This window comes from Chenopodium album, chromosome 6, assembly GCF_948465745.1.
Source record: "Chenopodium album chromosome 6, dcCheAlbu1.1, whole genome shotgun sequence".
Classification (NCBI taxonomy): domain Eukaryota; kingdom Viridiplantae; phylum Streptophyta; class Magnoliopsida; order Caryophyllales; family Amaranthaceae; genus Chenopodium; species Chenopodium album.
Genome location: NC_137839.1, coordinates 32,940,631 through 32,996,528, shown reverse-complemented (window position 1 = coordinate 32,996,528; position 55,898 = coordinate 32,940,631). Strand labels below are relative to the sequence as shown.

At 35.0% G+C, this 55,898-nt stretch overlaps 4 protein-coding genes and 1 non-coding gene across 6 annotated transcripts; 4 read left to right on the top strand and 1 right to left on the bottom strand.

Annotated features, from left to right (window-relative positions):
- The first annotated feature begins 504 nt into the window (after positions 1 to 504).
- LOC145637543 (small nucleolar RNA R71) lies at positions 505 to 610 on the top strand. The gene has a single exon (XR_014114315.1). It is a non-coding gene; the product is annotated as a small nucleolar RNA R71 (small nucleolar RNA).
- Positions 611 to 8,460: 7,850 nt separating this feature from the next.
- LOC145636009 (uncharacterized) lies at positions 8,461 to 18,480 on the bottom strand. 2 transcript variants are annotated; one of them, XM_081687444.1, is made up of 5 exons: positions 18,106 to 18,480; positions 13,801 to 13,943; positions 13,204 to 13,388; positions 8,768 to 8,881; positions 8,461 to 8,697 (listed from the first exon to the last, which is right to left on the bottom strand). In XM_081687444.1, exons 1-5 carry the CDS (start codon positions 18,361 to 18,363, stop codon positions 8,543 to 8,545), a joined length of 855 nt encoding a protein of 284 aa, XP_081543570.1. In that variant the 5' UTR covers positions 18,364 to 18,480; the 3' UTR covers positions 8,461 to 8,542. The 2 variants fall into 2 exon arrangements, with proteins under 2 accessions (XP_081543570.1, XP_081543571.1); XM_081687445.1 differs by having other exon boundaries at positions 8,768 to 8,875.
- Positions 18,481 to 34,112: 15,632 nt separating this feature from the next.
- LOC145636866 (uncharacterized) lies at positions 34,113 to 35,477 on the top strand. Its single transcript, XM_081688405.1, has 3 exons — positions 34,113 to 34,928; positions 35,096 to 35,269; positions 35,343 to 35,477. The coding sequence occupies exons 1-3, from the start codon at positions 34,113 to 34,115 to the stop codon at positions 35,475 to 35,477; spliced, it is 1,125 nt and encodes a 374-aa protein (XP_081544531.1).
- A 9-nt stretch (positions 35,478 to 35,486) lies between these two features.
- Positions 35,487 to 37,103, top strand: LOC145636865 (replication protein A 70 kDa DNA-binding subunit B-like). Its single transcript, XM_081688403.1, has 8 exons — positions 35,487 to 35,601; positions 35,712 to 35,814; positions 35,922 to 36,006; positions 36,124 to 36,200; positions 36,272 to 36,389; positions 36,477 to 36,643; positions 36,739 to 36,859; positions 36,969 to 37,103. Exons 1-8 carry the CDS (start codon positions 35,487 to 35,489, stop codon positions 37,101 to 37,103), a joined length of 921 nt encoding a protein of 306 aa, XP_081544529.1.
- A 2,724-nt stretch (positions 37,104 to 39,827) lies between these two features.
- LOC145636864 (uncharacterized) lies at positions 39,828 to 40,997 on the top strand. The gene is made up of 2 exons (XM_081688402.1): positions 39,828 to 40,239; positions 40,336 to 40,997. The coding sequence occupies exons 1-2, from the start codon at positions 39,828 to 39,830 to the stop codon at positions 40,995 to 40,997; spliced, it is 1,074 nt and encodes a 357-aa protein (XP_081544528.1).
- The last annotated feature ends 14,901 nt before the right edge of the window (positions 40,998 to 55,898 follow it).

The window sequence follows — 55,898 nt, the reverse complement described above, 5'->3', positions numbered from 1 at the left end:
TTAACTTGTTAATTTTCATTTTTATTACCATCTTCGTATTAAGGTTGAGGTTGGGAATCATAATTACAAGAAGAGGTCTCATGGTCATATGACCCACAACTATCACAAAACAAACATCCATGAGGCATGTTATTAGAAGTAGAGGGAGAAGAGTTAGAATTCATACCTCTCCCCTTAGATTGGGAGGGATTCTCTTGTGTTGAACTAGAGGTCTCTAGTTTTGCCTTGATGGATGTCATCTCCTTTCCAAGGTTGGCGATTTGGGAAGTCAAATTGCTGACGGCATTAACGTGATCAACGGAGTAAACCGCATTTCCTTCCTTGTTTAGAGACTCTCTTTCTCCTTCTTTCCAATCCATGTGGTTTCTCACCACATCCACAATTATCTCTATGACTTTCTCCTCCGTCTTGTTCATAATCGGGCCACCCGCTCCCACATCTAGGCTAGTCTTTCCTTGTGGGCTCAAGCCCCCATATAAGATTTGAAGCACTTGGTAGGTCGGAATGCCATGATGGGGACACTCCCTTTGATATTCTTTATACCTCTCCCAAGCCTCATAAATGGTTTCACTAGCCCGTTGACGGAAACCTTGTATCAAAGCCCTTGCCTCGGTCTTCTTCTTTTAAGAGTAGAATCTCCCTAAGAAAGCCATGGTGACCTCGTCCCAAGTTCTCAAGGAGTTCGGCCTTACTTCTTTCTCAAGCCATTCAATAGCCCTTCCTATCAAGGAGAAAGGAAATAGCTTTAGTCTCACAAATTCTTGAGTTACCCCATTTACCTTGATCGTGTTGCAATATTTTTCAAATTCGTTCAAATGTGCAAGAGGGCTCTCATGTTTTGCTCCACTAAATTGCCTCCTTTCGATCAAATTAATCATTGCGGGGCGTATTTCAAAATCATTGGCTTGAGTAATGACTGGAGAGATGCCACTTGAAGCTCTATAAACTCCCAGAGTTCCCAACTCCTTCAAGGGTATTTGGATCGGTTATTCCTCACCAGCCATTTGTTCTTGTCTTTCCTTGAAATTGACCTCCCTAGTTGGGGAAGTAGTTAATGGCCTAAAACCGGCTCTCCTTCTTCTCCTATAAGTTTGCTCAATCTCGGCATCGTAAGGCACCAAAATCCTATTATGATTTCTGCGCATACACTCTCGACAATTGCAATTAGTAACGAGGCTACAAGTGTAGCCAAAAAATAGAAACACACTCTTTTTGAAATTTTGTTGTTTTATGGTGAACTAGACTCAAGTAATCAATTAGCAATCAACAACACCGTTCCCCGGCAACGGCGCCATTTTGATGGGCGTTAGAACGGTCGCACATTCCACACTCAATCAAACACATTTATTAACAAACACCTTACACACCAAGCATAATGATAAGTAAGAGTTCGGTCCACAAGGAACGGGATATGGTTGCTAAAGATCTTAACACTTAAGCTAATTCGAAGTCTATGTCAATTGGGGTTCGTCAAGTAGAAAAACAAACTATGATTCTTAATCGATGGATTAAAGACACTAGGGAATGGGATCCACTCAACCAAGGCAATTAGGCAAACATGGAGTAAAATAGACAAGGTATAGCAAGGACAATATGTAAAATCAACCTCATGCAATTAGAAAACAACTCACACTACTAAACTTAGATTCCTCATTAGTCTAGCAATAGATGATACATAATTAAATTACAATAAGTAATGACATACTCAATTTACATTCCCATGTCAAACTAAGCATATCATGCTATCACGCTCCTAAGTCAAGGGTAGCTAATCCTATCATGAAGAACTAACAAGCAATCTCATATAATCAATTTAATTGCAATACAAACATCAATGCTTCTCCCACATTTGCATAATTAACCCAAAAGGTTGAGCTTCACCCAACCCCTAGCAAGTAGACTACTCACAACTCATGTTTATCAACATGCAAACAAGTGTTAAGGTTCTAAATTCTTCAATAATTGGGGAAAAGTGATTAACAATTGAAATAACTATCATCCAATAACAAATTATCAAGACTAAGAAGATTTAAATATCATGCAAGAACAAATAAAATCAGAAATTGAATGGAGAAAAGTAGAAGGAAGTTACTAATTGAGGCTTGGAAATGTTGAATACAAAGTGCCAATTCTTAAGGATGAATCTTGAAACCAACTATTACAATGATTAATTTGATGAAAACTAAGCTAAATTAATGTTTCAAACTGAGAGGGGTATCTAAAAACTAGGCTATTTCTGTCCAAATTACAAATGAACTAAAGGGGAAGTATTTATACTCCCCGAAACACATAGGGAAATCCGTCAAAAGAAAACGGATTCCCAGCGAAGGAGCGCCCGCTCCAACTGAGGAACACCCGCTCCACAGCCAGGAGCGCCCGCTCCAGAATGTTGCACACCCTCTCCATCTGTCTTCAAAATACAAACAGTTTTGAAAGTTTGGGGAGGAGCGCCCGCTCCTCACAGGGTGCACTTGACATTAAGTTTGGCAGAAACTTGGCAGAAGGTTTGGAGCGCCCGCTCCTGAGGGGTGCACGCCCGCTCCAGCTGGAGCGCCCTCTCCATTTTCTAATTTCCTTGCCTTGAACACAAACCATGCATTGAATGCTTTCCAAATTGAGTCAATAGACCTGCAAAACATGGATAAACACAAACCAAGAGGGGACAAGGCCGAGACAAAACATTTTCATTCAAAAACGGGTTAGAAAGAGGGGAAATGAATGCAAAATCGGGTTTAAATTAACACAATAAGTGGTCAAATAAACCACTTATCAAATCCCCCCAAGCTAGCCAAATGCTTGTCCTCAAGCAATTCACATTGCCAAAAAAAACAAACCCCAAGATCAATTTGCTCAAAGAAAAGCACATGCATAGATTCAAGAATCCTTAAGCAATAAAACTCGAGCATGAGGTATATGCCTAAGATCAACCACGGTCATGACTAGCCAAGGCCTAGCTAACCTTCCCAAAAATACTCAACTTAAGCCTATTCAACACATCTTACTGCGTCCTTATCAAAAAGTTCAAATCCCCCCCAATGGTAGTTCCTCGTGACTCCTCGAAGGAGCCGGAAAAACATAGATAAAGCGGGTTTCAAAACACTCGACATCTCAATGAAAAAGTACCTTCTCCATATGCTTGTGAGTCAACTCCCTCCACCGACAAAGGCTTCCACTACTCTCCTAATCATTGCACAACTTAAGGACTATGACACAAAGCTAAGGCATATATAGAACTAGAAGTGTTTTGCAATTTGAGCCAACTAGAATGTATCGTTAAGAGCAAACCTTAAGAGCAAACCGATCGGGCGCGTGTTTTTTTTTAGACCTGATTAGTTTTCGTTTAGGATTTGTTTTAGGGATGTTTAAGTACGATTTTTGTACGTAATTTTGATTACCTTCTCTTTTTATATTTTCTCTCTCTACGTAGAATATTTTCTCTCTCTTAAATTCTCTCAACTTTGTTCTTAACTCTATTCCTTAATCCAAATTTATTTTGGTTACGATTTCTTCTCTTTTAATTTTAGTTATTTTATTTAACTCTTTCACTATGTCTTGCTTTATTGATTTGATTAGTTTAGATTTAATTATGCTTGAGTAGTTTTATTTCTAGGGTTTATGGGAATCTAATAAATAATATGAAGGGGTAATTTGTGATTGTTGATTATCAATGCTTGATTAATTTCCTATTGATTGGCTTAATGCTATGCAATTAGGTTTGGCCAGATTTAATTGTATGGGTTTAGCAATATTAATTCGAGATTCGACATATGAGAATTGATGTTTAGGCTTTGTTTCAATAGGAGGACTAATTTATAAATGGTTAAGTCGAGATTCGAAATATGAGATTTAATACCGGTAAATTAATTCTGTGATTGTAATACGTAGCAAAAGCCCTTTATAATCTGATTGATTGATGCTTGATGATTGCTTATTATGATTTGCCCTGGAATATTGTTTATTAGTGAACCTATGCTCTAGGTTTCCCTTCATTGATTTATACCTTTTTATTCCCTTCCTACTCTTACTTTTAGTATTAAATTACCTTTTTACAACAAATTGTTACTTGATAATTTAGATTGCATTTAATTAATTAGGAGTAAATTGACTTGTTTCCCTGTGGTTCGACCCTTCTTCCCTATCTACATAGTTAGTGGATTTAGGTTTATTTTTTATTAGGTGAATACGACTTGAGCATGTCATGAGGCCCTAGGTTTTTAGTGGGGAAGTGGGTTGAGGAGAGAGAAGAAAGGTTTTGGGGTTTTATGAGAGAAAAAGTTTTGTTATACTTCTTCCGTTTCTTATTATGTGTAACAAAGGAATATTTTATGTCTCACAAATAATACCCCTTTGTTGCACATAATAAGAAACGGAGGTAGTATAAATTTACATCCTCTCACCCCATTTTTAAAGTATATTACATTATATGAACCCTACTTTTCTTAAATAGCGTGAAAAAAGTATGTGCTGCAACTATTAAAAAACAAAGGAAATAATTTTTTATAATTTATTTCATTACGTAATTTTAGATTTTTAAGGATTAAAAAAACCGCAAGTAAAATAATATCTTGAACTTTTTCTTTTTGGTGAGATTAGATCGGATCTGATCTATTTTAAACTTGAGTCATACTATATTATCGTGTCTATGCAACTATGCAAGTCGAAATCTGAGTCCATTTTTTTTTTTTTGGAGTTAGTTTTGAGTTAAATCAACCAAGTTAGATTTTAACACCTCTAAATTATGCAAACACTAGGTTAGGTCCCGTGCCATGCACGGTAATTTTCAATGATTTAATTTTAAAATTAACCTTTATTATATTTTTGACTTTCATATGTTATATTCATATCAATTGAATGTTGAAAATCAACAAAAATGAAAGGAAAAATTACACGCACTAAGAATAATCAACATGTGTTGCTCTTGGCAAGTCTTATTGAAGTATCCATAAAGTACTAATTGATTGAAATTCTACTCATAAATTATTCAACGAAACACACACAAAAAAAGAAAACATTTGATGATTTGATATTCGCATTTCATTATTTTAGTTTGTATGTGGCTTCTATTACATTAAAAAAATAATAAAAAAAAAATAAATAAATAAATAATTATATACTCTTGTTGTAATAAACGTATGTAGTATATAATATGTATTTACTTTAAAAATAGTCAATAAAAAATTATGTTAAGAATATTATTTTAATTTTTTTGGCTTAAGTTTATATTTGTTTATATGTTTTATTTCAGAAAGATCCATCAAAATCTTCTATTACACTTTATAGCAAATTAATACTTTATAGGAAAAATTGCCCAGAATAATCCCACCTTTAGGTCGTCCGCTAAAAATAATCCCACCTTTGGATTATTTTTAAATAATCCCACCTTTACCCCTAATCCGCTTTAAATGGTCCCAACAGGTCATGTAACCTGTTATAACAAGTTACTTGACACGTGTTGGCCTGTGATTTGTCAAAAAAAAAAAAGTTAAAAAACAATTAAAAGAAAAAAATTAATAAAAGTAATGATTATTTATAAAAGCACCACCACCCCAAGCCTTTCCCGCTGCCGCTGACACCTCTGCCCCGTAGCTCCGGTCACCAGGACCCCCAGCGACAGCGCTGACGCCGGCGTCGGCCTGAACCCCCTTGCCTGAAGCACCAACCTGCCTCCTCCCTCACGAAACCAAGCAACGTCGCCCTCGAAAACCCAGGCCTCGACCGTCGTACCCCTCCCCCTGAACGCGCCGACCACCGTATCCCTCCCCTTAAACCACCAAACACCTTCGAAACCATTCCCCGTCCCGATCCCGACCTCCCTCCCCCTTCCCCCACCACGTTCGAAACCAAACTCCATCACGAAAGCACCAGCCTCCAACCCCAACACCCTGGCGTCGCGATGACCCCTCCCTTGAACCACCAACACCTTCCCTTCCCCACGAAATCCAGGCATAGGCGACTAGGCGAGCTTTTCCTTAACCACCAACACCCTCCCCATTCCCCGTCTTTACGGCCACGCCGTCGTTCCCTATCCCTTTTACGGCCGCGCCGTCAGTTTCCCGACCTCAATTCAGGCCGCGCGACCTCAATTCATCTAGCTAGTGTGGTGGGTTTTGATTTTCGAAAGGGTTTTGGGTTGGGTTGGGATATCAGTCGGTTCTAGGCGGCGGTGGATACGGGTCTGGGTGGAGCGGTGGTTTCCGATCTGGGTGGGGTGGTAGTTCTAGGGTTTGGGTTAGGGTGGTGGTAGAGATGGTGGTGGTTGTGGTGTGGCTTAGGTGGTTGTTTTTTATTTATTTATTTATTTTTATATGCTTTTACTTTTTTAATACTACTTTTTTTTTATTATTTTGGACGAATCAAGTTATGACACGTGTATATTAAAAAAATTAAAAAAAAAAAATTACCTTTTCAATCGGTTACTGGTCACCCGGGACCATTTTGAGCGGATTGGATATAAAGATCAGATTATTAAAAAATAATCCAAAGGTGGGATTATTTTGGGCGGACGGCCCAAAGGTGGGATTATTCCGGGCAATTTTTCCTACTTTATATATAATTTGTTTCTTAAAAAAAATTTCCAAAAAAAAAAAAAAAAACTTAAGGACACACCAGAAAATGACACGTGTCATTGCTGGTGTGTCTTTTAGTATATAATTATTGATGTTGTTTCGCCATGGTTGCTCTAAGTCTTTTACTAGTACTTTTTGTTGTTCGAAAATCTTCGAGTAAATATAAAATGTGGGTACTAAACTTTGCCCAAAGTTGCAAATTGGGTACTCAACTTTGCTTTGTTGCAAGTTGGGTACTAAACTTGGGTATTGCCTGAATTTTGACCTTTAACAACAGGTTAACAGGTTACCAAACATTAATAACATAAAAAAAAAATTAAAAAAAAAAAATTAAACTTCAATTGAATTAATTAACCAAAAAAAGAAAATCTTCTTTCCCCAATTTTCTCTCTCCTGTTCAACCTTTTTTAGCTCAACTTTCTTTCTCTCCGACCTTAAAGAAACTAATTCAAGGTGAGTTTCGTCGGATTTGTGGGGTTTTCATAGTGGATTCCGTTGAATTTGTGGGGGGTTTCGTGAGTGCGTTTCGTGGCTTGGGTTTTGTGAGGTTGGTTGGAATTATGCGAGCGTTTTTGCGAGGGTGTTAGCCTAGGTTTCGTGAGGGTGGTGGCCTGGGTTCGTGAAGGTGGTTGGATTTTTTAGGGCTTTCGTGGGGGTGGTTGAATTTGTGGGTTTTTCGTGAGGGTGGTCGGATCTGTGGGCGTGGGTTTCATGGAGGTGGAAATTTCGTGGGGGTATGGATGCAGTGGTGCTGTGGTGGTAGTCAAAGAAAAAAAATTGTTGATTTTTTCTACATTTTTTTTTTGTTGTTTAGTTGATTTTTTCTACATAAATGGCAATTCAAAATCTCCCATATACTAAAAACATTAACCAAAAGTAAAATACTTTTCACTTCAATTCATTATCCCAGACAACCTACCTACTAAAATTTAAAACCTCGGTAACCATTTAAATCAATTTTGCATCTTCAATGGTTAAAATATAGAAACAAAGAAATTTACCTCCACTAAAAATTGTGCCAGTTGTAATCTGATCATCAGCAAAAAAATTCGCGAAATTAAATAAAAAAAAAAAAAAAAAAACCTTCGAATTGCACCAATAATTATGTGCAAATATCAAAAGTAGAAATGTTGAAAATATTACTGCATAATTGAAAAATAAATGGAGGTTTGTTAATGGAGGAAGAGAGAAAAGGAGGAGAGAGAGAAAGAGGTTGAGTTATTTTAGTTTTTTTCATTTAATAGAATGCAATATGGTAACCTGGTAGTGTAGGTTACTTGCCAGAAAAGAAGATTCAGGCAGGTCATAGTACCCAATTTGCCAATATTGAAAGTTGAGTACCCAATTTGCAACAAAGGCCAAAGTTGAGTACCCAACTTTTATATTAACTCAAAATCTTCCTTTATGAAAATCTTTGCATTTGAACAATATATTTGAGGGTGTAACTTTGAAAGAGTCGTCACCAAGTATTATTTCTAGGTAACTCAAAAACCCGTTAGATGTAAAATCCAACATGACTTCCTCTAAATGGTCAATGAACCAAAGAAACAGATCTTGGGATGATTAATCCATTCAACCCAAAGACGAAGAGAACTTGAATCAAATAAAGATACTGGATGCTTCAGAGGAATAAATTCCTATTTTTCTTTGTTCACTTTCCATGGAATTTCCCCTGTTGGGTTGCTATCCACCATGACTGGTCCATGATCCTGAAGTGATTTACCTATTCCTTTGTATACTTTCCATGAAAGTCTTTAAGGGTGTTGGAAAGTTAGTAAAATTCCAACTGTACACGATCAATCAACACTCCCATGCTCAACAACCTGTTTAGGGTATGCTTCAATAGAATACAATAGTTTCTTTAACTAAGCAACTTCATGATGAGATGTTATCATAAAAAGGATATAAAATCTCCAATTGACGATAATTATGAAGCTAGAAATGGTTGTTACAACTTAAAATACCAGCATAAATTATCAATTATCATTGATACAATCTTCATTATCCTTCTTTACCAAAATGTAGATAACAACTCGGTGACTGCTATACTCAGGATGAAACTCCGATTGATCCACTTGACCTATCCAAAAATCTTTTATGGCAGATTCCAGGAAAAGTTCAAGAATCGCATCTGAAGAAAGAAAGATTGTTAATCTGCTGCAGACATACAGATAATATACACTGGTTAAGAAGATTTGTACCATTGCGAAGTTCCCCAGATAAGATAACTGTCGTGTGCCTGTCACAAAGCTGTTGTAAGGTAGATAACAGATCTCCAACAGCTTCTTCACTGTAGATAACATCTGAACCTAGCACTAAGATAATTTATAACATCAACAGAGGAAAGATCAATAAAATGAGAAGAACAATACCACATAAAGATATGTAGATGTTCCAGATTTATGACAATGGAAATATGGAATCAGAGATGCAGCTTGAGACAGCCAGTTGAAGGTAAGGGGAAAATAATAATCCAGGCTCAATCATAGAATAAAGTTAATAGAAAAAGAATCAGTCGATACCAGAATGAGGAAAATTTTCAAATCTTATGACAAAGAAGATCTAGACCCTAATTGCTATGGGACGTGGAAAGCATACAAAATTATCAGACATAAGGAAGCAGAAATTAATTAAGCTCTGCCTAAATACCTTATTGCTCCTCTCCCTTGAAGCAAGAAGCGATAAGCAACGTTAGATCTTTGAGTTTGCTAGTTTAGACTTTAGAGAGCATCCCTTAAAAAGATTACATTATGGTCAATCTACAACAAGACCAATACAGTAATGAGATACAGATATCAAATTAAGGCTTATCTCCTATGGTTGTGCTTACTATATCAATTTAAAAGGTAGCATTTCAAGGCTAGTTTGAATAGCTTTGGCATATTAATCAAATAAAGTATAAAAACCTTTAGACAAAGAAGTTAGGATATCTAACAGTGATCCAGGGAAAAGAGCAATCATACCACCAGCTGATCCAGATGAAGGCCCATCTTTTGCTGTATTAATGTTCATGTTGCCTTTTATAAAATATTAAAACTTTGATAAGTTGAAAAACACTGCCATAAGCATTTTGCAATGCACCCACCACCCACCGAGCTCACCTACTGCAGACAACAAAGGGGACAGCAGCAGAGCAGCAGACCAACAACAACAACAAGCCGTGGCCCATTCAAAACCAGGGAGGAAACCTAAAGCTGCAGGCAGCAGTCTTGGTGTTTGTTGCTACTGAGGTAAAGCAGAAGAAGACAAGAGTAGTAATTAAGGCCCTGTTGCGGTGTTGCCAACTTATGCAATGTAGTAGTAGTAATATAAATAGGAGTAGTCTAGAGTAGAGAAGTTTTAGGCAGAAAATTATTGTAGAGAGTTCTTGGAGAGTGATGGCCTAAAGCCATTTACGTTCTACGCAAGCCTTGTGTTTTATCTATCGATCAACCTTCCAACCACTTTTCTCATCCGAACCACGCTAGTCCGTTGCAGTTGGTATCAGAGCAGCCATGGCACCAGCAGCGCCGACAGTGACCATACCGCGAGTTGAGGCCATTGAAGAACGCTTAGAAGAAATCAGCGACAAGGTGGGAGATGGCGAGAACTCCATCACGCAAATCTTGATGACGACTATTCGAGAGAGCATTGAGGAGTTGCAAAACAAATTAATTGAACGATTTAACAGAAATCAGGAGGAAGAGGCCCGCAAAAACAGAGAAGCTATTGAGGAGTCTACCGCAAGAACATGGCTGCCATAGACGAGGCAACCCAAAAACTTGAAGGTCGCATGAACTGGTTCAGAGACAATCAGAACCAACAAAACTCCCTTATGAAGAACAACCAAGATAAATTTTTTGATGAAATCAGAGGAATGATGGCAACCTAAAGGATAAAGACAAGACACCAATTGCGGTGGAAGACGAGGCAAAGCACTTTTCCGGTGCTGGTGGCTATCCTGGCCTCCGATTCGGAAATTGGGACCCCGGAGCAGGAGGGGATTTTCTAAATACCAACGAACACCATGAAGGTCGTGGGAACTGGAAATATCGCAAGTTGGAGATGCCAACTTTTGAGGTTCTGATCCCGACGGCTGGATTCTTTGAGGAGAACAATATTTTCAATTTTATAGGTTGACGGAGATCGAGATTGCAGGCGGCGGTTGTGGCTATGGAGGAAGATGCATTGCGTTGGTACCAATGGGAAAGTCGGCGCCGACCACCAATCGGATGGGAGGACCTCAAGACCCGAGTATTGAATCAGTTTCGGCCAGTTAATGCGGGAAGCCTACATGAGCAGTGGCTCGCGGTGGAGCAAACCACCACCGTGGTGGAGTACCGGAGGGCCTTCATCGAGAGGGCGTCGCCGTTGACGGACATCCCTTAAAGTCTGATGAAAGGATATTTCATCAATGGCCTTAAGGAGGAGATTTAATCAGAAATTCGAATGCTTAACCCACTTAACCTAGAAGATGCAATGGACCTTGCAATACGGGTCGAAGAACGCAATCGGGTTGCGGGTCTAAGAAAAACGGGTGGAGTAAGTTCAAGATCTGAGCCCTACTCTTATTATAATAGGAGTCCGTCTGCTACTATTCTTGGAAATGGGCCGGCCCACAACTCAGCCTCCTCTAACCTGATATTTGACCCCACCCAATCTAACCCACAAACTACACGGAATCTAATTACGAACACCCAAACCCAAACAAACACAGACCCACACCACTTCCAGCCCAATACAAATACAAGCCACTTCCAGCCCACTAACCCTTACAAATTCAACCCACAAGCAAACACCAACCCAAGCCATTCCAACACAAATAGCTCCCAAATTTCGAGTGCCTCTGTTAACCGACCCACCTCCACTTACCAGAACCGTAGCAACCTGAGTTCATCTTGTTTCAACGGCGAAGTAAGGAGGCTGACTGTGAGAGAAATTCAAGAGTAGAAGGAGAAGGGGCTTTGTTTTAGGTGTGACGGTCGTTGGACCGGACCCACTCACGTATGCACAAGGGACTGAGTGTCCTGCTTGTAGAGGAGGAGGATGAGGGCACTGAGGGAGAGTTTATGGCGATGGAGGTTCCGGCGAGTATGGTAGAACAAATTCCAGCCGACGCCTCTTTCAATTCGATGGTCAGGACCAAACCGAGTGTGATGAAATTGACTGGAGAAATTAAAGGAAAGTCGGTTGTGGTGATGATCGATCCCGAAGCCACACACAACTTAATCTCTCGTTGGGCGGTAGAAGAATTGGGAATTCCAGTGACCGGAGATGGTAACTTCGGGGTATCCTTGGGTAACAGTGAGATTATTCAAGGGCAAGGACGTTGTGTGGGGGTCCAGTTGAAGATGAGTGATGAATTGACGATTGAGGAAGGATTTGTGCCCCTCCAATTGGGAAATTCTGACGTAGCACTCGGCGTGCAGTGGCTGAAAAAATTAGGGCCGGTGTTGGCAAACTGGAAATCGCAGGAGATGAGCTTTTCGGTGGAAGGGAGGACAGTGACTATCAAGGGTGATACGGGCTTGGCTCACACGGGGATCACACTCAAGGCTATGACTTCTAGAAAACAGAAGGAGGGGTTGTTAGTTGAGTCAAATCAGCTCGAAGATGAAAAAGGGAAGTCAGTGAGTGAACCACCGAAATTTTTACAAGGAGCACCAGCAGCATACAGCACGGTGTTTGAGGAACCGTCGGATGAGCTTCTTGACTTCCACCTTGAGGACAAGGTGACTCTTTTGGGGGGCGGTATTGCAATGCACCCACCAGCCACCGAGGTCACCTACTGCAGACAACAGAGGGGACAACAGCATAGCAGCACACCAACAACAACAACAAGTCGTGGCCCATACAAAACCAGGGAGGAAACCTAAAGCTGCAGGCAGCAGTCTTGGTGTTTGTTGCTACTGTGGTAAAGCAGAAGAAGACAAGAGTAGTAATTAAGGCCCTGTTGCGGTGTTGCCAACTTATGCAATGTAGTAGTAGTATAAATAGGAGTAGTCTAGAGTAGAGAAGTTTTAGACAGAAAATTATTGCAGTGAGTTCTTGGAGAGTGATGGCCTAAAGCCATTTACGTTGTACGCAAGCCTTGTGTTTTATCTATCGATCAACCTTCCGACCACTTTTCTCATTCGAACCACGCTAGTCCGTTGCAGTTGGTATGGCAGCTAGCTTGCTTGGTAAGTCAGAATTGCATAAAAAAAATACTCATTAAGTTATTCATGTTTAAAGCGAGAAGTATGACTAGTCCTAAAAGCTTTGCCACATTACTTTTCTTGTTTATGAAAAAAGAAAGCTAATATTCCTCTTACTTATAATTGTGTAATAGACAACCAATAGAGATTTAGCTATGTCATATTTTATACTTTTTGTCCTGTCCCTTATTTATCTTCTTAATGGAAAAAAGAAAGCAAGTATTCATTTTATTTTAAAGCAAGAATTGAAGGGAAGCAAAGGTCATTGTATTTCCTGTAACTGTAATGCATGTATATAGAAAAAGCCAATCAGCCAAACTCAGATAAATTTAAATGGAGTATAAACTTTGATTTGTTGTAAACAGAAGAAAATGCAACTAGTGCATGATTATAAGACATGTAAAATAAGACAAGCAACCCTATAAAAAATTTATAGCAAAAAGATTGTGGCAAAAGCTTACCATAATTTGGCAATGGATCAAGTATATCAGGATCAGGATCTTCTCCCCAGATGAGTTCGCTGACCATTCCCGAGCCCAATATGTCACTAGAATTTAAATTGGTGTCAACATTCTTTTTCAACAGCCTCAGCCTATCAGGAAGATCTGTTAACGTAACCTGTGCACCAGAAAGAGCTGCAATGCAGCTTAAAGTACACTTATTATAAGTCTAAAGCCAGTCCAAAGAATATAGAATATTTCATGATCAATTACAGATTTAAGTCAGAAACTCAAAAGTCTTAAATATATTCTTTTTTATGATTCGACATCTTAAACACACAATTACTCTTAGTATTGGATACTGCTGGTCCAGACAAGCTAGTGAACCAGAAAGCATTTTATTTACCTCAATATCCCTTGGGTACAGGTTTAAAGCCTCTTTAAATAAGAATTATACACCTGGTTAATAACGAATAACTTTCAGCATACAAGAGCAAATCAGTATTTTTTTTTTTTTTTGCCCACCTTTTTTCTCTCTAGATAAAGAACAGGAGACTGATATCTAATAAATAAATATTTGAAGATAAAATAGAAACTATATGGTAAGCTGTTTTATACCCGACTAATCCACACCCAGAGCCCAACTCAACAACTTTTTTCCCCTGAAGAAGCAGCTTCTCTGAGTCCACCGCATGTTCCAAAAATTTCCCTAAAACAATACCACTATCCCACATTACTGATCCAGTCACTCCAGGTGTCATCTGCAATTATATAAGCTCAAATAAACAAAACTCACAATCATGGTTTAGCTGATCAAAGAAAGACAGCTAAGAAATCACATAAAATTCAAAGCCTTTGAAGTGAACAATACATCATGAGGAGAATAGAGAGTATTTCCCCTATTCTTTTTTAATTGACATGTTTCTTTTATCACGTTTGATAACGCATAAATTCAATTGTTTATATCTCTAATTATCAATAAGTAAAAATTATAAAAATTAAATACTCTAAACATACACATTGAGGCAAATCTATTAAGATTCCACATGACTATGTTTTTTTTTAAAAAAATTATATATTACAAAAGTTAGTCACAGTAGAATTTGGGAATACTGTCAAAAATCATAACAGGTCAACTAAAAAAGAACATTGGAAGTATATATCTAAGTAGTTTTGTTAATAAGCCGAGCGTGCTCGTGAACTATTCGAGCTTAGTGATTTTGAACTGAGTCAATAACGAAATCGACCGGAGCCACAAGCTCAAGCCGAGCTCGATTTTCAAGGCTCGATGAGCCACGAGCTCGATTGGAGCCTCGAACCCAAACTCACGAGCTCGAGCCAAGCCTACCAGTATTTGACTATTTGGGCTCGGCTCGGCTCGGCTCAGCTCAGCTCAGCTCATTAACAGCCCTACATCTAATTAAAGGTAGAAAAGTAGTGCAAGTGCTAATGTGTTATAGTACAAAAATTCACAAAGAGTGATACACTCCTGCATATAAAGTCCTCTTCAATTCAGGGTATTTCTCAATACTCTCCTTAAACTTGAAAGTATGTCATGTCAATACTTTGATAGTAGATATAAGAATGTTAGAGAAATAGATTAAGAGTCTTTGGATATTTAGATACTTTAGTAAGTACAAGGTTATAATGACACATATCACTGCAATCTAGGTTACACCTAAAATGGTAAAAATGGTTATAGCAACATCAACATATATATATAAAAGATTGTCAAAAACTCAAAACCACCAGTGGGTCTAGGTGGGCTCTTTGGGTCAACTACTTCAGGAAGGAGTCGAAAAGTTACAAAATTGATTATGAGGTCCATTATTTGTGGAGTTCTTTGTTACATTTTTTTTGTTTTTTTTAATTTTATCATTCTTAAACTATATATTGAGCTATCAGTGTGTCGTTGAATTTTTTTAAGAGGCCCACCCTATAGATTTTTTTTTTTTTCAGCCTCACTAGTTATAGGGACATAGATACAAACTGTGTTTTTTTTTAAGGTTGCTATAACATATGGGGAAGACAAGGAAGAGAAGCCCACTAACAAAGCTCAAAGTGAGTTTCCATCTTAAAACCAATTAGCAATAGAAGTAAAATTCCACTTGGGTTAGAAACCAAAATATCTTTGAACTATCTTTCAATGCGAGAAAAATAATACTCACAGTTACAATTAACAATTTCTCCTTAAGTGTGCGTGTAGAATACTCTTTTTAATAAAAATACGTTAACAACGCACCCAGGCCCTACAAATAAGGAGACACCTATAGGTGTCTAACATATGGTGCAAACCACTTAACTGAGCTCGAGTATTAATTTGTTATAGCAGATGGAGGATAGACAGTGGAGAGGAGCTCCCTAACAAAACCCAACTTAAGTTTCCATTTTAAAATTGGTTAAGAGAGGTAGCCTCCTTGGGTTATAAAGTAGATTTTTTTAGTTTTTCTTACAATATGGGCATATAATATCACCCATTTGCATTTACAATATTTAAGAAAGTACTTGAAAAATGGTTTGAAGAATAATACATTGCCACCTGAAACTACATAGAGGTAGTCTTTGTCTCTTTGACTCTCCATTAGACCCTTCTGAATTGAAATACTTGCTATACAAAGCTAGAGATAAGAGGATTACCCGACACAATTAAGTTTATTGTCTCGGGTAATCCTATTAAAAAATTGACCTGGCTCTATCTGCTTTGTCCAAATTCCTATAAAAAATTATATAAAAATGATCCAAATTCCTATAAAAAATTGCATTATTGCATTTTTTTTATTTGACCTGGCTCTATCTGCTTTGTCAAAAAACCCAGTTTCTTGCCAATGGGAGATGCAATTTAAATAGTCAAGAAAACATGAATTGTATACAAAGACAGTTACAAGTGTACTCCCTTGGCATTGAAATAATCTCACATATAAAATCTGTAAACCAAAAAAAAGGTAACTTCTTTCAAAAAGTTTCAATTCGCATTGTATCTCAACACATGTCCGCCTGAGTGATGAAGAGGGCACACGCATGCCAAATTAATTTAACTACATAACTGGTGAAAACTTGCTGAATCCTTAGGTATGAGGTAAGTGGACATTGTGGCTATTACCTTCCGTTGAGAACGCTGTATCATTTTAAAAAACCTGTTGCACTTCATGATAAACTGACAGGGGATTGTTTCTGCGTGTGACTGCGTTCATGAAAATTTATGAAAATGGTACAATACTTTTTAGTAGTATCACATATGACTTTTGTCAACACAAAAACTGCCCTATATATGAAAGACATAATGATTGTTTATTTTAGATACAAGAACCATATTCTAATAGAATTTCAACCTCCAAACACTAGACAAACCAGAATAAAATGCAGTTTATATGAGGAAAATTTGTCTAGAACAACCTTTTAAAAGGCATTTTTTTGTCTAGGACAACCTTTTAAAATTTTCTTGGCAAAGTCAAGACCTTATAATAATTTTTTTTTTTTTTTTTTCCGCTAACGACGACCAACCCCCCTTTCAAGCATTGACCCACCAGAATCCGACTTTGACACCCCTTCACTACCAGTATGCTGTTCGTACTCCACTCGAACCACCACTTCCACCGGGGCACCATCAACACCACAACTAGAAACCCCACCACCACCTAAAACCCACCATTAGCGAAATCTGAAACCCCACCACCACCTAAAACCCACCATCAGCGAAATCTGAAACCCCACCACCACCTAAAACCCACCATCAACGAAATCTGAAACCCCACCACCAACGAAATCCCAAAACCCCACCAGTCCACCACCAGCAAAATCCCTAAACCTCACCATACAATCACCCTCCTCGCAGCAAATTGAAAGCCACCTCACGGCAGGAATTTAACCCACCTTACTCACCCTCCCCGCAGACCGCATCAAATCTAAATCCACCACCAAAATACCAACCCTAGCTTTAAATCTGATCAATTTCCGTCGTTTTCTAAGATTGCACACCCATTTCTCTCTCTTTCGAGTCGATTTGAGATCCTTAATTGAGACAAAGAAGAATGTGGCTGGTGGTGGTGGTGGCAGCGGTAAAGAAGATGAAGATTGGTGGTTATAATGGTCCAATGTCGAAGGTGTTTATGGTTGCCTTGGTGTTGGTGGTCTGGTGCGGTGGTTCCTATGGTGGTCAGTGATGATGGTGGTGGTCAATGATGATTGTGGTATGATGGTGGGGTGCAATTAGGGGAAATAAGGGTCACGCAAGTGAGGGTCAACGCCAGATTCCGGTGGATCCACACCTGAAAATGGGGGTTGGTCGTCGTTAACAAAAAAAGAAAAATAATAGGGTCTGACTTTGCCAAGAAAATTTTAAAAGGTTGTCCTAGACAAATTTTCACTATATTAAAGTTCAATTAAATGTGGCAGCTTATTCATAATTCATACATGATTTATGCCGTAGTAGTTATGTATCTTTCGTTTTTCAAAACCAATTTAAGAGATCATAAAAGATTAAAGTCCAAGTTATTATACTAGGATCAAAATATTCAAATTGTGTCAGCTATTTCATTATCTCTCAAATTTCATAAGATTAAACAGTGATAACCCTCTTGCTCAATTTTCATTCAAATTAAGGGACAGTTCTTTTTTATTTTTAATCAAAAGGGTCAAATAACTTCATTCAATCAATCAATCAAAGCCTTAATCCCATAAGTTGGGTCCGCACTCGGCTACATGATGCAAAGTGATTATACCGTATAGTCATCGGATAGTTTAATGTATGTAATTCAAGATATATACAACTAAAACTAATTGTATAACCTTAATTGCATAACAATTTATCAAAAATGCAAAATACGGAGTTAAAATCAATCTTGAACACGAAAACCCCACAAAAATTAGTGTGACAAAGAAGCAAAAAACACGATGTAAATTAAAAAGTTGAAAAGAGAGGAGTACCAGAGAAGATGGAGACTGAAGAATGTTGATAGAATGGCCAAAAGCGTCGAGACGGAGAGAAAGAGAGGACTGATGAACAAAAGCGTTGGGTTTGGAAAAGATGGGTTGTTGAAGACCCCATAAAAGCATGATTTCCTCAGATGGGTCTTCGATTAACTTCACAAATCCACCATAACACCCTAATTTTACTTTAACATCCTCCTCTTCTACTTCTGCTGCTACTGCAACTGCTTCTTCTACTGTCTGCTTGCTGCTCATGGCGTTTTCTGGGACAAATGTTAAAAGGCTGCCCTTTGGGGTAAAGCTTAACCCAGCAAATTGCTGGGGTTTATTTTCCCAGCACAAGCAAATGCAGGGCCCACATATGTATCTGGCGTACTCTTGCGGGACCCAGCTGTGAAACAAATACATATTCGCGCGGTTCTATATACAGTTACAACAAATTTTCCGTTTTCAATTTCCCTTCCCCATACTTTCCCTTTCCAACTAAAGTTCTCCATTAATTTTCTTCGACGAGTTCGTAGTTCTTCGACTAGCGGTGCGATATGGGTTGTTAATCTGGTGGGTTGTGGTCGGATTCTGGTAAATTTGACCCGGCATTGTCAATTGGCGGCAATAGCGGCCATTTTGCTGAGTAAAACTTGTTGGTATAATTGAAAGAATTTGATTAATTAACTTGCTTGTATAATTGAATTAGCTAAATTTGAGTAATTGTATAATTGAATTAGCTAAACTTGGCTCTATAGATACTGATTTACTGATTCATTATTATCATTATTGATTTTGACATAATTTGGTCAATTTTGTTGGGATTTTGGATATTGAATTGATTTAAATTTGTTAGAAACTACCTTATAAATGACTTTTTTTGTCAGAAACTACCTTATAAATTTTTTTTTGTGAGAACATACCATTTTAACAACATTTTTTGCAAGGACATACCAGTCACCGGATTTTCAAGTTTGACCTCAAAAACACGCCGTTGACCAGTCATGTGCCGGGCACGTGACTTCATTAAACCCATTTCTTTTCTCTTTTCCTATTCTTTTCCCTAATCTTTCTCACGACTTACCCCTTTATGATACCCAATTTCTTCTCTCTCCTCAAGTTATCTCTCCTCTTAATAAAGCATTCACCTTAAACTTTCTTCCAGAAATTGTATCTTTGTAGAAATTACAAACAGCAAGTCTAAATATCAGGTTATTCGAGTATGTATGTTACTTTCGTTTTTGAAAATGTAAGTGTAGTGGTTGGTTGATAAATGTGTAACTAATTAACTATATTAGGGTCTAATTGGGGATTTCTGTATGTTAATACTTGTGGCCAATTCGCACAGGTGAACAAGGCTTTGTGAGGAAATTGAGAAGATTGAAGAAGAAAAGAAAATATGGGGGAACCAAGCATCTCCTTACATTGGGGTCCAAAATATCAGTGGCTGCTTTTTCCTGGTTGTATTGTATTGTCTGTTGTAGTTAATTTCACTCTTGTTAAACTGTTGATTAGATCTTGAATTGTTAGAAACTTTGAGTCCTTGTTTAATTAGTTTATTCAAACTTGAAAATCCGGTGACTGGTATGTCCTTGCAAAATATTTTGTTAAAATGGTATGTTCTCACAAAAAAAAAATTTATAAGGTAGTTTCTGACAAAAAATGTCATTTATAAGGTAGTTTCTAACAAATTTTCCTTTATTATTTAGGGATTGACAAATGTGATGTAAAGTTGATGTGACTGTGAAATGTGTTGTTCATGGTTGTTTATTGTGCTTATAATATGACAATATTAAATATGATAAATGTAATATGCATGTAATATTCATTGTCATGCTTTATTTGATCTTATTAGAACAATCCTTTTGGTGCTTGTTGTTGATTTGTGAATGAATCATTTTGGTAATTGTCCCTAATCTATAACCTTCTAAAAAGAGAAAACATGCTCTTTTCTCTCTCCTCTCTCTTCTAAACTTTAGCCTCCATTGTCAATTTTGAAGGGGCTTCCATCGGATTTCACCAGTGGTAAGCCAAATTTTATTTTCTTTCAAGTTTTTTAATTTGTTCTAGGTTACAATAATGTCTCCCTCGAAAGAAAGGGTTTATCTCCTTCGAAAGACAAGGTTTTTTCGATCTCCTTCGAAAGACAAGGTTTTTCGGACTCCTTCGAAAGACCAGGTTTTATTTGTGTTTAATTTGGTCTCTGGTTGTGCGGGGCTACTATTGATTATGGCTCGGATTCGGGTTACAGAATCAACACAAGAATTTTCTTTCTCACAAAATTGCGAAGCGGCGACGGATCCACTCAAAAAGTTGTATGAGACAACGAACCGAGAATGTGCCGAATTGTTATATTTATGTATTTGGATTCTTAGCCCTTCCTCGATTAATTCTTGTTTGATTTTGCTAAATTCGTTTTCATTATCGTTAATTATCATTTGTAGATGTCGTATAGCTATTATTAATGAAATTTAATGTCCTTTAGGACTTCTTTCAAAAAAAAAAAAAAAAAAAGAGAAAACATGGTTTGCTTCAAAAGGGCAGTTGCACAATATATTGTTTCCCATAAATTCCATTCATATCCCTTTTTATTTTTTTATTTATTTTTTTTTTATTTTTAAATTTTTACAAAGTTTGCTAGAGTTCAACCGTTCACATGCGTCGCAGCGTTGGCAAAGTTTGTTTTGTTTACTTTTTTGGGGCTCTTTTATTTTTATTTTTTTTTATACTTTATCCTTTTTGCATTTTTTTTTTATATAATGCTTTTGTATTTTAGCAAGGCTAGCAAGGATTCCCTGTTAACCCATCACGTGGCAAATTTTTTTTTTTTTTTTTTTTTTTTTTGGGGGGGGGGGGGGGGGGGTTGGGTTTATTTATGGTTTTGCTTTTTTCTAGCAACAATAAGTGTGTGTGTTATTCCATCAATTGTCATGTGTCAGTGATTTTTTGTTTTTTTTTCTTTTTATTTTTTGTTTTATTTATGGTCTTTGCTCTTTGGTGGCAATGTTGTGTCTCATTCTTCCGGCTTTTGTTCCACACGTGGCATCACCCCCTCTTTTTTTTCGGTGAGTGATAATTCTCAGTTATAAGATTTACATGCAGTTATAGGAGTAGTCAAATCTGAATTGATAAGGTTCTGTATTGTTAAGATATGTACAGGTGTTGTAGAGTATCAATCTTTTGCCATGCATTCTTTGTTGATGATAATGATTGAATTATTGTTCATGTTTTGGATTTTTTTGACTGTGTATATAAGTAAATCTTCGATGCAACGATCACATATCACTCCATCTTCGTCCTAAAAATATTGATATATCAAATTAATTTCTTTCCGTTCCGGTGATTATACTAATCAGAATCGGCACATAATAAGGTATTATTAACAGATTATTGTACGATTGTAGCATTCGTAATTATTATAACAATTTATTATTTATTTTTTTAGATGTTTTAAAGTTTAAATTTACAGTGGTTATACTAATTAACTTAGCTTTAACATGAAAGATATACCTAAAACCTCGTGTGTTCTTACACATGAAAGAGTAACAATGTGGTAGTAGGGTTTTTTATCTTAAAGGTCCTACATACCCTACCTTAGCCTACATATATTGACCAAATTTTGATTAGGGAGTGTATGAATATTAATTAATTAATCTTTTAAACAGTGATCCCAAAGTAATTATTAAGTCAATCATTGTTTCCATTTAGCAATTTTAGTGGTCAAATGGAGATGATATTTCTACCTACGGTCGCTCCACCGATTTATATCATATGAATTACGGAGATTTGATTTTTGAAGTTACTCACTACTATGCTTGTTCATGCATGTGTAGGACTTTTTTTATGTTATGAAAAAATTATTTGATTGGAGAGTTTATGATTAGAGATAGTAAGTTATAAAAATGCCAATTGTGTAGTATATTGACTAATATAGTAATAACTATACGCCCCCCCCCCCCCCCCCAAAAAAAAAAAAAAAAAAAAAAAAAAAACTACTTCATATTTAAAGTATCGTGTTTTTAATTAAACAATAGAAATTCTTTTTTGTTTTTTCCCTCTGAGAATTCATTTTTTCATTGGCAAAGTATTTTAATTCCTACAATTTATTGTTTTATTTATGTAGAAGAGGTTCTTGTGTACCAAAGGCTATTACTACAAAATATTCTAGAGATCCATTTGTTGTAGGTAAGTTTTTAACTTTATAATAGTAATAATTTACATACAAAAGATATTCGTTACCTATAAACATGTTCATATATTTTAAGAGTTGTTTATTGTTTATTAGTACTAATATATAATATATATTTATAGTTTTGGGTTGTACTTTAGAGATGGAAAAACAAGTAAAATGAGTAGTAACGAAAAAGTAGGACAGACTAATTAAACAAGCTTTGTCACTAACTAAAATAATAACCCATATCATTTTGTAAACTTTCCTGGAGTATTTTAACATGTTGAAAAAAAATACATGAATCCATCTACAAATAATTATTAACTTGTGAAGACCATTACTACAATAATTAGTCCCTGTAGCAATAACGACTTGGAAATTGAGTTTAAAAAAACACTGACTTAATAAGACCATAATTTGGAACAGTTAAGTAATTGATAAATCAACTTAGCTACATTTAATAGTACTTGATCTAATTGGAAGAGCACAAACATATAACAATTTTTGTTTTTTTTTTTGGAAGAAAAACATACAACCTATTCATTTCATGCAATTCAAAGTCTTAACTGTTGATACACTAAATTATATAGCGTAACACAAAAAGAGCTCATTTCATATCATTTTGCAAATAGTATCAATAATCTGAAACCATTTTTAGCCAAATTTTCTAAATTAAAATTAAGACAGCATTAAAAATTAATTTTTTTTTTAAAAAAAAAACAAATAAAATATACCGACCGAAACTCTTGCCGCAACAAAGTATAGATCCTAATGTCATGTCCCTCTTTCTCTCCTCTCAAAAATTTACGGTTTTTTTTTTAAATTTTTTTAAATTCCCGATTGAAAGAATGAATTTTTTTCACAAAAAAATGAAGAAACCCAGAAAAGTAATTGAAATCCATTTCACACTACACCAAAAAATAAATTTTGATTATATATAGTTGCATAACCAAATAAGGAACCATCAGTAGCAGCAACAATAATACAAGCAATGACAACATAAAATATCACCTTTCTTTTGTAATCTTTTGCTTTCTCCTTCACCACTACCACCGCCCCCATCGATGCTGCTGCCATTACCGCTCACCTCTTGCTAAAATGAATGAATTCGAACTATAATATTTTTTATATGTATATATGTATGTATTTCTTTTTTTCTCGGTAATAAGTTATATATGTAATTACCAACTACCTTATAAACAAACAAATAAGAAATGAGGACATGAGAGAAGAGAAGAGGAAGGCTAAAATTAATTTTGATTATATACAGTAGTGGGAATTAACTTTTTTTGGTTTTTTAAAAAAACAAAATCTTTTCTTAGAAACAATTCTGTACCCTTTTCTCTCTCTAACGACATATACTTCGTATATCACATTACTTGTTTTTTTTATTAGAGGACTTGTTAGTTGGTACTTGTATTAAAATAACTTGTAAATCCAAATATTGTTTCTATCATATGGTTTTAGAAATTAATAAATAAATCATTTTACATGCAAGCACTGCCATTGGAGTAACGTAAAAGATATTTTTTTCCTCTCTCATAATTAATGGATTGACTTCATGGTTTCTTTTATACGTAGTACAAAACTTAGGCCTGAATCTTGGTATTACATAAATGAGTCAAAGGTCAAAGCTAAATACAAATAAATATTGACAATTTAATAACATCAATTCCCAATTTTAAAATTTTATAGTTTTCACTCTACAAACAACAAGAAAAACTAAATCTAAGTTTTATAAAAGTTGGATAATTGGTTTATTGATAACACTTACTGGGTATTTACTTCACTTTAATACTTCCTTCTAATCTAGATGGAAGAAGTGTACCACATGATGAGTTTATATCCATTAAATGATGACAATGGTTAGGTGAGATACTGTAGCAAAAAAAAAAAAAAGTAATTATTTTTGTCATTATTGGTACTTTAATTTATAAAACAGAGAAATTAATTAAAACAAACTCAAATACTTTAAAGCAATTAATATAAATGCTAATACATCTTTAGATTATTGCAATACCATCTTTTACAATTTAAAACTACTTACACTAAATAGATTACGCAAATAAAAGTGATAGTCAATTTTTGTATACACTGATTCTTTATTTAAAATTATTATGTCCTACATTTGTTTTATCTATTTTTGCTATTATTTAGTAATACTAAATATGTCAAGTCAAATCAGAATTAACGACATGAAAAGACCTCCGACGTGCGTACGTTCTTCCGGTCCCAACGTTTTGTGAGCATTGTGGGGCAAAATTGTTCAGAGGTGAAACAATTAACCTATGTTGCAACCAAGGGGAGATTCGACTTGCCCCTATCCATATACCAGATAGTATGCGCAACCTTTTTTTGTCACTAGACAGCAGCTCTGAAAGTTTCCGCAAATACATTATTCTATACAACAACATGTTTACGTTCACATCTTTGGGTGTGAAAAAAGACAAGGAATTAGCACAAAGGCATCGTGGTATTTATACTTTTAGAGTTCAAAGACAAGTTTATCATAACATAAATGATATACATCGAAATGATGAGTAATCACGATATCTACAACTATATTTCTACGACACATACGTCGAGTTTCAACGTCGGGTGTCGATGTTTAAGGACCTCGATCCATATGTTATTGGCCAAATAGTGCAACTAATGGAGCTAAATCCGTATGCCCAATTTTTTCGCTCGCTCAAGGATGTTAACATGACTGACACGAGTCAAATTATAATCCGATCTGATCCAAATTAAGATCAACGCACTCATAATGCACCTGCTACTTCCCAAGTTGCAGCAATTTGGTTGGAGGATGCAGGTTCATCTGCTCCACTTGAGCGCGATATTGTGGTTCGTGCACATTCAGGAGTAAACCATCACATACTGCATTACTATGGATATTATGATCCATTACAGTATCCGCTTTTATTTCCTTACGGACAAACTGGTTGGCATCGACAGATATACAGATACAAAACAAAGTATAAAAAACGACAAGAATGTCCTACGTTTCCAATCATTGAGGTTCTGGTTCAGACTGTTGATAAATCACATTTATATAGAGTTTACAAGCACAATTATGCTAGTTTTATAGTTGTTTTTTTAGTCTTTTATCGCTTTTTAGGCCACAATTGCATAATTTGTCCTTTTTTGTGCTCTATTACGTTTCGTTTGTGTTTTTATTAATGTTTCAGGTAGTTTCTATAACTATTTGGACGCTTTCGAAGTGGTTTTGGAAGAATCGGTCAATGAAAAGGATGAAAAGTCGGTGAATTGAGCTTATTAATCGAAGATATCATGTTCGTGGATGTTGACTATAAGGATTTTATGCATGAGAAATTAAAATAGCATCCACGATGATTGTTATGCACTTTTTGGAATTGAATTTGAATTAGAAACGAAGTTAAACGATGTTTTACAAAGTGGTAAAACTGACTCTTATTCACTCTTTTGATCATAACTTGAGTTCTACAGATTTGATTGAGGTGATTCAAATTGCGTTGGAAACTAGAATTGAATATCTTTCCATTGATAGGTCACACGCCCCTATACAGTTCCTAGAACGCGATATACAACCCTTTGAAGTCAAGCCTGCGAAGCTGCCAGCCCATCGCCCAGTCATCGGGCGATGGACGTGATGTACGCTCGAGCGTGAGCTGCTGGTTAGGGCGATGGTTTTCCATCGCCCGATGGTCGAGTGTCGTTCCGACCATCGTCTACCCATCGCCCGATGGGTGAGGTGTACGCGCAAGCCACGAGAAATCCTACATCAATTATAACTCTTTCAATCGACCAATCATATCACGACTATTGTAATTACTATTTTTCTGATTTTATTTTTATTTATTTATATTTAGATTAGTTTTAGGATAATATAAATACTCCAAGGGATTTTATTTTTCCCTTATGCCTTTTATATCTTTTATTTTTTTTTACGTTCTTTTTAGTTTTCTCTCTTGAACCCTAGTTTCTCATGGCATCTCCATGGATTATATTCTTCCATGGATGATTCTTGGGTTTATTATTTCAATCCATTGAGGTATTTTATTTCTTTTTCTTGGTTTTAATTATGTTTTATTCCTTAGATCTAGTTTTAATTATTTCTTCCATGTTTGAGTAGTTTATTTCTAGGGTTTGGGAATCCATGTTTATATGATGAATCTTGATTGATAATTTTAATATTTTGATTATTGATTTCTCTAATTGATAGTGTTTTGTTGTTAATCTTGCAACCTGATCAATTGTTTGATTAATTATTGTTAATAAGAGTATGAATCGAAAGATCTTACTTTAAGAGGCTTACCTACAATTACCAATTCTGATTATGTTAGCGACCGAACTACATATGTTGAATTGAGAGCGTTAAGACCCGACCGTAGGCTTAGCAATTGCTCTAGATAATTGATTGATTGAATTATTATTGATACTTGATAGATTTCAAACTATAAACATGGTGAACCATAGCCCTAGATCTTTCTATTAGTTGTTTTATTTCTTATTTCAATTATTAGAATATATATCTATCCCAATTTCGTGACATAGTTTAGTTTCTCCATACCTTGAAAGCTAGATTGAATAGCCATCTCTCTGTGGATTCGACCCTACTTACCCTACTACATGGTTAGTTTGTTTTGTTAGGAATTTATTTTTGACAGGTGTACGATAACCTATCAAATTTTGGCGCCGTTGCCGAGGAGACGACTTTATTTGATTTGACTTTTATTTTTGGTTGAACTAAACTTATATATATTTCTATTATTTTTTTGTGTATACCTCCTTTTTATTTTACTCTGATTTTGTCATCATGGAGTGGTATGATTATAATTCGTTTAGGATGAATGATCTCAATTATCAGGGGCAATATGATTATAATTCTGGGTATTGTAATGCTAATGTTTATATGTTTTATACATCATATGATTATCAAAATTCACATAATATATGCATGAATTCCTGTGAAATTTCTTATTACCCTAGTGAGTCTTATATGCCTTATTTTAATTCCTCTTACCAACCTCAAGTGGATAATTATGCTCAACCCAATTCATCGGAGTGTAGGGAACTTTTTAATATGATGAATGATTTTATTGTTTATCAACATGAAGAGCTTAATGAATTGATGCATGATTGTCAACGTATTTCAAAATCTATTGAATTACTTGTTGTGCAACAATATACTAACCAACAGGTGATACATCATGATAATGATATTGGTTTTGAGGATTGTATTTCAGTGGAGGAAAGCGCTAATTTGACTCATGATATTTACTCCCCGTCAAATGAAAGTATAATAGAGGAGAATAATTTCCCATCTATTTATGATTCTGATGGTGAAATTTTTTGGAATGACGATATAGAGGTAGTGGAGAAGGACGAACAACCAATTATCGTGAAGTCATTGGTTGAGAAACCAATGGTTTTGGATCTTTTGGTAGTCGAAGATTTTGTTGACAAGCTTATTCATGAGGATGAAGTTGAAGGTAAAAACATTTATGTTAAGCCTAACCCATCTCCCCTCGATATCCCATTTTCCCATAGGCTTGGTCTAGTTCCTTCATTCATTATGTCCAATCCTCCATACTTTCTCAAAATGTCTCCATTTCATGATACCCTTGGTCATGTTGACCTTGATGATTATTCAAAAAGGTCTACATTGCCTAAGGGGCAAGCAGGGGTAAGGTGTATACATTCTTTTTCTTTTTACTTTAACTTTTCTTTTTCCGATTATTTTTCTCTTATTTTTTCTAACCCCTTGTATTTTAAGATTAGTGTGCTTGATATCAAGTCATATGTGGTGCTCAATGATATGTTTGCAGGGGCATATGATAAGTTATTCAAGGCATTGGATTCTTCCGATTGACGAATTGAGTAAGGTCGTGTGGGACCTTAAAAACCAACGCTAATTGGGAGGCAACCCAATTTTTTTTTTCTACTTCCTATTTTTATTTCATTTTTCCTCTATTTAAATAATAATGCTAATGTGTGTTCAAGTGATGAACTTTGTTGCTAGGTACAAACATAGCTAAGTTCCTAGGTTATGTCAGCTATCGTATTACAACAACCGATTGTTGTGGAGGTGTCTATACCTTTTGACGCTTCCTTCGCTTACCCACCCCTTTGTGAGTTGTACCTCTCCCTTATTTATGCTTTAGTTCCTCTTTGTTCACATTGAGGACAATGTGATGTTTAGCTTGGGGGAGGATGATTATAATCATCACTTTGTGCATGTTAGTTGTGTTTAGTTTTTTTTTTTTTTTTTTTTTTTTTTTTTTTTTTTTTTTTATTGCTTTTTAGGTGTTGTATGGTTTGTACCATTCATCAGGAGTGAGAGTTTACATACAACGAAAAACAATGTATTGGTTTCTTAGTTTTTTTAGTTGTTTTGATAGTGCATACCCGTGTCTATTTTTCATATTTTTGACTTCGAACCGTGTGCGGATTTGGTTTGACTCTCTTGAGCTTCTTTTGATCTTAGTTATAATTCTAAAATTCAGTCGGTCTGTGCTATACATTGCTAACTGCTTGACATTGTGTGAATCAATTGAATGGTTTGTGGAAGATTGGTTGTCCCATATCAAGTATAGCTAGCCAATTCTCTTGCTAGGTCACCTTACTTTGTGTTTGTGTGATTGATGTGATTTGTTATTTCAATGACTTTGGCTTAAGATTTATTAGTAATTTGATTATGATTCACGCATGCCGCATATGAGAAAGGCCATGTTCTTTAGGTAGCCTTCAGATGATATTTGGACACATTTATTCCATTTTTGCTCACCCATGTTGTTGCCTTGCCCATTCATTGATATATAGCTACATTACAAGCCTTTTTAGTCCCACTGGTTACTATTCCCAAGTCTAGCTAGCTTGGGGAGCTTATTGATGTGGTGTCGTTGTTTGAGTGTTAAGCTTTAATTTATGCAAAACATGGTGGGATAAAGATTGAAAAAAAAGTTGTATTTATAGTTAAGAAGTGTTACTTGAAGATGTGAAGAAAAAAAAAAGAAAAAATAAATAAAAAGCTTGTTATGTGTACTTCATGGAGAAAGCCAAAAAATTGAAAAAAAAAGGGCAAAGAAAAAGGAAAAAGAAAGAAAAAAAAATTGTTCATGACGATGTATAATTAATTTCAATCTTGGTTTTTTTATTATGTTTGGAGAAAGTTGGTGATGTCAATTGGAGTAAGATCATTATTTGATCGCGTTTATGTTTTTGCTCCCCAAGTTGGCTTTTTACTCACATTTTCCTAAATATTATCCTACCCCTTTACCTTAGCCCCATTACAAGCTTATAAAGTCCTTTTGATCAGCATGTCTGTTTTGTGATTGAGTGAACATTATCTCTTGCTATCGTCAAATTACCCTATGTTGCATCAAATATTTATATTCTACAAGGTGTGCGGCGAAGACTAGCTTGATTGGGAAATCGTTTGTGGCCAAGTTTGGTTTCAATTGTGGATCGTGATGTTAAGTAGTTCTATTTGTATCCGAGCTAAATTTTGGTCTTGATAACTTTGGTTTGATAGTTTGCTCGAGAGTCAGGTCAGTCTTATTCTGGTTCCCTGGAAGTCTTATTTTTCTTGTTTCTCCGTCTTGAGTCTAGTGTTGCTTGGGGACAAGCAACAGTTTAGCTTGGGGGAATTTGATAAATCACATTTATATAGAATTTACAGGCACAATTATGCTAGTTTTATAGTTGTTTTTTTAGTCTTTTATCGCTTTTTAGGCCACAATTGCATAATTTGTCCTTTTTTGTGCTCTATTACATTTCGTTTTTGTTTTTATTAATGTTTCAGGTAGTTTCTATAACTATTTGGACGCTTTCGAAGTGGTTTTGGAAGAATCGGTCAATGAAAGGATGAAAAGTCGATGAATTGAGCTTATTAATCGAAGATCTCATGTTCGTGGATGTTGACTATGAGGATTTTATGCATGAGAAATGAAAATAGCATCCACGATGATTATTATGCACTTTTCGGAATTGAATTTGAGTTAGAAACGAAGTTAAACGATGTTTTACAAAGTGGTAAAACTGACTCTTATTTACTCTTTTGATCATAACTTGAGTTCTACAGATCTGATTGAGGTGATTCAAATTGCGTTGGAAACTAGACTTGAATATCTTTCCATTGATAGGTCACACGCCCCTATACGGTTCCTAGAACGCGATATACAGCCCTTTGAAGTCAAGCCTGCGAAGCTGCCAACCCATCGCCCAGTCATCGGGCGATGGACGTGATGTACGCTCGAGCGTGAGCTGCTGGTTGGGGCGATGGTTTTCCATCGCCCGATGGTCGAGTGTCGTTCTGACCATCGGCCACCCATCGCCCGATGGGTGAGGTGTACGCGCAAGCCACGAGAAATCCTACATCAACTATAACTCTTTCAATCGACCAATCAAATCACGACTATTGTAATTGCTATTTTTCTGATTTTATTTTTATTTATTTATATTTAGATTAGTTTTAGGATAATATAAATACTCCAAGGGTTTTGGTTTTTCCCTTATGCCTTTTATATCTTTTATTTTTTTTACGTTCTTTTTAGTTTTCTCTCTTGAACCCTAGTTTCTCATGGCATCTCCATGGATTATATTCTTCCATGGATGATTCTTGGTTTTATTATTTCAATCCATTGAGGTATTTTATTTCTTTTTCTTGGTTTTAATTATGTTTTATTCCTTAGATCTAGTTTTAATTATTTCTTCCATGTTTGAGTAGTTTATTTCTAGGGTTTGGGAATCCATGTTTATATGATGAATCTTGATTGATAATTTTAATATTTTGATTATTGATTTCTCTAATTGATAGTGTTTTGTTGTTAATCTTGCAACCTGATCAATTGTTTGATTAATTATTGTTGATAAGAGTATGAATCGAAAGATCTTACTTTAAGAGGCTTACCTACAATTACCAATTCTGATTATGTTAGCGACCGAACTACATATGTTGAATTGAGAGCGTTAAGACCCGACCGTAGGCTTAGCAATTGCTCTAGATAATTTATTGATTGAATTATTATTGATACTTGATAGATTTCGAACTATAAACATGGTAAACCATAGCCCTGGATCTTTCTATTAGTTGTTTTATTTCTTATTTCAATTACTAGAATATATATCTATCCCAATTTCGTGACATAGTTTAGTTTCTCCATACCTTGAAAGCTAGGTTGAATAGCCATCTCTCTGTGGATTCGACCCTACTTACCCTACTACATGGTTAGTTTGTTTTGTTAGGAATTTATTTTTGACAGGTATACGATAACCTATCAACTGTTGACGAGTTGCTTGAAGATGAAGAACAAGGTGCACTATTTACCAGTTTACGTGTAAATAAGGTTACTTTTAAATAACAAAAAAAAATAAGGTTAATTCAATTTTTTGTCCTTTTTAATGTAGGAATTCACTCTTCTGTATCTAAGAAAAAGGTTTCTTGCAGAGAGTATAACTGCTATCGGTTACAGGTTCGCATAAAAGATTCCTCCTTTCTTTTGCGATGTGGTCGTTTACTACAGCAGTTCATTGTTGATATGTACATCAAAATTGAAACTTCACGTTTAGATTTTATTCGCCTCAACCAGGATACAATCAGAGCTGAACTTTACCAAGGTATTCTCGACAGTTTGAATACTGGTATCTTACACGGCTCAAATATTGGACGTGGCTTTATTCTCCCTCCATCGTTTATTGGTGGTCCACGAGATATGCGGCGAAGATATCTTGACGCAATGGCTTTAGTTCAGCACTACGACAAACCTGATATTTTCTTAACCATGACCTGTAACCCATCATGGCCTGAAATCACAGACGAGCTGCTGTTAACTGAATAGGCGCAAAATAGGCCCGATCTAATTGCTCGAGTTTTTCATGCAAAACTAGCAAAACTAAAAAAAGACATTGTTGAAAAGAAACTGTTTTGCGAGGTTGCAGCGTATGTTTACGTGATTGAATTTCAAAAAAGAGGATTACCACATGCACACTTTCTTATTATTTTAGAGTCATTCGCTAAGAAAAGAACTTCAGATCAATTCGATGAACATATTTGTGCAGAAATACCCGAACAAGAACATAATCCTCATCTTTAAGAAGCTGTGTTGAAGCATATGATGCACGGCCCCTGTGGAAATGATAATCCAGGAAATGTATGCATGCGAAATGGTAAGTGTAAAAATCATTACCCCCGAAGCTTTGCGGAGACAACATCAACGAGTCACAACTCATACCCTATATATCGGCGCCGTGATGATGGAAAAAAACATTTGGTACGAAAAGTACAGCTTGACAATAGGTGGGTAATACCGTATAATCCATATTTACTTGCAAAATATGATTGCCATATAAACGTAGAAGTGTGTTCTACAGTAAAGGCTGTTAAATATTTACATAAATACATATACAAAGGTCATGATCGGGTTGTTTTTGCACTATCTAACCCCGACAACACTAGCATGGTAGGTGACGAGATCTCATCATTTCAGAAAGCAAGGTGGATATCACCACCAGAAGCTTCTTGGAGGATTTTCAGATTCCCTTTGAATGCCATACATCCACCCGTCTGCCGAATATGCAAACAGTGACATTCCGTGCACAAGAGAACTTACAGAATATTGCATCCGCTTCAGCTAGCCAACGAACTATGCTAATTGCATTCTTTGAGATCAACCAAGTTGATGCTTTTGCGCGTACATTATTGTACCAGGAATTTCCTCAACATTACACATGGCATCCAAAAAAAAAGGGAAAAATTCTGGCAACGACGTCGATCGAAAGCTGTTGCGATTGGCCGTATTGTACATGCGCATCCCTCAGAAGGTGAACGCTTTTATTTGCGGCTATTGCTTGCATGCATTTGTGGTCCAACCTCTTTTGATTATTTGCTGACCTTCAACAACATAAGATATTCTTCATTTCGAGAAGCAGCATTCCAACGAGGTTTACTTGAAGCAGATGACACTATATACAAGTGCCTACAAGAAGCTTGTCAAAGTCAGATGCCATTTGCCTTGCGACGGCTATTTGCTACATTGTTAGTACACCGCAACCCTGAAGACCCTAACAGTTTGTGGGATAAATATTACCAATATCTCGCTGAAGATTACAATCATAATTTCCCTACCGACAAAAAAAAAGGCTCGCAAACTAACTGTGAAAAGAATTTGTTACCTAGTTGAATCGATGGAAAAGTCTTTTGATACTTACAATTTTGGCTTACAAGAACTCAAAGAAGACGACTTGGAAATAGGAATGAAAGAAATTGAGGAAGAACTTCAGATGCCTATACGTCTAGAAGAAATAAATGTAGTTGAGTTGCTTAATGATGAACAAAAACTTGCGTACAACACTATCTACAATAAAGTGTTAAATAATAAACCAGCTGCTTTCTTCGTAGATGGGCCTGGTGGCACTGGAAAGACTTTCTTATATTCTACATTACTTGCTAATGTAAGAGCAAAGGGTATGATTGCTTTAGCAGTTGCGAGTTCTGGAATTGCTGCATCGGACTTGTCTGGAGGTAGAACTGCAAATTCTCGGTTCAAAATCCCTCTTGATGTTGACGAGATTCCAAGCCTTAGTATTTCTAAACAAAGTTCTCTAGGACAACTCGTCTTGCAAGACTTATTGTATGGGATGAAGCGCCAATGGCAAAGCGTCAAACGATTGAATACTTTGACATATTGCTACAAGATGTTTGTTCGAATCAACAAAAATTTGGGGGAAAGGTTGTTGTATATGGGGTGATGATTTCCGACAAGTATTACCTGTCGTACCAAAAGGAAGTCTGCGTGAAGTTGTTGCAACGAGTTTTGTGATGTCTCCTTTATGGCATGAGCTCCAAAAAATCCACTTAATACAAAACATGGGAGCAATCAACGACCTACCTTTTTGTAACTTTGTGTTGCAAATCGGAAATGGCACGCCTCCTTATGAAGATGGGAAAAATATAGAGCTACCCAAGCCGTTAGTTATTCCATACTACAATGAACAGTCATCTCTACATCTCTTGGTAAATAGTATCTACCCTGATATAGCGAATACGACTTCTGAATCATTCTTTGCAACAAATAGAGCTATTTTAACCCCCAAAAATGAACATGCTGCAACAATAAACTCTCTATTAGTTCAACAACAGCCAGGAAAAGCTTACGAGTACAGAAGTTTTGACGGATGCACAGACGACTCGAGCGAACAATACCCAACTGAATTTCTCAACAGCCTTTGTCCGTCCGGTCTTCCGCCTCATCATTTAACTTTGAAGGTAGGCAGTCCAATAATTTTACTTCGAAATATAGACCCGACATCAGGCTTATGCAACGGAACAAGATTAGTATGCAAAGAATTTTTCCCTAATGTTATTGATGCTGAAATTATTGTTGGACATCATTGTGGCGAACGAGTTTTTATACCTCGAATCCCGTTGCAGCCTTCAGCTACGGATAAGTACCCATTCGGATTTACCCGCAAGCAATTTCCAATCAATCTGAGCTTTGCAATGACCATCAACAAGTCTCAAGGTCAAACACTTGATAGAGTTGGCATATATTTACCACAACCAGTTTTCTCTCATGGTCAGTTATACGCTGCATTGTCTCGTGCTAAGAAAAGTAAACATGTTCAGATATTGATAAAGCCCACTACAGATGAATTAGATGGATGGAAAAGAATTAAAAATGTTGTATGTTATGAGATCTTAAGGTGCGCTGGAATATTGTAAACCATTTTTTTTAAATATACGGTATTAGCAGAAGGTTAACACACTTATTTTTTTCTTTTACTTTACATTATACGATGTTGTTGCTATTTTATTGCTCATAACGTGTACTGACAATGCATTGATGACAGGTTCAAATTATAGTGCAGAACAACATAATGGCTACTCAACGACTTACCCTCGCCAGACTGACAGACCAGAGTAGAAACTTTACTGTGACCGCTAAACTAATAAAGAAGCACCCACCTAAAAAATCCCGCAGCGGCACAACAAATTTACAGCAGCTGATTTTTGAAGACGCAGAGGTATATTATATACAACTTATAGAATATTATTATCTTAACATATTTAACGATTATTTAATATTGAAATTGCCAGAATACACAAATGAAGGTTGTGATCTTTGAACGAGATATTGAATTATTTCGTAATCTTCTTCTTGAGGAAAAAGAATACAACATTACCAACTCTATCATAACTCGTACACTTGAAATGTTTACTGGAGAACAATAGTTGTATCAGATGACAATCAATTCTGCAACACGAGTCTGTGAAACACAACAACAGTTTGAACCATGCTCATACTTTGTCCCACTTAACCAGGTTTTGGATCTTGTTGGCAGATCCGATCGAATAGGTAAATATTACTTACTATATATTAAAATGTTGTAATTACTGTGTGTGCATAGTGACTACATCTAAATTAATTGACATATGATTAATTTTTTTGTTTTACTTTTTTCCTAGATATCATTGGAATTGCTATTCACATACATGATACAGAAACCATTCGCTCTAAGATATCTGGGCTGCCTAATGACGTGCGTAGGATTGAGATAATAGATTCCAAGTATGTGTATACACTATATTAATATAAATTGGTTTTCCAATACGTATGTTCTTTAACTTAATTAAATCTATGCTTATTGAACATTTAATTTCTTCTATTTTTGCCAGCATGAACCGTATTAAATTATCAATGTGGAATAGTTTGATTACACATGAAGCTGTTGCTGTTGCTGACATTATAGACACAATGCCTGTAATAGAAGTTTCTCGCGTCAAAGCATCAACTTTCGATGGTATACAACATTAACAAATATTTATAAAATAATGAGTACGACTTCATTAATTATCTTTTGCACATATGTTTACATAGGGTTCATTCAACACAACCTTCGCTTCTACAATGAAAATTAACCCAAGTAATCCGGAAGCACAGCTTCTGCGAGATTGGTAAACAGAACTTCTCAAACTAGTTCTATTTAAGTACTAATTTTTACCTACCTAACAATGTTCCTTTATAGGGCGGAAAATAATAAGGATGAAATTCGAATCCTTAAAAATTTATTCGCAGCCGCAGCAGCAGAAAACTCGCAGCAACCTGAATTAATGATTCCAGTTTCACAATTATCTGAACAAGAGGTAAATTACATAATATGTTTCACTACACAAATTAGAGTGAACAATATAATGTTTTGTATAACTATATCATGCTTTTTTTTGTACAAGTCTGGAAAAACACTGCGGATCGTTGGACGCGTTATTGACATCACAAACAAAAACAATATAGTATACAATGCCTGCAATGTCTGTAGCAAACGATGTGACGTTGAAAAGGGATCGATATTTAACTGTCGTGCATTTAGCTCCCCGCATGTAGGGACGTCCGAACCACGGTAATTGATAAATCACTAATAATAACATAGCATACAATCACTGCTTTTCTTTATTCTGTTAACTATATAATCATGTGTAATTATACGCATTGTAGAACTGTACTGCATATCACTTTTGCTGATGATAGTGGCGACATACCGATTACACTTTTTGGTCATCTTGCTGAACAACTGATAAATGATGATGCTAATCACATAGCTACGCTGACACTACAAGTACGTATGATTTAACTTATTTCTATTACCTAACAATTACAATTTATATTAAGTTCAAAGCTACAAACAAACTTACGAGAAACATTAATCATTTTTTACACAATTACAGGAACATAGATCTCTTGTAGACAGCTGCATTGCGGCGTTGAAAGACAGGGAGCTTACCATGGAGATGACCACGTACATGTTGGGAAAAGGATTTCAACAGCTTCGCTGGAAAGCTAAACGCATAATTGAAGCTTAGATGTATAACAATTTTCAGTCGTGTTTATGAACGTATGTTTGTGTATAATTTCACGTTTTTAGTACAAACTTTGTTTCCTTAGACAATTTCAACTTTAAAATGTATAATAAATAATGTTTGTTTGAATACATATGTATTTTTACATGTAGATTCACATTAAATAACCTTTTGTTTTACGTATTTATCATATTTTAATGCTTTACTCTACAACATAATCAATCCTGTACAATTTATTGGGATACCAAATACATAGAATTAATATAATATATTCTAAGCACATAGGATTTAAAAATAAATTAGAAATGAATACACACCCACACACACACGTGTAAATTGTACAATTTACACTATAGGCACTTGTGCAGTATACATAAAACATAATACGTGTCTGACATGTGTACTGTAAAACATTTTTTGTTTTGACACGCGTGTTTGAATCTCAATACGTAATAAAAGTTCAGTACAAGGTTTTTAAAGTATGCCTATAAATAGATATAGAAACTGAGATTTTCTCTCAAAACAACAGCTACTGCAAATTCACTTCATACGTAAAAAATTCATTAGCTCACATTAAAATACTAAGTTCTTAACTAGCATATAATGGATGAACCACGGAGAGTCCTGGAAACAAATATCAAAATAATTCTACACGATATACTACTTTAGCTGGGATTACCTCAAACAGAATTCGGTATATATGATGTCACCAACGATGAAGTAAAAGCTTATATAGATATAAACAGTATTTCCTAATGTCCCATGTCCTATACGATTTATTGGGACACCAGTTATTCGAATTAGTCCATCACAACAAAACGCTGCTAGACAAGCACTCAAATTTCTTCAGCAAACTTACAACATAGATGTTGGCGACTATAACTACTATCAATTGAAATTAGAAGAACACAATCACAAACAACTTTTACAACAAATGTCAGCAAATTTTACTAAACTTAAGCTTTAAATTATATTTATACATGTACTTATCTTTATATATATATATATATATGTTTAGCAAAATTTAGATATTTGTTCTGCAACAAGCTTTAACTTATGTAATACAATAATTGTATTGTAAAAATAAAATAATATATTCAGTTTGTACGTCTATTCTTTTTCTCCCAACTTTTTCATATTTTGTAACTATTTGTATAATACTTAAAACTGCCAAACATCAATTGATTAAAAAAATAAAAAAAATAAAAAAAAACCTAATTAACAATACTTAAATATATACTAACCAAGTTGTTGCCCGCGTGCGTAGCACGCGCTGCCACAACTAGTAAGGAAAGATAGAAAGAATGAACATGTTGCTGGTTGTTGTTAATTTGTGTTTGAACATAAGCATATTAACTTTTACACAGGGATCTGAGCATGAGCATAAAACAATTATACCTCCATTTGTAGAATGCTTCCTTTAACTGATTTACCTGATCATGAGGCACTTACTGCTGTTTAAAGCATGACAAATGAGAAGGATGAGAAGGATTTTATGTGCATAATTTTTATAGTGTACGTGCATAATTTTTAAACAAAATGTGCAAAATTAATAAGTGCATATATGAATATGCATAATCTTTATATAGTATATGCATAATCTTCAAACAATATGTGCATATAATATGTTTGGCAAAAAAAGCACGAAAAACAATGAAAACTATATTAAGCAGAACCTGCAATATACGAACAAGCAAAATTATTAATAATTCCATCAAAAATGTCAACCACTGCTTATTTCACACACTGATCGTCTATCTATCTATCTATCTATCTATATATATATATATATATATATATATATATATATATATATATATATATATATGTATATATATATATATATATATATATATGTATATATATATGTATATATATATATATATATATATATATATGTATATATATATATATATATATATATATATATATATATATATATATATATATATATATATATAAACAATCTAGCGGCTAATATTAAAAACAAAAAAACATCTACTGTACTTCATCTCCCTCGCCAAACTGGACCGAATATCACCGGCATATTATAGAACTTTAGATTGATCTTTTTACTCCCACTAATTCATACTTTTTCATTAATTAAACTCGACCAATTTCGTCCTAAATCGGTCACTTTAATTTTACACTACTCTTCTTCTTCTTCTTCTTCTCTCTCCTTCCAGAAGTTTTCTTTCTCTTTCTCTTAAAAGTATGGCGTGTTATGCTTTTCAACAATCTGCACATAATATATATATATATATATATATATATATATATATATATATATATATATATATATATATATATATATATATATATATATATATATATATATGTTCAGAGATGAAACAATTAACCTATGTTGAAACCAAGGGGAGATTCGACTTGCTCCTATCCATATACCAGATAGTCTGCGCAGCCTTATTTTGTCGTTAGACAATAGCTCTGAAAGTTTCCGCAAATACATTATTCTATACAATAACATTTTAGTGTTCACATCTTTGGGTGTGAAAAAAAAACAAGGAGTTAGCATAAAGACATCGTGGTATTTATACTTTTAGAGTTCAAGGACAATTTTATCATTATATAAATGATATACATCGAAATGATGAGCAACCACGATACCTATAACTGTATTTCTACGACACAGGCGCCGAGTTTTAACGTCGGGTATCGATGTTTAAAGATCTCGATCCACATGTTATTGACCAATTAGTGCGATTAATGGAGCTAAATCCGTATGCCCAATTTTTTCGCTTGCTAAAGGATGTTAATATGACTGACACAAGTCATATTATAATCCGATCTGAACGAAATCAAGATCAACGCACTCACAATGCACCTACTACTTCCCAAGTTGCAGCAATTTGGTTGGAAGATGCTGGTTCATCTGCTCCACTTGAGAGCGATATTTTGGTTCGTGCACACTCAGGTGTAAACCATCACATACAACATTATTATGGATGCTATGATCCATTACAGTATCCGCTTTTATTCCCTTACGGACAAACTGGTTGGCATCGGCGGATATACAGATATAAAACAAGTATTAAAAAACGACAAGAATGCCCTACGTTTCCAATTAATGAGGTTCTGGTTCAGATTGTTGACGATCTACTTGAAGTTGAAGAACAAGGTGCAACTACTTACCACTTTACGTGTAAACAAGGTTCTTTTAAGTAACAAAAAAAAATAGTAGCTTTAATTCAACCTGTTGTTTTTTTTAATGCAGGAATTCACTCTTCAAGATCTGAGAAAAAGGTTTCTTGTAGAGAGTATTACTACTATCGATTACAGATTCGCATAAAAGATTCTTCCTTTCTTTTGAGATGTGGCCGTTTACTACAGCATTTCATTGTTAATATGTACATCAAAATTGAAACTTCACGCCTAGATTTTATTCACCGTAACCAGGACACAATTAGAGTTGAACTTTACCAAGGTATTCTCGATAGTTTGAATACCGATATCTTACACGGCTCAAATATTGGACGTGGCTTTATTCTCCCTCCATCGTTTATTTGTGGTCCACAAGATATGCGGCGAAGATATCTTGACGCAATGGCTTTAGTTCATCATTACGACAAACCTGATATTTTCTTAACCATGACCTGTAACCCATCATGGCTTGAAATCACAGACGAACTGATGTCAACGGAAGAGGCGCAAAATAGACTCGATCTAATTGCTCAAGTTTTTCATGCAAAACTAGCAGAACTAAAAAAAGACATTGTTCAAAAGAAACTGTTTGGCGAGGTTGTAGCATATGTTTATGTGATTGAATTTCAAAAGAGAGAATTACCACATGCACATTTTCTTATTATTTTAGAGTCATCCGCTAAGATTAGAACTTCAGATCAATTCGATGAACATGTATGTGCAGAAATACCCTAACAAGAACATAATCCTCATCTTTATGAAGCTGTGTTAAAACATATGATGCACGACCCATGCGGAAATGATAATCCCCGAAATGTATGCATGTGGAATGGAAAGTGTAGAAGTCATTACCTCCAAAGCTTTTCAGAGACAACATCAACGTGTCACAACTCATATCCTATATATCGACGTCGTGATGATGGAAAAAAACATTTAGTACGAAATGTACAGCTTGATAATAGGAGGGTAATACTGTATAATCCATATTTACTTGCAAAATATGATTGCCATATAAACGTAGAAGTGTGTTCTACAGTAAAAGCTGTTAAATATTTGTATAAATACATATACAAAGGTCAGATCGGTTTGTTTACTGATAGGTTGTCGTACACCTGTCAAAAATAAAGACCTAACAAACCAACTAACAATGTAGTAGGGTAAGTAGGGTCGAATGCACAGAGAGATGGCTATTTAATCTAGCTTTCAAGGTATGGAGAAACTAAACTACGTCACGAAATTGAGATAAAAATATAGTCTAAATTAAAAGAGGGATAAAATAATTAATAAAAAGACCTAGGGTTATGGTTCACCATGTTTATAGTTCTAAATCTATCAAATATCAATAACAATTCAATCAATCAATTATCTAGAGCAATTGCTAAGCCTACGGTCGGGTCTTAACGCTCTCAATTCAACATATGTAGTTCGGTCGCTAACATTATCAGAATTGCTAATTGTAGGTAAGCCTCTAAAAGTAAGATCTTTCGATTCAAACTCTTATTAACAAGAATTAATCAAACAATTCATCAGGTTGCAAGATTAACAATAAAACACTATCAATTAGAGAAACCAATAATCAAAATATCAATAATATCAATCAAGAGTTATTATATAAACATGGATTCCCAAACCCTAGAAATAAACTACTCAAACATGAAATAAATAATAAAAACTAGAAATAATAAAGAAAGCATAATTAAAATAAAGTAATAAAATTACCTCTTTAAATTAAAGTAACAAATTCAAGGACAAATCCATGGAGGAATCCATGGAGTTGTCCATGAAAAACTAGGGCTAGAGAGAAAAATAAAACAAACGTAAAATAATCAGTATAAAAAGGCATAAGGAAAAAATAATATCACTTAGAGTATTTATATTATCCTAAAACTAATCTAAAGATAAATAAAGAAAAGAAATAAGAAAAAAAATACATAAGCTGCATTACTATTGGACCATAGACGATGACGTGGCACGAAGATGATCGATGCAAGAGGGACGAGTGAAGACGTGACAGCGACACAGCCTCGTGGCTGTTGTTCACTCGCCAAAACTTGTGGGCACGGGTCAGCCCCGCGGCCTGGCAGTAGCGCTAGGAAGTTCGCGTGGGCGCGGGGTTTGGTCACAGGGTACATAACACAAATTAAAACGGCCATAACTTCTGTTCAAAAGGTTTCTTGGAGCGTGTGACCTGTCATTAGAAAGCTATTCAAGTTTAGTTTTTAACGCAATTTGAATCACTTCAATCCGATATGTAAAACTCAAGTTATGATCAAAATAGTGGACAAAGGTCAGTTTTTTGTAAAATATCGTTTTTCTTCGTTTCTAACTCAAATTCAATTCCGAAAAGTGCACAACGACCCTTGTGGATGCTATATTCATAACTCATTAATACAAATCTCAACCTAATCTTCCACAAACACATATCCTTCATTGAGAAACCTCGATTCATTGACTTTTTATCCTTTCATTGTCCGATTCTTCCAAACCATTCCGAAAGCGTCCAATTAGATGTAGAAACTACCTGAAACATTAAGAAAACACAAACAAAGCGTAATAGAGCAGAACATGGACAACTTATGCATTTGCAACCTAAAAAGCAACAAAAAGACCTAAAAAGCAACAATAAACTTAGCATAAACGTGCCTATAAATCCTATATAAATGTGATTCATCAAATTCCCCCAAGCGAAACCGTTGATTGTCCCCAAGCAACACTAGACCCAAGATGGAGAAAAGAGACAAATAATACTTATAGGGAACCAGAATAAGACCAATCTGACTCTCAAGCAAACAATCAAACCAAAGTTATTAAGACCAAAATCTAGCTCGGATACAAATAAAACCACTCAACATCATGATCCGCAATTGTAACAAAACTTGGCCACAAACAATTTCCCAATCAAGCTGGTCGTCGCCGCACACCTTGTAGAGTATAAACATTTGATGCAATAGAGGGTAACTTGACGATAGCAAGATATAACGTTCACTCAATCACAAAACACACATGCCGATCAAAAGGACTTTATAAGCTTGTAATGAGGATAAGGTAAAGGGGTAGGATAACATTTAGGAAAACGTGAGAGAGAAGCCAACTTGGGGAGCAAAAAAATTTATAAACGTGACCAAATAATGATCTCTTCTCCAATTGACATCACCAACTTTCTCCAAACATAATAAAGAACAAAGATTGAACTCAACTATACATCGTCATGAATAATCTTTTTCTTTCTTTTTCCTTTTTCTTTGCCTTTTTTTTTTAATTCTTTGGCTTTTTCAATGAGTACATACAAACAAGCTTTTTATTCTTTTTTTTTCTTTCTTTTTCAAGTAACACTTCTCAACTATAAATACACCTTTTTTTTCAAACTTTATTCCACCATGTTTTACATAAATTGAAGCTTGACAGACAAACAACAACACCACATCAATAAGCTCCCCAAGCTAGCTAGACTTGGGAATAATAAACAATGGGGCTAAATAGGCTTGTAATGTAGCTAAAATCAATGAATGGGGCAAGGCAACAACATGGGTGAGCAAAGGGAACAATTTTATCTAAATATCATCTGAAGATTACCTAAAGAACATGGCCTTTATCATATGCGGCATGTGTGAATCATAATCAAATTACGGATAAATTTCAAGCCAAAATCATTTAAATAACAAATTGCATCAATCACACAAACACAGAGTAAGGTGACCTAACAAGAGAATTGGCTAGCTATACTTAATATCGGACAACAAATCCTTCCACAAACCATTCAATTGATTCATACAATGTCAAGCAGTTATGATCCGTGCCATTTATGGCACCTTTAGGCTATGTTTTCTTTATATTTCTATGCTCCTTTGTAGTCGTTTATGTCGTGTTTTTAGAGAATAATGCTCGATTCGCGTGTTTTTGTGTTTGTTTAGAGAAATGCATGCTTTTAATGGCTTTCTTATCATTTTATTCATTTCTCGGCTATTTCTCTTGCTTCTCCGTTTCTTTGTCTTTTTTTGTAGGTACGTCGCGATCTATATCCATGGTAATTGAAAATAGCACCCACTAGGATCAATATGCATTTTTCGGAATTGAATTTGAGTTTGAAACAAAGGAAAACGAAGGATTGCAAAGTATCAAATAGGACCTTTGTGCATTGTTTTAGTCATATCTCAAGTTCTACAGATTGGATTAGGGTGATTCAAGTTGGGTTGAAAACTAGACTTGAAGAGATTTCCAATGATAGGTCGCACGCCATCATATGATTCTTAGATCGGAAGTTACAGCCTTCTGAAGTTGGCCCTGGAAAACTGCCGCGGGCGCGGGCTACAGTACCCGCGGGCGCGGAGTTGCTGCAGCTCCAAAACTGCCATATTTGGGCAGTAAGCACCCGCGGTTGTCCCGAGGGCTCCCCGAGGGCGCGGGCCTTGGCCCTGCGGGCGCGGGCTTGGGCCGCGGGCGCGGCTATCGGGGTGTCCGTTTCCCTCCGCGGGCGCGGCCGATTTCTCCACGGGCGCGGGTTTCTGGGTCTTTTACGATTTTAAGCTTCTTTTCTCCTTTTGTTTATATAGTTTTTGGTTTCCTTTATTCTTCATTCATGTAATTCTTTAGTTTTAGAATAGTTTTCTCTCTCTTAGGTTGAGAGCTTCTCTCTCTAGATTAGGCTAGATTAGGAGTAGTTTTAGAGAGAGAAAGTGAGGAATTTCAATGGTGATTGAGAGATTGAAGATGCAAGTGTGACAATTGTGTTGGAGATCTTCTTAATTATCAATGAGCATTTCTAAACTCTATCTCATTCAATTGCTTTGTTTAATTTGATGTTTGTTTGGTTTGATTTTGATATTTGATGTTTGATTAGAGTAATTGTTCTTGATATTTTGTTGATTCTTGTTCTCTATAGTTGATAGTTGATTTGATGATGTTGTTTGAGTAGTTGTTGGCTAGGAATTGGGTGAAACTTGTATGATTGATTAATTGTGATTAATTTTGGAATTGTGTTGATTAATTGTTGAGATTAAAGTGATTAGTGAAGGTTTGCATGTGTGTAATTCAATTTGTCCTTGAGAATTATGCTAGATTGCATTGTAATTGCTAATGACATGAACAATTGATTTAGGAATTGCAATTATCAATTGGTTTTGATTGTGATTCTCTTAGTTTGTTATTCATAGTGAACCCTAGCTTAACTATTAGGAGATAGCTCTTTGATTCCTATTGATTGCTCTTATCATTTAGTCCTCACAACCTTTGATTGGCATGCTCTTCCCAAGTTGTTGCAATTGACATGATTACTTGTTGATCCCCGTTCCTAGTGTTTTATTTCCTTGGTTACTTGTTTTGTTAGTTGTTAGTATTCTCTCTTACCTTCGTCTTCGACCTAGCTTAGGCGCATAATTGAAAGTGCTTGAACATTACCGTTCCTTTGGGTTCGACCCTTGACTTGCCTCTATACTCGTATTTAGGTTTGTTAAGTGTTTATAAATTTAGTTTGACCGAGGGAAGATTAGATAACGACCTAGTTTTCCCCTCGTCAAGTTAGCAATGTATAGCACATACCGACTAAATTTTAGAATTATAACTAAGATTAGAAGAAGCTCAAGTGAGTCAAATCAAATCAAATCCGCACACGGTTCAAAGTCAAAAATATGAAAAATAGACACAAATATGCACTATCAAAACAACTAAAAAAAGCTCAGAAAGTAATACATTGTTTTTCATTGTATGTAAACTCCCACTCCTAATGAATGGTACAAACTATACAACACCTACAAAGCAATAAAAAAGCTAAACACAACTAACATGCACAAAGTGATGATGACAATCTTCCTCCCCCAAGCTAAACATCACATTGTCCTCATTGTGAACAAAGAGGAACTAAAGCATAAATAAGGGAGAGACACAACTCACAAAGGGGTGGGTAAGCGAAGGGAGCATTAGAGGTATAGACACCTCCACCACAATTGGTAGTTGTAATTGGGTAGCCGACGTAGCCAAGGAACTTAGCTATGTTTGTACCTAGCAAAAGACGTCATCACTAGATAGAACACACATTAGCATTATTATTTAAAAAAAACAAAAAAAAATTAAAATAAAAAAAAAGGAAGAAGAAAAAAAAAACACAGAAAGAAAATTGGGTTGCCTCCCAATTAGCGCTGGTTTTTAAGGTCCCGCACGACCCCACTCAATTCATCAATCGGAAGAATCCAATGCCTTGAGTAACTTATCATACGCCCCTGCAAACATATCATTGAGCACCACATATGGCTTGATAGCAAGCACACAAATCTTGAAATACAAGGGGTTAGAAAAAATAAAAGAAAAATAATCGAAAAAAGAAAAGTTAAAATAAAAAGAAAAATAATGTATACACCTTACCCCTACTTGCCCCTTAGGCAATGTAGACCTTTTTGAATAATCATCAAGGTCCACATGACCAAGCGTATCATGAAATGGAGACATTTTGAGAAAGTATGAAGGATTTGACATAGTGAATGAAGGAACTAGATCAAGCCTATGGGAAAACGGGACATGAAGGGGAGATTGGTTAGGCTTAACATAAATGTTTTTACCTTCAACTTCATCCACATGAATAAGCTTGTCAACAAAATTTTTGGCTACCAAAAGATCCAAAACCATTGGTTTCTCAACCAAGGACTTCACGATAATTGGTTGTTCTTCCTTCTCCACTACCTCTATATCATCATTCCAAAAAATTTCACCATCAGAATCATAGATAGATGTGATATTATTCTCCTCTATTGTACTTTCATTTGATGGGGAGAAAATATCATGAGTCAAATTAATGCTTTCCTCCACTGAAATACAATCCTCAAAACCAATATCATTATCATCATGTATCACCTGTTGGTTAGTATATTGTTGCACAACAAGTAATTCAATAGATTTTGAAATACATTGACAATCATGCATCAATTCATTGAGTTCTTCATGCTGATTAAAAATAAACTCATTCATCATATTAAAAAGTTCCCTACACTCCGATGAATTGGGTTGAGAATAACTATCCACTTGAGGTTGGTAAGAGGAATTGAAATCACGCATATAAGACTCACTAGGGTAATAAGAAATTTCATAGGAATTCATGCAATTATTATGGGAATTTTGATAATCATATGATGTATCAAACATAGAAATATTAGCATTACAATACCCGGAATTATAACCATATTGCCCCTGATAATTAACACCATTCATTCCATACGAACTATAATCATACCACTCCATGATAACACAATAAGAGTAAAACAAAAAGAAAGTATATACAAAATAATATATATATATATATATATATATATATATATATATATATATATATATATATATATATATATATATATATATATATATATATATATATATATATATATATATATATATATATATATATATATATATATATATATATATTTAAAGAAAAATAAAAAAAAATATATACACAAGTTTAGTTCAACCAAAAATAAAAGTCAAATCAAATTATACGTCTCCCCGGCAACGACGCCAAAATTTGATAGGTTGTCGTACACCTGTCAAAAATAAATTCCTAACAAACCAACTAACAATGTAGTAGGGTAAGTAGGGTCGAATCCACAGAGAGATGGCTATTTAATCTAGCTTTCAAGGTATGGAGAAACTAAACTACGTCACGAAATTAAGATAAAAATATAGTCTAAATTATAAGAGGGATAAAATAATTAATAAAAAGACCTAGGGTTATGGCTCACCACGTTTATAGTTCTAAATCTATCAAATATCAATAACAATTCAATCAATCAATTATCTAGAGCAATTATTAAGCCTACGGTCGGGTCTTAACGCTCTCAATTCAACATATGTAGTTCGGTCCTAACATAATCAGAATTGCTAATTGTAGGTAAGCCTCTAAAAGTAAGATCTTTCGATTCAAACTCTTATTAACAAGAATTAATCAAACAATTCATCAGGTTGCAAGACTAACAATAAAACACTATCAATTAGAGAAACCAATAATCAAAATATCAATAATATCAATCAAGAGTTATTATATAAACATGGATTCCCAAACCCTAGAAATAAACTACTCAAACATGAAATAAATAATAAAAAACTAGAAATAATAAAGAAAGCATAATTAAAATAAAGAAATAAAATTACCTCTTTAAATTAAAGTAACAAATTCAAGGACAAATTCATGGAGTTGTCCATGAAAAACTAGGGCTAGAGAGAAAACTAAAACAAACGTAAAATAATCAGTATAAAAAGGCATAAGGGAAAAATAATATTCCTTAGAGTATTTATATTATCCTAAAACTAATCTAAAGATAAATAAAGAAAAGAAATAAGAAAATAAAAAATACATAAGATGCATTACTATTGGATCATAGACGATGACGTGGCAATAAGATGATCGATGCTAGAGGGACGAGTGAAGACGTGACATCGACAAAGCCTCGTGGCTACTGTTCACTCGCCAAAACCTGCGGGCGCAGGTCAGCCCCGCGGCCTGGCAGTAGCGCTGGGAAGTTCGCGTGGGCGCGGGGTTTGGTCGCAGGGTACATAGCACGAATTAAAACGGCCATAACTTCTGTACTAGAAGGCTTCTTGGAGCGTGTGACCTTTCATTGGTAATCTCTTTAAGTCTAGTTTCCAACGCAATTTGAATCACTTCAATTTGATATGTAGAACTCAATTTATGATCAAAATAGTGGACAAAGGTCAGTTTTGCCACTTTGTAAATAAAATATCGTTTTTCTTCGTTTCTAACTCCAATTCAATTCCGAAAAGTGCACAACGACCCTTGTGGATGCTATATTCATTAATCATTAATAAAAATCTCAAACTAATCTTCCACAAACACATATCCTTCATTGAGAAACCTTGATTCATCGACTTTTTATCTTTTCATTGTCCGATTCTTCCAAACCACTCAGAAAGCGTCCAATTAGTTGTAGAAACTACCTGAAACATTAAGAAAACACAAATGAAGCATAATAGAGCACAAAATGGACAACTATAGACACCAAATTTTGATCTTATTTTTTTTTTAATTATCATTAATAATTATCTTTTATTATAGTTATCATTTTTTTTTTTTGCAAATAATCATTATTATTTTGCTAAATATTTTTATAAATTTAATAATGTTTGGTTTATTATTTAAAACGAAGGAAACGAGTAATAATAATGATTTTTATTCATTGTTTTCAAAATACATGTTACAATTTGTACTTCTAAACTACTAAATTACAAAATATTGAAGTACAGCTAACACTACGTGTATTTTTACCCTGCTCCACCGAAGTAGTTTTCGGGATTTACTTGTGGATTAACAAGTAAATTAATACAGCTATTAGAAGGACCACTAGCCCCACAATGTACATGAAGTACACCCTTATCATCCTCATGTCTTCCTCAAAGGTGAAGACATGCTGATCTTCTTGGTTTTCTTGAAACATGGTGGCCGAGTTTAATGGTTTTTTTTTTTTGGTTTGATTTTTTCGGGTAAGGAGGAAGATGGAAGACGATAAGAATTAAGTGGTGAGTGGAGATTTTGGATAAGGTTAATTTCTTTTTATAGTAAAAAGTGAGTATTTTAGACCGTATTTCTATATGTATAATAATCGTATAGTATAAAGTACAATAATTTTTTTTGTCTCGCCAGGGGAATATGTCATTTTCTTTATAAACAAGCGTTGTTTACTCCTTTAGAATATAATAAGTATGTTCGTATGTTCTCTAAGACTGCTAGAGTAAGTTTTATTCTTTTTATTTTATCTTGTGATTTTTGCAATTTGTGCACTACTCTATTATTTGACCAGTTTACCTAAGCTATAAAGTCCACTACTCTAAAGACTCATGCCCAACCAATATAGGGAAATGACAAACTTCCCCACACCTAAATGGGTACTATATGTTGTAGTGCTAAAGGGACCTCCTTTTATGTACGCTTGTTATAATGTCTTTGCCCTTTTGTCCCGCAGTTAATAAATGTAAGTTCGGATCAAATTCATCAATATTTATCTAAGGATAATTGAGTATTGTATGGACAAGAGTAAACGGGAAATACTTGTGAATACAACGCATAGAAATGAAGTATGTATGAATAGTAAAGACAGCTGAAAATTTGGATCGTGTATTGAGTTTCTGTGAATGACGAATTACGAGCTTTTGACATTCACATTTTGCTAACTGAATTGCGGGCTGCTGACATTTACTTTGTGATAAATGAGTTGTTCTGAGAGCTTATGACATTTTACTTTTTGTTCGTTTCTTTTCGTTTTTTTTTTCCTTTTGTTCTTTATCTTATTTTGTTTTTGTTTACTCAGTCTAGTGTGTGTATTATTTCATCAGTTTTGATAAGCAATTGTCAATAGTGAAATAACGTTACTTTCTTTTTATCCCCCGCGGTTAATATTGTATCCAATACATTTCAATTTGGATCAATTGTATCAATATTTATCTGACGCTAATTGGGACGGCTGGCTTTCATATGCGTCATGTATTGCATATCACTATTCAAACACTATTACAAATAGTAATTTCCGTTACATTGATTTGCTTTCGCCGACGTGAATTTGGTCTTCTGTTTTATTTGTTTTCCTGTTGTTGTGATCTAGTTTGTATCTTTTATTTTTATTTTTACGACTATGATAATTATAAATTTGTGTTTTAGTAGAGTAAAGCAAGATAAGAGTTCATCACTTTTTTACGGTCATTCGGTTAAGGGAATATATTTTACTCTTGACCACGTTAAGTTTATGTCGTATGACATAATATTGTATGATGTATTTTCACGTTGACCATGTCAATTTTATGATTTTATATGATTTTTTTACTTTATATTTTTAATAAGGGTTATTATTTGTAATGCTCGTATTTATAAGGATTTGTCGTATGTTTAGATGTTTTTGGGTAAATTTATATGTACTATCTAATAAAGGCATGGGTTATTTTTCTTTTTACTTACTTTGAAATATTTTGTCCAACCCTATTAGTATTGTAACCTAAGGTCTTTGTGTATCTTTTAGAGCTGACATCTCAGAGCTGATTTTTATTGTATAAGTATTGTTTTAACACCTTTGTGAGTGTAATAGTCACTAATTAAATTTAGGCACCCTGATATCGTATACCATGTGAGTATTATTTTTGAGTTATGACATGGCTTGGTCATATATATTTTTTTTACCATGGTATTTTAGAACCTTTTTATTATGTGAATGTTAGAGTTGATTTTATTACGATTTTCTTTATTTTATCAGTTTAAGTGTTGCAAAATAGATTAAGAAAGTTTGTTACATAAAAAACGAAAGGATTTAATATCAAGATTCTCATTATTACCAAAATCTTGATATTTACCAAAATAATCCTTGAATTTTAATTTATTTACTTTTTTTATTTACAAATTAACCCCTTTATTTTCCTATAAATACCCTCCTAATTTTCAAGTTTTAAGACCACCAAAATATTCCTACAAATTCTCTCTAAAATTTTTCTCCTTTAATCTTTGCTTTAGCTAAAATTTCTCTAATTTAGCTTTATTTTTAAGTTATTAGCTTATTAAAAGCATCTTATAATTAAATTGTTATTTTTATTTTTATTTAAGTGTTGTTATTATCTTTAATTCCTATAAAAAAAACACACAAAAATATTTCAAGTTCAAGCATTACTTTTCTTTATTATCCTTGTAAAAAAAAATAATATGTGTTTAATTGCTTAAGTATTCCTAGTCTATATTATAAACCTAAAAAAAAGGTTTATTTCTTAAGATTTAGCTTTATTTTTCAAGTTTATTTTCTCTAATCAAAAATCATTAAAAAAAAAAAAGTTCTTTAGCTTTATTTTGCATTAATTTCTTTTAATATCTCAAAATTCCAAAAAAAAAAAAAAAAAAAATCACTTAGTCTCTTTCATTACACTTTAACTAAGGAGTAATCATCTTTTCATTCTTGATAAGTAAGAAGGGTTATCCAAAAAATTGCTACATCTAGTTTGAGGTGTCATCTTTATTCCTTTATTAATTTCTTTAATTATTATTATTATTATTATTATTATTATTATTATTATTATTATTATTATTATTATTATTATTATTATTATTATTATTATTATTATTATTATTATTATTATTATTATTATTATTATTATTATTATTATTATTATTATTATTATTATTATTATTATTATGCTAACTAATGTGTTTGTTTTCATGTGGTGTTACCAATAGGGGTAATGACGATATTAGGTGCAAAATTAGCCCTAAATCTTTCATTACTCCACATTAGAAAGCCAAGCCTATTTTGAAAGGAATGGTGTCCTTCGAACAAGTGTATTATTCTGATAGCGGGTTCAGAATTATTAGAAAGCTAATATATTCAGTAAGGTCAAGTGATCGGAATGCCTGGGTGGAGGCCGCTAACGATCAGTAATATTAATATAATTAATATTACAGCTTAATCTTGACTGAACCCTTCGGGTCACACCCAAACAAAATATACGAACCGACTCGACGAATTAATTCGGAAAAAAATTAATTCGTCGCAAGTGTTAAATATTTAGACGTCGGTAATTCGAGCTTGGAGCGTCGAAACCGATCGTCGGAAGTCGAGTCAAAAATAATAAAAAGACGAGACGCGCAAAATAATAATAAATCGACCATATTCCCAAAATACCCCTAGCATCGGAATGCCCCGAGCATCCGAATGCTAGGGGCAAAAATGTCCAAGCATAGGTGGCTAGAAAGCGCACTAAGCCGAGCCTAGCATGGCTGGCTAGGTGCGTGCTAGCGCACCGTGCTAGCAGCCACGCACAGCAGCAGTTAGCAGCCGCGTGCACGTGGTGTGTGCAGCAGCTAGCTGTCGCAAGCTAGGCGTGCTAGCAGCGCACGCACTAGCAGCCACGCACAGCAACAAGCCCGCACCAAGTGCGTGACTTGCGCGCACAGCAGCAGCCCGCATCTTGGTGCGGGGCTGGGCTCGGGCTAGGCTCGTGGCTGGGCCATAGGGCCAGTCACTATGGGGAAGCTTGAGGAATATGGGAGCAAGTGGGTAAGGACATGTGGCACAAGGAGAGTATTGAGTGGGGAGCAAGTATGGTCCCCTACTCTCCATGTGGTCCTCACCAACCCATTTCACATGGTAATGCCACTTGTAGATTTATTATTAGTTTGCAATTTTAATTTAATTTAGCTTTAAATTAATTTGTGGAATTTCATGATCCCACATTGATGGGATAGAAATTCCCACTCATACTTTCCTCTATAAATACCAACCTTGGGATTTGGAGTAAAGTACTTGAGTGGGAGTTAGAAAGAGCATTCCATATTTTGGGAAAAACTCTTAAACTCCATTAACACTTGGGTTTTGGTCGGACCTTGCTAACTCCAAGGTAGTGGACCTAAAAAGTCGTGTTCGTCCTTTGTGGGTGGATACCGTTGGAGGCATGGCATTTGCGGTGCTCAAGGCTTTCAAGTAAGAGCCCATTTTGAGAGGGCGAAGCTCGCTTCAAAGGTATGATTCGTTCTTCCTTTTCTTGTGTTTATTTATTTATGCTTTATGGTTTTATTAATTACGAGTGGTTCCTTGGGTCGGGGTTGTTTCCGCGGTGAGTCGGACTCACCAAACCCCAACAGCGGTATCGGAGCCACGCTCGTTTATTTTTATAATCATTTTTTCAAGGTTTATTTTGGCTTATTTTTCTGGTTTAAGTTTCTAATTAGATTAGTAGCTCGGTTTTATTTATTTTAACCCGTTTTTTAATGTCGAATTTGGCCCAGAACCCATATTTTCGCCCAAAAATAGTGAATTTTGGGTGGAAAAGGTATTCTAGAAAGGTTTTTTCCCCAAAGAGACTGTGATTTTAGCCAAATTCTAACCAGAAATGCCTTTTTCGAGGGATTTTTCGTTTTTGACGAAAAATTTTAAGTATTTTCTAACCTTGAAATTAATGGCATAACTTGTTGATTATGTGGTTGATTATTTTCATTATTTTCTACATTTTAAGTCCCCTTAAAGCACACTTACTTGGTAGTATTTGATGCTTAAAGGTTGATTTATTTTCACATAATTGCAAACTAATTGCTTTTTAGTGTGAAAATTTTTGTTTTGAGGCTTCCTAAGTGTTAAAGATTCAATCTTTATTTGTGATAAGTGATTGAAACTTTAAAAACCACTAAATTTCATGTTATTTTGTGTTAAACTTTGTTGTTTTAATCATTTAGAGTTGATTGGAAACATAAAGTTTCAATTTTTGTGATAGAAATTTGGTTATCTTCATGTTGGAAGATATAATTTTCAAGGATTCACAAAATTTAGATGTTGGAATTTTCATTTGAACATTAAAGTTCATATTTTTCCAACTTCCCCTTACTTTGTCAAATTCTCAAGTTTAATTTAAATTGATTAAATTAAAAGTGAGAAATTGCCTCAACTTTGTTATTGCACCAAGCTAAACCAATTTAATTAAGAATGGTTCTTGGAATTATTTTGGTTATTTGCACTTTGAAATTTTATTAAGTTAGACTTGTTTAAAATTTTATTTTTTTGCTCATTGAGTTAGTTCTAAAATTAATTTAGAATTAATTAATTATGTCTCGCGAAATGGGATCAAATCCCGAGACCATGACACGCAAAACGAGGCAAATAACCACCCTTGGCCGCATGTGGCTGCCTTGCCTTGCGTGCGGCCACACGCGCAGCAGCAGCACACGGTCGCAGCAGCCATGCACCAGCAGCCATGGTTGTGCGTGCGCGTGCGTGCGGCAGTGGCAGCAGCCCATGGCTGCTTGCCGCGGGCCGTGTGTGTGGAGTTTTTTTGTGTGTGCATATGCTTGGTGCGGTGAGGTGAATAGCCGTAGTATGCTTGGTTTGCATGAGCCGCGATTATTCGAGTTTCCTTGGCAAAACGCTTAAAGCGAAAGCCACTTGAAATGCGGTTGGCTTAATATTGCTTATTTTTCCGTTTTATTTATTTGAATTAATTTTGTTTATTTTAATTAAAATTTTGGGAGGCTAGGCCTCGGTTTTGAGCGGCATTGACAAATTTTATTTTGACAAGTTTGGGTGCTACTGACTTAATTAATTGGATTAATTACGGGAAATGCGAAATTTAGTGGGAGCTTCAATTATTAATGACGTCAATTACATAATCGGTTAAACAACTTTGACTAGTTTTAATTAGGAGTGTTAATCGGATTAACCACCTAGATTAGTTACTAGTGTGCGCGTTGTTTAAATGCATTTTACTTGTTTGATATTGTAAATTGCATGGGCCATTCACAAATAGTGAATGGATGAATGGAATATATATTCTCTCTCACAGGTTTTATGAAATGGCTACTAGTGGGACCCGATTAGGATAGAAATTACGGACTACGTGCCGTTATGTATTTTTTTTAAATCTAAATACGGTCTACGCACCGTTAAGTATTTTTGTACCTTAATATTTAGATTATTCCTAGTCGTAGACACTAGTATTTGCATAGTTTGGTTAAGTCTTGAAGACGACGTATCTTGGAAGACAAAGCCTTGAATTGCAAATGAAGACCTTTTGAAGATTTGAAGAATTCAAGGGGTCATGCTAGTTGCCAATATGCATCTATAATTTCGCTTTATATTTTATGCTTATATACATGTGAATTATTCGTTAGATGCATGTTTAGGTTTT

Bases quoted from the DNA above. Each gene is read 5' to 3' on its own strand.
- LOC145636866 (XM_081688405.1), top strand. From the start codon at position 34,113: ATGGGAGCAATCAACGACCTACCTTTTTGTAACTTTGTGTTGCAAATC. The intron at 34,929-35,095 runs GTATGTTATGAG...CATTGATGACAG, and splicing joins GGAAAAGAATTAAAAATGTT to GTTCAAATTATAGTGCAGAA. The intron at 35,270-35,342 runs GTATATTATATA...TGAAATTGCCAG, and splicing joins TGATTTTTGAAGACGCAGAG to AATACACAAATGAAGGTTGT.
- LOC145636865 (XM_081688403.1), top strand. From the start codon at position 35,487: ATGACAATCAATTCTGCAACACGAGTCTGTGAAACACAACAACAGTTT. The intron at 36,201-36,271 runs GTAAACAGAACT...GTTCCTTTATAG, and splicing joins GCACAGCTTCTGCGAGATTG to GGCGGAAAATAATAAGGATG. The intron at 36,390-36,476 runs GTAAATTACATA...TTTTTGTACAAG, and splicing joins CACAATTATCTGAACAAGAG to TCTGGAAAAACACTGCGGAT.
- LOC145636864 (XM_081688402.1), top strand. From the start codon at position 39,828: ATGGAGCTAAATCCGTATGCCCAATTTTTTCGCTTGCTAAAGGATGTT. The intron at 40,240-40,335 runs GTGCAACTACTT...TTTTTAATGCAG, and splicing joins ACTTGAAGTTGAAGAACAAG to GAATTCACTCTTCAAGATCT.
- LOC145636009 (XM_081687444.1), bottom strand. From the start codon at position 18,363: ATGAGCAGCAAGCAGACAGTAGAAGAAGCAGTTGCAGTAGCAGCAGAA. The intron at 13,389-13,800 runs GTATAAAACAGC...GTGTACTTTAAG, and splicing joins TCTGGGTGTGGATTAGTCGG to CTGCATTGCAGCTCTTTCTG. The intron at 8,698-8,767 runs GTACAAATCTTC...TTCTTTCTTCAG, and splicing joins ATCTGGGGAACTTCGCAATG to ATGCGATTCTTGAACTTTTC.